Source organism: Diplotaxodon limnothrissa, linkage group LG22 (assembly GCF_057381915.1).
Source record: "Diplotaxodon limnothrissa isolate DT_005_m linkage group LG22, D_limnothrissa_male_GT1.1, whole genome shotgun sequence".
Taxonomy (NCBI): Eukaryota; Metazoa; Chordata; class Actinopteri; order Cichliformes; family Cichlidae; genus Diplotaxodon; species Diplotaxodon limnothrissa.
The window spans coordinates 27,560,938-27,633,026 of NC_140616.1; the positions used below are offsets into that span (position 1 = coordinate 27,560,938).

Here is a 72,089-nt window from a genome sequence, read left to right on the forward strand (position 1 = left end):
GTCACTCCCTGATGCGAACTTCATCAAGTCTACGTTAATGTTATGACTAGACTGAGCTACAGTAATGCCCAAGATAAATAATGTTGCGGTGGCACACTAACCCTTATGTCTAGCCATCATAAAGTGTGCCATTGCTGCGTCTTGTGTCTCTAAGTTCATGAACAGATGATGTGTCATGACCAACAACCTTTTCATTTTTGTTTTAAGCTTATCCATATAAAGGGCTTCTGTAGCTTTCTTAACCTTTTTTACAAGCTGAACTTTAGGTAAATAGACTGCTATTTATAGAGTCTGGTATTTAAAAACACTTCCAGAGCATTCAAAGTTCATTCTCTGGACTTTAGTCTGTTTGTCTATTAATACAAGACCTTTCCAATCAAAAGAAAGTCAGTTCATCTACACACCCATGGATATTGTTGGTAGGCAGCCAGCTCTGTCTCCTAAACGTTTTTGCATTACATGATTTAATCAGTTGCTAGTTACTTTTTGTCAAATCATGTCAATATAAAGTCTAATAAAATACATCTTCCGAGAGCAAAACTCACGGAAACCAGATTTAATACTTTGTTTCTATTCTCTCAAGTGATATTTTTTAACCTGATGCTAAAGTTTTAAGTGCCAGATATTATATACCTAAATAACAAATTTATCCTCACTTTTCCTAATTTCTTTCTCTTTTTTTTTGGATGCACTGCTTATATTTTAATAAAACTAACACATCTTTCTCTGCTTGGGCGTATTATTTTTGCAGGGTGTAATCCTTTTGATAAAAGTGAGCCAGCCAACAAGCTGTGGCTAAAAAGTTTTTTTTATTTTTTATTTATATGGCACTTTTCACAGCCAAGAGATTCAAAGTGCTTTACGTGCAAACGTGGAATTAAATGAAACAAAAACAAACAAACAGTGGAAATAATAGACAGGAGAAAAACCGTTAAGAATCCTGTGATTTAAAGAAAATATAGAAATCAGAAGAGACCAATCAAAGAATCTAAAAGGTGCAGATCAAATCTCATGGCCTCCAAAACATGACCTGACAAAGTTAGTGATGGTCAACCTGGATCAACACACCTGAATGAAATGATGAGTTCATTACCAGGCATCTGGAGAACTTCAAGACATGTTGAGGAGGTAACTTAGCCATTTGAATCAGCTGTGTTGGATCAGGACACATCTAAAACCTGCAGGACACCGGCCCTCGAGGCCTGGAGTTTGACACCCGTGCTTTGGTGGATCAACACACTATATATCAGGGGTTTCCAACTCCAGTCCTTGAGAGCTACTGCACTGCAGCTTTTAAATGCATCCTTGTTCCGACACACCTGAATCAAATGAATGGCTTGTTACCAGGCCTTTGCCAAACTTGATGGCATGCTGAAGAGGTAATTCAATCATTTATTCAGCTGTGTTGAAATAGGGATGCATGTAAAAGCTTCAGGACAGTAGCTCTTGAGGACTGGAGTTGGACACCCCTGCTATAGATTATTGCTTTTCCACTCTTATGAGGTTTTAAATAACCACACTGTTGCTTTTTTAGTGTTTAACCATGTGGACACTAACACCAAGAGCTTATTGTAGTCTAAATTTAGAATGCAGTCAGTTGTTTTTACAGACCCCATAATGAGCTTGCAGTAACTGACAGGGAAATGGTGCTCCGTGTAATTGCAGTTCATCAAGGGCTGATGTTGTAAAGGTGCTTACTGAGGTTCATAACTGTGAGTCATGCATAATCTGTTTTTCAGCATTGGTTTGCATTGCTGGCTTATCTAATGTTTGAGTGAAACTGTGACACTGAACTGTGTAATCAGCCTCTGTGTCCACAAAGATGGCCTTATTGTTTTCCTGTGTGTTTCCTGCTGGGCTACATAAGGAAAGCGTAGGCAGGTCTATTATCATGTTTAACCTCTGCTCCCTGATACAACCCAAACAAGTTTCATTTCCCCTTTTTTCCTTCTTAGGACTATTTAAGTCCACTCTATTTAAACAAGCCAAAAAATGACCAGACAAATTTATTATTGGATATCTAATCTTTTTAAAATAGGCTTTATTTAACTTCACTTTTATCATGAACAGTGAGACATAGACATATTTTGTCTATCAAAGAGCTTCTACATTTGATAAACCAGTCTCAGTGGAGGACAGAAGAAAAAAGGGGTTTTATCAGACATCTATAAATCTGCAGTATTCAGAAAGCTGACAGGTAGGTGAGTGAGCTTTTCCCTCTCATTTGTCAGGGGAAGTTATGGTGGGTTTGTTCAAATTTGTCACAGGAAATGAACATTTAAAAAGAAGCACAATAGCTGAAATAAAATCCTGCTGTCTAATAATAGATTCGAAGACATGGGTGTAACTAATCAAACAGTATGCATTGTGCAGGTTCTATTCACCATGTAAAACAGTCAGACTATCTAGCATATTTATAGTTCATCTTTTCAGGGTTCAAAGAAGCTGGTTTCCTCTGTTTGTTTGCTGGTTCTAAGTATAATATAAGGGAGGTCCATGCAAGATCACAACGTTGATTGGAAAATGATTCTTTCGGGACAAAATGTACACAAGAATGGATATTATGCAACATGAAAGTCGATCCACCTTGTGGAAAAACACTCCCGTGATGTGACAAATTATCACGTTAGCGCTTCAGCTGAGTGTGTGCCAATAGCTAGTGTTACAGAGCAAACTTTCTCAATTCCAGATCAAAGTGGTACAGCCCTATAGCAGGTTTTGACATTGGTGGTTCTACAGTTACACTATTACTGTGGGAAAAAAATGACTGGGTTTAGGTTTTATTTATATCATTTAAATGTAAGCAGGGTATGCTGTAATGACCCAGAGGGGAGAAATCACTTGGAGTAGGGACAGTTTTCCAACAGAGCGTGCAAAGACACTTCTGTGAATGCTAAGGTTTATGTAAGTTACATTAGCAGTGTTAGTGCTTTTGTGCTCATGTGGTGTGGTGTGTGCACAAGTTCTGGAATTACAATTATAAAACCACACAAACTGTCATAATACTGTAAAAAAAACAAAAAACCTCACCAATAACATTCCACATCTCCCACAGTGTAACAGTAGGTTCTGTTGTGCTTCGACATTTTTGTTTAGATACATTTTAACCATTTACAAACTTTTAAAGTCTGATTTTTCTTTTGCAGTTTTTAAATATTTTACGTTACATATAAATTATTACTTGATATTTTATTTAAATTTATGCTTATTTCACTGTCTTTCAGTCACTTTATTTTATATTTTATTTTATTTTATATAACATTCTAGTTATCTAAACTACTTAATAAATAGTCAAGTTTTTCTATCATAGGACTAAGTTTAAAAAAGGAAACATTTATATTACCACACACTATTCCATCTGAACAGTAACCAGGCACAACCCTGCTTAGTTTCTGACATCAGGCTATAGATATAAAACATGGATGTAAAAATGAAGCCAATGTGAAAGCACTTAAAAGCTGGCGTTATATCTGAAGGCCACCAGATGGCAATAGCTGCAGTTGCAAAAAGACCAGGCCTGGAAAAATTAAGTCTGTTTTGTAAAATCTTGGTCATTTTTGGTAATTTCACTTTCTAAATGAAGAATTTTCTGTAGTTTCAAATCACACTATTTGACAAACTGGCTGCCAATCACGTCATTTGCCAATGAGGGTGCAGTTTCACAGAAAGACCCGCCCACTCAGTCTTTTCCGTCAATAAGGAAACATTTAATTTATGAAAACTATAAGAACAAAATAAGGTTACCTGGACAAATGATAAAAAAAATTTAGATCACTGGAAATGTGACTATATGACTTTCTGTGTCATCCACAAAACATTTGCACCTGCACATCATAGTGGTTGCTGCCAAACTAGAAGGAAGATGAAATTGTGGCTACACCCTTGAGTATTGTTGACACACTAGGTGTAATGTGGGTTTCACTTGTGTGGGCTAGTTGATCTGGTCTGTGGTTCTGCTTTGGTTAATGTTCACACTGCCTTTTTATAGACCAATCAAGAGTTGCAACATGACTTTATACAGACCAGTGAGTAAGTAACTTGGTGCCAAAGCATAAAAAATAGGATGAAGGCCCCAGAATCTAAGCATGGTTCCTAACTGATTAGTATATATATGTCGCTTCACTGAAATCTATTGCTTCCTAAATAGCTGTCAGGGGGATTTATTAGTTTATCTATATATAGGCATTCATCTTTTATATTATTTATTTATCAGGCAAGATTGATATGCCGTGCAACCCTTAGCTGTGTAAGGTTGTGATGCACTGGCGACCTGTCCAGTGTGTGCGCATTGTCCTTTGCTGTAAGGCATCGTAACTTAGTATTAATTAATGTAACAATTCTCAAATTTGAGATAAATACATTATATCTAATTAAATCCTATTAGAAAAAGGGAAAAAGAAGACCAAGAGTACCTCAGTTGAAGGGATCAGAGTAACCAACCTCAGAATTAGTACACTGAGCTAGAGTTCATGTAGCAGATGCATTTCAGTGCGTCTGGACCAGACAGTGTCAAAAACTTAATTTTAGTCCATTACATATAATGAACGTGTCATAAATACATTTCAACACTTAAATATAATTACATGTTTTGGTTTTTCAATCATTTAGGATATATAAACTGTATGTATATGTTTGTTCATTTATTCCTGTCATAGACATACTGTCAAGCAAAGGTAATAAATGGATGGCTTTTTGAATTTTGTGATTGTGAGAATGACACCAATACAATTGAAAGGCTATGTGAGTACGGTCTAAAACAAATAATGTGCACAGATATCAGTGGTTATGTTGTATTTAGGATAAAATTAGTTGCTTTAAGTTTCACGCTAAAGCACATTGCATGCTTTCAGTAAGTTGCTGTTAACAGCAAAGTCCTATGCTTCCTATTTCCCTTGAATCTTAACATCCCAGAACTTAAAAATAACAGCGTGACTATAAATACTGACAGACGTTGAGCAGTGACCCAGCAAAAACACTTTGGGATCAAAACTTAAAAGTGTGCTATAATTAAATGCAATAGGACGGTTGGGAGGGTCTGTCTGGTGCACTGAGACGAGAATGGGTCCATGCAAAGGTCACTGGAGGGCTTGCTTTTGTCTGAGTTTTCCTTCAAAACCAGCAACTCCTCACACAGCGAGCTGTTCAGCAGAGTAATAAAAAAAAGAGAAAAACAGCTTCAGACTGGGAATGTCTGCAGCTCTTATTCTCACAGCAGGCAGCAACACTGTGTGCGGTGTTTACTTCCTAACAACAGGAAAACAAAGGGCACATACATTTTATCAGATACATGAAGTGAACTGTTTCACTATCAGCTTTGGCATCATTGCCTTGTTCTTGGATTACTGTAATCATTACAAGAGAGAAAACAGTCATTTCCTCCAGAATGAGGGAAATATTTCTTTTCTGCTTGTTTAAGAAACTTTTTGTGTGTGAAGTGAAGAATATCCAACTCTGGAATTCTGGAATTAGATAAGTGAGTTTTTCAGTATTTTTCCTTCCTCTTTTTTGGCATTAGAAACAAATTTATATATATGTATTTTTTTAATATAAGTTAAGCAGTAATTTCATATAAGTAACAGTGGTTTTTGCAGGCCAGTAGGGGGCAGACAATATTTGCCACTGGTGTGTTGTCTATAGTCAAGAGAAATACACTTTGTGTTGTGTAGTTCAGCAAATGACCAGAAGAGATCACAGTCTTCAAACTTTTCACTCCTGCACCTTCTGGCGAACATCAGCTCCTGCTCGTGTTCACACAGCAGGTCTGTGAGCAGACCTTTTTTTTTTTTTTTTTTTAAATGGACTGTTCATTTCTTTAAAGTGATCTTTCAATTTCTCAAAATCATAAGTAACTGTTTCATTCCTATAGCGTACTTTGTTGGAAACTTAGGAATAATATTCTATGTTCAAATCATCACATTTTTTGGATAATGAGATCCACTGATACAAATTTCTTTTGGATGATGTTGTTGATTTGACCTTGTGATACAGGAATAAATAAAGGATCTCCAGAGTGACACAGCAATACTCTAACAGGAGGCATGCAGGTTGTCAAGCAGGACGAGGAAGACCTGGTGGTCACGGGAATATCAGGGGTCATCACTGAAGATCAGATTTGTTCCATGAGTCCACCACATCTGTGAAATACAGTGACATTACAAGTAGTACCATGATGAAACGCACATACGGTACTACAATATTTAATGGTTGTAGTACCAGCTGTAAAACTGGACAACTAAAAGCTATTGTTACCTTTTGTGTAGGTGATCTAAAGAATTGTCTCAGTGATTCTGTAAGTGTTCCTTAAAAATACGACTACAAAATGCAATTTTAGAACAATGAACAGGTTTTGTGTCTAGACTTTTGAAAAATGACATCCAGTTCTAAAACTAGAGTCAGAGTGGTTGTAGAAGTGTAAAAAGAGATTTAAAAGAGCTGAGAGAGTTTACTTGCCTGAGCTCTTCAGACCGGGAATCCCACAGTCATTGCCCTTGAGTGCAACTATAACCTTTAGTGATCAGATAGTCTTTGGAAACACTAACAAGGCCTTGCTGGAAAATCTGCTGTGGGGATCAGGCTCATATGGAGAAGCCTAACTGTGTAGGGCTTTAAAAACAAGCAATAAAATCTTACAATTGGTTCTAAAACTAACAGATAGCCAGTCATGAGCTAATATGACTGATGTAACTTCATCATAATGCGCATGACAGCTAAAGTCCTCATAATACAGCTGAATCTTTTACTACATGTTATGAGCCTGGCAGGAGAATATTGAATTAATTGTAGCATGCGATGACTGAAGACTGATGTCAGAGTAAAGAGAATTACAGTAGTCAAATCCACAAGAAATAAAAGCTGGAATAAGACAAGAATGAGTGGATTTTACAAATCTGTCTGAGGTGAATGACCCAATTTCAGATACCAGCACATCAAAAGAGAGGTAGAAGTTAAAGGTTACGCCTTGCAAACCTCTTTTGAGACTTTTTTTGTAATTTGAGACCTGGACAAGAGGAAAAATCAATAGAAGAGGGTGTATCATCCCTCACTTTTAGAATCCTACAGCTTTAGAAAACTGTTGCACATCTTTTGCTAAATAAGACCAGTCCTCTATGATATGGCTTAATTTGGGTTTCTTTTTTAGAAGCTTTGGGATACCTATTTATATCAATGAATGACATCGGGAGCAAGTCAGGGTTCAGTACCTTGCCTAAAGATACGTTGGCATACAGACTGGAGCAGCCAGGGATTGAAGCGCCAGCCTTCTAATTAGTGGATGCATCGCTCTACCTCCTGAGCCCTTTGCATAACACATAACTACACATTTTATAACAAAATATATAAAAACAGTCTGCATGTGTGACTGTACGGTATGTATTTCTGTGTGAGCTCAATTACTCTCTGTGAAAAAACAGAGATAAATATCACATTTCTAACATCACTTCATGTTACCTTACATATCTCTTCATAAAGTCCTCTACAAGCTAACAACACACCTACGCACATCATCATTTACATCTTCACACTATTGCTTACCCGCACACATCACATATGGATGGACCTTAACTGACCTCCACCACTCTTACTTTACAGGTAACACTCCCTCTCTCTCTCAAACTCAGGGTCTTGGCTCACTACACACCAGGGAGGAAAATCCTGGCATCTATGCACACAGGAAACACACAGTCAGAATCAAGAGATGTCAGAGTCAGCGCAAAGCACACAGGAAAGCAAGTGCCAAGGTTTAACAGAGTAGTTTAACAACCCAGTGAAGAATGAGTCTGCTTCATGGGATAATCAAGAACAGGTAGTTGACTGTCACAGGTGTGTTTGGCCAGAGGAAGCAACCCACGATAAGTCCCATCCATGAACACAAACCCCAACAAATGGGCACAGAAAGAGAAAGAGGAGAAAGAGAAAACCAAGGGAGAGAGACAGAAAGAAAACAAACCTGGAGCAGACAGCATGGGAGCACCGTGGGACCATGACAGTCAACAAGCCAAAAAATGCTGTTTTGATAAATGAAATAAGAATATGTTGTTAAACAATCAAAAAGACTTCTTCTGATTGTGGAGTTTTTTTAATGCACTTTTTCAAATGAAATATGCATGATACTGATATGCAGATTTGGTTCCTAAAAGATCAAAGGGCAGAGTCTATTCTATTCATCATCTTACTGAATAATGTGTGTCTTATGAGAATTATAGATCAGCTGAAGGCTGATCTATAAGGGAGATTTTAGAACAACCTGATAATACTGAATAATAATAATACAGCCTAGAAGTTTTTTTTTTTTTTTTTTTTTTTTTTTTTTTTTACAAAAAAACATAAAAAGTAATACTAAAAAGTTAAAGATAGTTTTTTGTTGTTGTTGTTTTTTTTATCATTGGTGGTCATCCAGACCTTTATGTCTTTAACTTAAGTGCAACTAATTGGTGGTTGTGATCTGGCTTCATAGAAAAATAAAGCTGGGTATGATCTGCAAACGAATAAAAATATATAATATTGCCAAAGGGAAGTATGTATAATGTCAATAGAATGGGTCCCAGCACAGAACCCTGTGAAACTCCATAATTAATTTTAGTGTGTAAAGTAGACTCCCCATTTGCATGAATATATTGGTAGATAGATTAAAAGATATGATTCAAACCACTGCAGCACAGTACCTTTAATACCTGTGGTGCATTCTAACCTCTACAGTAAAAGCTGTTCAATGAAAATTTGATCTTTGCTTCATCTGTATTGTATCAAAGCAACTGGAAAAATTGCTAGTATTGAAAAATGTGCAATCTTAACTTACTGTATGTGGCACAGAAGTTAAGTGATTCACAAAGTAATCAGTAATATACATGTTGTTACAGCAAAATTATCATTAGATAGTTGTAAATGTACATTTCTTTTTTTCTTTTGTTTTCAAGGAGCCAAACTGTTTTTAAGTGGTCTTGAGCAATAGATATAAAGGCTTTCAAAAAGCCTTTCACAGATTTTCTTTGGACACTGGATGCTCTTTCACTCATAAGTTTAGTCCTTTAACTCATTTTCATTTCATTGTTGTGTCTATACATTTATGTTTGCACATGTTTCAGTAGATTGATGCACCCATTTCCCATTGTCTTGAAAGAATGCAAAGAAATGAGGTGTAGCTCAAGACTTTTGCACAGCACTGCATAACTTACCTTCCCCTTGTTGTTCTCCCAGAGACACTGCTACCACTGCTAGCTTCAGCTCTTGCTTGTAATAGGCACCCAGTGCCTGTTTGTTTTTCAGCAGTTTCAGTCAGATTAATACCAGGGGACTCGGTAAAGGAGTAGCTGGGCCATGCTGTATATCAATAATCATGACTTAACCTTCTTACATTTTTATTTAACTAAACCCACTTGCTAATCTGAGCAAACCAGCCAACTCTGGTATGTCTCTCATAAGAGTTGTGCTTTTTTGAGTATTATTATCTTCTTTAATACTTTTTGAGTGCCTCTTCACTTCTCAATCAACTCTGAGCCACGTGTGGACATTATGATTAACCTAATGTTAAAACAACATATGAAATATTCTGATATAGAAGGTAAATAAATATATAGTGGCTAGGTGTGCAAATACTTTTGATCCCAGGTATTTAAAGGGTGTCCAGAAAATATAACATATGCTTAATTTTCAGTTTCACCAATTTCAATAATTCACAGGCAAGTATTTAAGGATTTTAAAATTACGCATATTCAAGGCAGTTATATAAATAAAAACTACCGTTATTCTTGTATTGTATTATTTATTCTTTAATTATTAGAAAACATATATATATATATGTTTTCTTATCTATGGGGTTATTTTGTAGTGAAAGCGTTTCAGTTCCTAAACCTGAACCACACTTTTTCAACTTTCTCCACAAAACTGACCAAACCAGCCCCGAAAAATCACGTGGTTTCTGAGGTTTGCGTCTGGCTTTTTTTTCTCTCTGTGGGGGAGCGAGCACCCTTTGAAGAATTGCGCATGCGCGACAGTATTTAATCTCCCTTGCGAGTTTACGTTCAACACCTTTTGGCAGCAAAGTCTTAGCAAAGAACTTTCAAAAGTATTATTCGGCATATCTTAGCACTTGGAGTTAAATTCAGGCGATGCTTTCTTGCCGCATGTGTTTTGGAGCGAAAATTAGTTTTGGGGCTCGGGTTGGTTGCAAAGGTACTTACTGGAGCTAGTTCCGCCTTGCTCTCTCCCCTGTGATGGACAACAGCGACAAGTGTCAAAAGTAAGAAGGGTTCAATCAAACAGAACAAAAACGGAAAAATCACCAGCCTTTTGGATAAATACCACCTAGGCTGACCGAGTACGGGAAAAGGTGAGTCACCGTTGTACAACACATTGTATCGGTCTTTAGGAGCTTGAGCAACAACTGTAAGCTAATTTACATTAGCTAGCAAAGCTAATGCTACAGTAGGAGGACAGTAACCACCTGTTGCTGGCTCTTACTTAACTTTAGTTAGCAGCAGCCAGGGATTAGCTTTTGTACAGGTGCTGCTGTGATACGTTTCTGTTTCATGGGAACATACCCAACTTTTGGTTGCTCAGGGTGGAAAGAGAAAATGAAATGGAAGACAGAAAACAACGTAAAGGAATGTGTATCGAAATAGTTTCACAGGACCTTTCCCCCAATTAGCTTCTGTTATGTAGTTTCCTGTACCTGCCTGGCCTTTACTGTACACGTAACGTTGGCTAGGGCGATGCCAAATAGCTGAAAATAACCTTCTAATAGTTTCTTTCAATGCTTCTTACATGTCGTTCTCAGTGCAGACAGCAACTACTACACAATTAGCATATCCTGTGTTTTTTGTATTTTTTTTTTTTGCCTTACTTTTGAATAACTTAAAAGAGATCTTAAGAAAGAAGATCAAGCGTTCTGAGTTATTACATCGCATTATACTAATGTCGAAATGGGCCCTGTTGGTCTAGGCCATTTGATTTCCAGAGAAGTGCATTCCATTCACATATCGGTCTACATGCCTTGACAGGCACCCGGTGCCTTTAGACCTGTTTGAAAACAGTAATACGCCCTGTAGGAGCCACAGTTTGTTTTTGTGCTAGACAGGCAGCTGTGCATTGTCCTGTTGTTGGGATATGCATTCAGATGGATGTTGTGGTTTTTTGCATTTGACCAGGACCACACTCACTGAACAAGCATACGAGAAAAATTCCATAAAAGTCAGACTACCTAAAGGTATGTAACACTATGAAGTGACGTTGAGAGACTTTATAGGATAGGACTTTTTGAAGGTACATATTTTTCAAATGGTGGGAAAAGGGATAACCACCTAATTGTTTGCCACGATTGATCTTTTGGCAGATAATCAACTATCAGTTTTGTCACAGTTGAATTTGTCACTAAATTTTAAAAGTTGGCTTTATAGAACTGTAATCCCTTTTTAATTTTGCCCTCTCCCCACCTTCTTGTAATTAATGCAGAGCAAGAAAAAGCTAGAGAATATATATATATGAAAATATATATAAAAAAGCTTTATATATTTTTTTCTCATGCTGTGAGAGATATTGTCGAGCCTTAAAAAATTGCGTGCAAGTGTAAAACAGGCTAGTTTTGTAAACAGTTGCACATAAGGGTTAGTGGGATATAAATAGCTCAAATGTGATTATTTTAATGTTGTGGAGCTGTGGGACTTAAATTCGAATGCATGTGGCACCATGATGAAAGTGTTTCACTGAGAGCTACGCAGTTACTCATAGCTTCATTTAGTGATCGCCAGGCCTGCACAATAAAGGCAGCACAATGGCTGATTGTGCGCCTCTCAGCTCTGCACAACCCTGACCCTTTTTCCATGAGCTGAGAGTGAGCTAATTGGGAGCTTACAGTGAACAAACACGATTGTGTGAGGGGGAAAAAAAAAAATTAAACTTTACGAACTGCCAGTGCAGTACAACCGCAGCATTTCAGCTAAAGACAGACTTTTCGAAGGAATCTCGCATTACTAAAAGTGCTAACAAAAACATGAAATGACATTTAAAAGAAATGATTCAAAAAAACATATTTCATTATGCAATGGTTTGCAAGTTTTTAACATAATCTGCCATCATTAAACATTGCTTTAGTTCCATTAAATCAGAGTCAGGTCGACATTTAACAAAGTATGTTGACAGCTTGAAGTGCTAACTTTATTTTTAAGGAAAATTCTTGGACCTGGTTTAAATTCATGAGAGTAATCACTGTGGATTGGGTGTGTGGAGCTGTGAGAGTCTCATGATGTGCATTTTATGAAAAGTGACAACCAAATTAGATAAAAGTCTAAGTGGCTCAAGGAGTAATCTTTTTTGTTGAAGAAGGATAATTGACACATTGAAAAAAGGTCATGCTCTTGCCTAAAACACATTAAAAAAAACCCAAAAAGACAAAAGTGGAAAATTTTGCTGAATTTGAGATCATTTCAGGTGTTTGGAGACTAAAAACTACAGTAAACAAGAGGACAATAATATTTTGTTACGATACATTTGATATGATATATTTCAATGGTTCCTTCAAAGTATAAACACAATCCTTCCAGAATCAAACTTTTCCACTCAGCAACCATCTTTGTGAGGCCTTCAGGTCATTGTTTTCTGCAGTTATTTTGAAGCTTGTTTCCAAAGAAATTTTCAAATGGGTCTGTCCGGCATGTCTTTGGAGGATGCTTGAAACGTCTGTTATGAAGGAAAAGTCCTTCAAAATTTATGACTAATTGGCACAAAGAAGCTCCATAAAATTACTTGTGTAGTCACATCTGATGGAAAACTGTGAAAGTTCTACAAATTTGCTCCAAAATAAATATGTTTAAAAACAAACAAACTCAGAACCCTAAAGTTACATTTTTGCTTCACATGGATTTTTTTTTTGTATAATTACATTTTCATTGGCACCTGGCATTAGCAAAATGTCTGTGTTGCTAAATAAATGCCATGCTAATGAATTGCTACTGCAAATAAAAAGTACACTTACTTTTCTACTTAAACTTTATTATTTATAAGTAAATTATCTACTCTTAGGATCTATTAACAGAGTGTAATATTTGGGCTAAATATTGTAGATGAAGTATTTAACAATCTGCATATTTTTCTTTTCCTTAGTTGAACTGCCACTTTTTGGTAGTTGTAATGTTTCCACAGAGTAGCAGTGAAGTATGGCTTTAAAATAAACTCCTTTCAGGTTTTGTTCCACAAATGTTTCTATTCTCAGGTAAAAATAATTGTTAGCCTTAATTAACATGTTATCATTACCTGGAGAGGCCTGAGCCATGTCGCCACGTCACAGCTCTGGTTTTGGTCACATGTTGTTTTGTTGTTTCTGCTCTCTTTACTTTATCCTCGATTAAAATGTTTCAAAAAAATTCATATCGCACTTGAGATTAGGTAGCTCTAGCATACCACTTAACACTAACTATCTTGGTAAGGGCTGTACACAGTATTATCTAAATTAACTTCACTGGAATATAAAAACTGCATATACAGAATCACCAGTAAAAATGTTTTTCAATGAAACCTGATTTTAAAGTCTGCTGACTTTTCCACAAAAATAGTTTCAAAACGCTTTTTTTCTCCCCCTGAAAGTCATGCGACTATAATACTTTTGTGGCATTATCCCCCAGATTTAAATACAAGATTTTTTGAATACCATGCTTCAGAAAAAATCTGCTTTTCACAGAAATGTGAGGACATAACTTTGTTCCTATTACCAGACCTGAAAATCTAGCTGCTGTTTAAGTTGTGTGATGTGGGTTTAAGTCACAGAGCTAACATGGAAGCACTAACTGAAAACCAAGGTAAATCAGAGGCTGGGCTATCACCTATTCAACCTTTGGTTGTTCTGTAAAGCAGTGACAGGATTGTGTGCGTGTGTTTGCACATGTTCACGTGGTGTCCCAAGGCCTCAGTCCACTGGCTCAGCTGTTCTGGTTTTCACACTCTTGTACATGCACATAAACTGGTGCACATTAACTCACCTCTGTGTTTGCTGTGCTCAGAGGATATTTGAGAGCAGAATTGGGTTGCAATGGTGCTGAACTTGATCTAGTGAATTATTTGTGAGTGTAACTGTGTATCAGTTTCTTTCTTTACTCATCAGTTGGAAATAAGCCTTTATCTATTTATTATTGCTTATCAGGAAGAAAGTAATAAAACTATGCATCGGTATTGGGTCAGATTGAACAGATTTATTAGTAATTATAAAAATATTATCATTAGGCAAGCAGGACCTATTTTTACATGCCATTTGCACGCATTCTTACTATTAACAGTGTGCATCTATTTATATAGTGGATGTCAGTGTTTTGAGTTAGTGCACTGTTGCGGATGTTTGGCATTTTGGGGAATACCTAGGAGTTACATGTTTAAGTAAACATATGCTTAAGAGAAGTGGAATAGCTGAAGTGAAGTACAGCGCAGCTACAGCTGTTGAGCATGTAGGCCAAGACTTGTCAAACCAGTTGGACTGAACCAAAATGGTTGAGGCAGAGGGGTTGGACAGTTGCTGAACTCAAACTCAAAGTTCAAAAGCGGAGTTGGTGCTCTTGTTTCAGTGTGAGGTAATGAGTGTTTTATCGTAAATGAGCAACTTGTTTTCCTTTTTTCATCAGTGGTGTTTGGGGGGGGATCTCTGCTACAGTCCAAGGAAATGGCACAAACTAAAACTGTATCTCATAAACTGCTTACTCAGCAGGTTTTCAAAGCAGCTCATCTACAAGGAAGTTCACTTTTTGTGTCTTGCCTTATGTTCCTGAATGTTTGTATACTTGACAGGATCATTTTGCTGCTGAGGTTTTCCCCATTGGAACCAGAAGTCAGAAAAGGAAAAACTTCAAGGTCGCTGTTTCTGGGGGAGCATTTTATTGATAATCAATGACCTTCAGTCAAAGTAAGTTGACTCATAATGGCATTTTAAAATACAAATCTCATACAGATAACAATTATTGGCTTATTGTGCATTTTCTTCATCATGACTGCAGCTGAATTCACATAGAACATCCTGTGCTTCATCAAAAGAAAAGTAAAGAAAAGGTCTAATTCTCGCCTACCTACACTCACTCTTTTATTTTGTAATGTACACATTGTTCAGTCACACGGGCGGGGTTATACCAGTTTGTTCGCAGGAGACTTTTGACATTCCAAAGTGCAGCATGATACTGCTGTTAGGACCCACCTCTGTTGATGTCACCATGTAGCCGCACCCACTGTTTCTGACCAACTGGCAAGCGGAGCAATGCTGTGAATAGCTCCTGTGATGCTCCCTGGGAGAGAAAACACACACTGTCAGTTTGTCAATGTCAGCTGCTTGTTTGACCTTGTCATCTGGAACTTAACTATGATCAGTCACCAATCCACCCAGCTGCTTGGTCTTAAAGCAACATGACATTAAGAACAGTGATTTGCTAGCCTGGGGACGACGATGTTGCCATTAGTCCCTTGAAAGCAGTTTAATTACTTTTTGATTTTGAATTATGATGTGTCAGCCATGTTTGAACATTAACGAGAAATGTCAAAAAAACAAGATATTTATATATATTTTTTTAAGACTTAATGTTCAGTGTGAGTCTGAACAATGATCCTATAATATTTAGTCGGCTGTTTGATAGTTTGGTGTTAATGAGATTTAAGTAGAGCTTGTTCACATTTTTTGCACAGATACATTTTTGTGGTAACTCATACAGGGTTTAAATAAACCTCCGGAAGATTTTTGTGAAAATGCATATTGGCATAACATGCTTCACCCGACAGGCCAGCTTAACAAGTGAACTGTATATAGGTCTGTATATAGGCATAGTTTTCGTCAACATCCCTTTCTTTTCTGAAGAAAGCAAGACTATGACTAAATAAATTCAAGAGGAAAATGTTCTAGTGAAACAAGCTCCAATTGGATTTAAGTTGTGTAGAGAGGCGGGCCAGGTTTGGAAGTGAGCCAATCAGAATTAACCTCCTTGTGCAGCAATTTGACGTGTCTGTGACAAAAACAGGATGGGAGGGGGGGAGAAGCTCCCATGCTCTCTGTCTTCATAAGAAAACAGGAAGAGAAGAGTGGACACATTCACATTTGATATCAAGGAAAATAAGACACTTTATAAGCCATGTGGCACAACTTTTACCGGTAAAAACACGACAAACACTTTATATTTTACTCAACTGTGATAATGGTATGATTTTTAGCCAAATTAAAACGGGGCTCAATCTAAAAGGGTTACAATGCCTAAAATAGGACTAACACAAAATGACGTTTTAGTCAAAAGACTGCCACTAAAACAAAATCAAAATTTGCTGTCAGAACAAACACTGATACGGATTAACTACACATTTAGCTTTCGGCTACATTTAGCAAGCTATTTTTATTCTGATTTATTTTGTAGCTATTATACTTTAGAGAGCATTAAAAATATATTCAGCTTTTTAAACTTTATTTACATTTAAAATATATTTATTTTTTAGAACTTATTCAGCTGCTTTCTTTTACAGAATTGTAGTTGTTGTATTTCATTAGGGTCTTTCAGGTTGGAGTAGTTCAGCTTGCCACTTTTATTAAGCTATTTAGTTTTTTGTGAGTTGATTACTGTGTTTAGCTGCTGTTGTATTTCTGTAGGAATTTCATATCTGCCTTTAGGGATAAATAAGGAGCATAAGTGCATTTTATTGTTTGGAATTGCAGTTGGACAGTGTAGAAAAATAAATAGCTTGCTGGGACCACAAATGAACAGACTTTGGTAGAATGTAAAGAAATGACAACAAATGTTGGGACACCTGTTTGTATTTTGTATGACGTTTTTTTTAAAAAAATGACCAAAAAACATGGCACGAGATATCAGAATATACCATTTTTAAATCACAAAGTATCAGTATTATGATCGGTCTTACAAATCTCACATTGGTCAGGCTGTATACATTTGCTCCTATTATGGCAGTATGCTGTAGTGATGTCTGCAATGATGTCATTAGTTTTTCAGACTATACTCACAGCTCAAGTGTTATTGCAGTAATCTTATACCTTATGTAACTTTTAGTTGGCACTTCATCAGCTTCCTCTTAAACAGAACGATTTATAAATGCTTGTATGCTTTCAGCTTTATGGTTGGATTGTCTCCGGTGGTCCTCATGATTGAAAATGTTAGTGATTGTTTTTATTACACCCTTTGTTTTACATGTAAAACTTTGAAGTTATATGGCATCAGTTGCATTGCATTTTGAAAACTGCCCCCAGTATGCCTTCTTAACCCTTTAGAGCCGGTCAGAGCGGACACGCTCCATTTTGCGTAACTATTTTTAAATCCCGGTAGCTCTGCAACCACGTAAGCTAGCGCAATAATTTTTTTTGCATATGAAACCGGAGGAGTTGTACTTACATCTTATGCCATCAGCTTGTCCTAGGTCACAGTTTCCTTCCACATATAGCTTTGCAAAAACTGCATAAAAAGTGCTTGCAGCAACAAAAACATAATATTCCAGAAACACGCTTTGCCGATCCGATCAGCTGTTTGTAACACTTCCTACGTCCATCAGCGTGAACTGTCGCATGTCCGCCATGAGCGGCCCGAAACCGGAAGTGACGTCATTTCGCGGAAATGTAGTTTTTTACGATTAGGGCCTTATGAGCCTATACTGGTGTTTTTAAAAGTTATGTTTGACTTTATGACTTTCTGTGTCATTTCTGGGATGCTTAGGACTCATATTGCACTGCTGGAAATAGTTTATTTTGATGCACATGCTGCTTTTTTGCAAATTTGCATTATAATATTTATTTTCGTTTTCCCTGCAGTATATGAAAATTGGTGTATTTCAAAAATAAAACTATGAAGACACTTAAAATAAATTTCCTGTGGTGGGAAACTAGTTTGTGCAACTTTTTTGTATTTACAGTTTTGAGGGATAAGCCTCTTAAATTTCTCTAACTAGAAATATAAGTTAAAAAAACAAAAACGATTTTCAATTTTTTTGTAGTTTATTGCACTTTTTTGCAATTTATGTAATTACTATGCACTTAATGCAGACATATCATTAAAATTTGGGCTATAATGGTTGTATTGATGTATAGCAACTTGAAATGCTCTCAAAAATGGCTCCACAGCATGTAAAAATATAATATAAGCTCTGGCGGACTTGGTTCTATGGTAGGTCTTAAAGGGTTAAATTATACTTGAGATTATGAACTCAGTGTCTCACTCTGTCACACAGTAACAGTTTTTGCTTGGTTATCTCAAAGTGCTTATGTGAAGTAAAGAATTCCAGATAACTTCTCAGCAACGGAGAAAGAAAAGCATTTTATGTCAAAGACTATTTAGTGAGCATTTTAATTTTTTATATATGTGCCTTAGTTCCTGGGAGAGTGTGCACTCCCTTTCTCTGCAACACTACAACTGCCTGATACTCTCTTAATGGTGACTTTTTTTGTGCCTTTTAGGCTTTTAGAATTGATCTGAAGTCAGTGTTTGAGCTAATTAATGCCCTATGTTGTCTTGGCTAAAAGGAGAGCTTTTGTTTAGCTTCAGTGTTCTCCCCATTAGCTGCAGAGAACATCTAATCCAGGGGTAGGCAACTCCAGCCCTCGAGTGCCGGTGTCCTGCAGGTTTTAGATGTGTCCTTGATCACAACACAGCCGACTCAAATGGCTAAATTACCTCCTCAACATATCTTGAAGTTCTCCAGAGGCCTGGGAATTAACTAATGATTTGATTCAGGTGTGTTGACACAGGGTGATGTCTAAAACCTGCAGGACACCGGCACTTGAGGCCTGGAGTTGCCTACCCCTGATCTAATCTATACGAGCAAACGTGGCGGTTTCACTGACTGCTCTCACCTTGGTGTTTTTTTGTTTTTTTTTTGTCTGTTTGCCCCCCCACTAAACAATGGTTTTATTTGTTTTGGGGATTGATATTTCAACAAATAGGATATTGTTTCATTTTAGTTTTTTTCTGAATCTCTTAAAACATTTTAAACAAGAAATAAAAGTTATAAAGTCTAACATATTTTTAATGTTTGTGAAAGAAGTAACTGGAACATCTTATAACAAATAAATCTGTTATACTTGTTTAAAATGAATATTAAATGCTTAATACTTGTTTCAGGAGCTGCTGACTGCTGAGTTTGCACAGTGATGGAAAATCATGGTAAGAAAACCAAATTTTATGTTACGATTAAATATTTTATTTGTTTGACTAGATTAATTTGTGTGGAAAAGGTTTACAACAAACACAAAGAGAAGCTTCTGTAGTTTAACAGAAATGCCATCTGATAATATGAGGATGCCCATATAGGGACTGTCCTTGTGACGCATAGCTCCATTTATCAGTACAGCTATCTGATTGGCTCATACCCAGAAGACACACCCGTAGGTGAGTCGAGCTGCTGGTTTCACTCACTGCAGTGTGGCCTTGTGTCTATTTTCACTACTGATCGTTTCACCCTGTAGACGTCTTAGTATCACCATCCCATTCATTTAGCCCTGAGGATCTTTTGTTCTAGACTGAATCGTTATTCATCTGTGAAAACATAGCTGGGATGGCTGTGCAGTCTGAATATAGTTGTGAGTAAACTTTTTTTGTCTATCACGTTGATGGTAAACGCTGTTTACCTTCCTTCAAACAAGAATGTGTTTTCTGTACTTTCAGTATATCTTGTGTTTAAGTTTTAGAACATTTGTGGCCATATTCTAAGAATTAATCTCATATTACTTTAATTCATTGAAGTGCCACAATAGGGCAGAGCATAGCTGTATGTATGGCCCAGATAACTGGGCCATGGTGGAGAAGATTAAGGAAGCTCGATCTACTCATCCCTGCCTGGCACTGTGGCCAAGCAGTAAAAATAAACTGCACTTCCTCCTCAGGTCTGCTCTAAAAGTGATGCTATTGAGAAACTGACAGGCTCACATGTTTTTATGTTTCGATCGCAGAGCTCTTTCATCATGATGAATCATTCTACATGTTTGTGTTTTGGGGTTGTCATTGTGACAGCAGTGTGGGTTTTTCTTTTGAGTAATTGAGTTAATATTTTCACAATTTTCAAGCTGCTTGAAAACCCAAAGTGCTTGTCTCCATCTGCCACTGTGCTTCTGAAAGAGTGGGAAGTATTTAAGTACCATGATAGTACTCTACAGTAATTGCCAAAGGTGTTATCATCCTGTTTGTTTTGTTAGGATTTCAAGGATTGTTGTGCTAACTACTGTCCTTGTACCAATAAGCCCACTTGTGTTTGTGCATTCCACGCATTCCTGCGTCAGAGTTGTGTTGCTGCATTTTGACTGTAGAGGGCGCTACCGTGTGGGCCACATTTTGAAGTCAGCTTCTTTTGGAGTTTTTATGTCCTTTAAACATACGGATTGTTCTCTCGCTCCTCTTCACTTTAAATATTTCTTGAAAAACCTCAAGTTTAAGCTTGCTATATACAGTACAATGGAAGTAGCATGCTATTATTCCAGTGCTGTTTTAACTTTTCTTATCTCCCTATCCTCAATCCTTTAACATTATGTTTGGGTTTTTAAAATCATGAACATGTTGTTACAGTAGACTCCTCTGTTCTTTGAGTAGACTTCGAACGACTTCTGCCAACTAAACTGTTTCTGAGTCACAGTAGAAAAAATGAACATGCTTTTTTTGTAATGTTTATCTGTCGGCTTGAAAGAGGGAACTCTACTAACTCTCACACAATGTGTAATTCAGTCATGCTTCCCCATCTGGCACTTATGAGGACAGATGTGAGAGTAATGTCCTTAGACAGCATTTACTGGATTTTAATAAGAGGTGTAGCATATTAAGTAAGAAGCAAGTGCGAACTCTACATTGGGCTGTTTTTTTCCCCTGTAACCAGCTTTGATTAATTTGAAACAAAAACATTTGCACTAGGGAGCTATTGGTGTGAAGCGGAGTTTCACATCATTGCTTTAACAGACAATCCACAGGGAGTTACTGGACACCTGCACTGTGCCATTTCCTCTGCTCTGCCACTGAGCTCCACCTTGGCTCAGCTCACCTTCCACTTCTCAAGTTACCTCACCCTGCAGATCCCGCCCCCTTGCCCTTAAGGCAGTAATGTTTTGTCACTCTGTAAATTGGTAGAAGTGGGTGGTCCCATTGCGTTTGAAATCCCTCTATCCTTGATGTCTGATCCGGCCAAGCTTCAGAGATCTCCTGCTTCGAACTTTGCCCTCAAAAAATCAGTTCTAAGGAATGAAAGGCACTCCAGACTGCTGGATTATCTTATTGGTGTACCTTATTTATGAAGTCAGTGCTCCAAGAAGGGAGGGACCAAAGAACTGAGTGAGTGTGTTTGTGTTTTAAGGTGAGAGAGAAGGAGGGAGGGAGGGTGTGAGAGAGAAATAACATAAGCTGAAGGGAGGGCAAAGACTGTAGAGACTGAACGACGCAAGTGAGCAGTCAAGACAGTGTTGAGTTACAGGAGCTCTGTCTGTTTGGAGGAGAGCGAGGTGGCTTTAGTCTTACTTCTGCTGCCGCTGGCCTCAGGAGAGGCAGCGCCTGGCAGCCCAGGAGGGACAGAAGCCATAGTATGGGACACAGTGCTAGCAGCGAAACTGTGGCCCAGCAACAAGCCCAACACAACACGGGTGAGTCCAAGGCCAGACGCTCAGCACTTAACAGCTGTCATGAACATACCTTTGACTAGTTTTAACTGAGGAACAAATCTGGCAGCCAGAGGATATCATGTTGGATGGAGTATACAGAAACAGGTGTCTTCAAAGCAGAGAGAAACTAAAAGGCAGCAGGCACAGACAGGTGTAGAAGTATGCATGCAGATGGAATGTGGCGATTGTGAAATGTGCAAGCCACACAAAACTCTCTCTGTCTGCACTCATCTCCGAGTGGAACCTTATCTGAAAACCGAGATTTGGGGGTACAAGGCACCAGCTGACTCCAGCTCGCTGCATGTTTTAACTCAAACGACTTGACTCCTCGAGCCTTCCTATAATTCACAAGTCTACAGGAAACCATAAGTCTCAGTGTCTTTGGTTAAGCAAACAGCAGATCAAACACTGAGAACTGTTTTTTGCTGTTAGTAGGAAAGTCTGCATCTGGACTCACACAATTCTTACTAACAATGCAGCTCATCATTTTTTTAAATTTTTTTTATTTTAAATCGAGCATCTGTATACCACTGGAGTGTTTCCTTTCTTTTGAACAATATCTCAAAGCAGTGTGTCAGTCCTGGTCTGATGTGATGTGGTATTCTGCTGGATAGTTTCCCTTTAAACATTTTGTAACACTCGTTCCTCTGCAAAACAAGTAACACGAGAACATCTTCTTTGCTACATATTTGCTCTCCATTTTTGTCTCTGGTGTGCTGTTCTGTGGAGTTGCTATTAGTGTGTCATGACTGGCATGACTCATATGGATAGCTTGACTAGAGGACTACAGGGTATTACCAGCTAGTTAGTATAGGTTTAAGGCTTTTATAACTCTTTCAGGTGACTGGGAAAAGCTTTTCTGTTCATAGCTGGTTTATTAAAGCAAATCGGTAGCTTGGACAGATTCTGACTGCTCGCTCAGGGAGCATTAGTAGCATGCCATTTTTTCCCTCTTGACTGTGGCTCTCAGAGGTCACTGCCTTTAGGTCTTTGCTCACTCAGTGAGAAGCTGCCTTGTCCAATTGGTTTGCTGTAACACAAGGTCACCATGCCATATTTCTGACCACTTCAGTGATCTCCTAGTCTACTGCCACCCTGCCCCTCCCATTGAACTCCAAGTGTCAGGAATAGCTGTGAGAGCAAGTGATGAGTGCAGAGAGCACATAGGATAGGATTCCACACATGCATCCAACAGCCTGGTCACAACATACTTATCGAAATATATCAAAAGAAACAAATGTATTCACTTATATTTTCGATAATTTCAGCTGTGGTGACTGTAATGACTGCTGTCTGACATTTTAACTTCAAATGTCTTGTTTTGTCTGACCAACAGTCTGAATTCTATTTTTTAAGAAAGTCAAAAAGAAAATAGTCTAAAAGGAAAAAGAATATCAATATTATCCAGATTATCAGCTGGATGTTCCATATTGGTCCTGTTGAATAACTTGTGCAAATAAGATAACTAGCTGATGACATCACTATGTCTTTAGCTGCAGTGTCACAAATTAAAAAAAAAAAAAATGGATAATGGACACAATGAAGAATAAATAAAACTGCACTGGTATCGGCCAAATGAAATGGTTGCTGTCTTACTATGATTTCCTTACATGCAACAAATGCAGAGCCACACGGTGTCACCGATGTGACTTAAAGAATGCTTGTTAATATTACTGTACAACTAAATCTGAGTTGGCTCTGTGACGCGAAGTGTGAGAGGAAAATGCTTCTTGAAAAGGGGACACGGTGGAATGCTTTCCTGCCTTGTGATGGACGACACAGTGTAGTGTGGGAATATGTAGCATTGAATTAATGTTGCGATTGGTGACAAATTGCATGCATAGTTGTATATATATCAATGTAGAAGTTACTCAGTATTACAATGATTAATCTAAAACTGGTAATGTCACTGATGCTGGAAATGAGCCACTTGAGTAATTGCTGTATATATGCACCATTTGCTGTCAACAAACATTGATCCATGATTTTATCTTATGTAGTCTAATCACATAATGGAGAATTAATAGGCTGCTCTGTGAATATGCAGATTTTAACTTGTATCAGAAATGTCAAACCTGTGATGGCCCTACTTTCACACTGTTGGTTGGGACTGTTATTTCACGAAATAAATGTCTATTTTGAATTTAAATTCGAATTGTGTCCCATGAATTGCCAGAAAACCTTCGCGCGTGTGCTCAGCCTGATGAGCTTTTTGATAGTCAAAAGCAGGATAGATGGGACTGAGCATGGGAAGTACTTGGAACATTGAGTTGGGTTTCGTTTTATGAGTAAAAAGAACTGTAGTAGACCAAAATATGCTCCCTCTTGACTCAAAGCCAAGAGATGAGATATGGAAAATTTACTCAGTGTGTCAAACTATTGGCTCAAATTGTAGCTGCCCATGGCACACACACCATCGTTATTCTGATGGTCAAACAAGCAGCCAAAAAGGATGGTAGGACTCTTCCGCAAAGAGTGCGCTCATGCATTCACCTAGTGAGAATGAGGCCCTCTACAAGATACAGAATGACACAATAATTACTAATGCAAATTAATTAATGCGTTATTTATAAAAGTTACACAAAATGCTCTCAAATAATGTGTTAATTTTTTCTTCTAAAATATCACTGTGGCAGAGTAGACACAATTTTTCCTTTAGAGTGGAGTCATTGACTTTGTAAATGGTAAATGTCAGTGTTATGATAACATAATATATTCTATGTGAATATACAGCATACGAAGTTTTAGCATTGAAGTGCAATTTGATTTGCATGGAAAAATAACCTGAGCTTTTATTGGGAACTATGAGAGTTTCAGGATGACAGACACGGTGCATCCCCATGTTGTTGTGGTTACTCATTGTTACACATACCACAGTCATGCATATATGCCACAGTCTCTGAGGAGAGTGAGACACTGTTGTCTAAGCCTGACATTACTCTAAGCAGTATGCATGATTTCATGTCTACAATGTTATTTTTCACTGTGGTCATCAGAATAACTTTGTTTTAAGTAATGATTTTTATTTACATTTTTTTCTGGTCTACATGGGAAAATTATGTGGTAAATATGTGAATCTGTGGCTCAGTGCATCAGAGATGAACATTTTAAAAGCAGCGGCAGATTCAAATTTGCCAACCTGATGGGGTCATTAAGATGTGATGGGGCTTGATTATTCAAGGCCTTGTTTGTGAGGAGAAGGATTTTAAATTTAAATCTGGATTTAACAGGTAGCCAATGAAAAGAAGCCAATATAAGAAAAATGTGCTCTCTTTCTAGTCCTGGTCAGTACTGTTGCTTCAGATTCTCAAATCAAATCAAATCACTTTTATTGTCACATCACATGTGCAGTAGGGCTGCCACAAACGATTATTTTGATAGTCGACTAGTCACCGATTATTTTTGCGATTAGTCGACTAATCAGATCATGCATCCATTGGACGTAAAACGTACAGCTTATTGCACCAGCAGCATCTGCTCTTATATAACTATCATTAGCTTACAGCTTTAAGTGTTTACGGTATGTGCTAACTAAAAATAAAGACAAGATGATAGTTTATTAAATTTTAATGAAATTTGCAGATTCTTTCGGTGAAGTTTAATAAACTCCTTGCTATCTAAAATATAACGAGACACCGGAGTATATTCTCGAGCATCTCACACTTCTGATAACCAGTTGTTTATTCAGCTGTGTAAAAACTATAACTTTAATCTCAGCCAAACCGATTTACTCAGGAACAAATAAAATATTAAAAAAGCCAAACAATAACATTTTTAAGTTATCTAAGTGACTTATATATATTTAACCTGAGTAGCGACAGACGGCAGTGGGTTTGAAAACGATTTGGGTGAGCCTTGCCCCGGCTAACTATCGAGCTAGTGGGTAACAGACGTCTCCGAAAACGTCGGAGCGCTTTTGAAAATATGTGGTGTCTTGATAAACTGAGCAGATATTTGAGGTTTACACAGCTACATTCTCGCATGAAAATATGTTAAACGTTTATTTTGTGACCCCAGAAAGAATAATAAGAGTAATATTAAAACTAACTAGCTGCCGCCATTGTTGGAAACTGAGCTGGGCTGCGCTATGAATTCTGGGACACAGCTTCTTCTTCTTCTTCGGGGTTAATGGCAGCTGGCATCCTTGTACATGCAGTGCTGCCATCTTCTGTGTCAGGCCGTTATTACACTCTTAAATCCTACTGCTTACCGGTATTCCTGCGTCTTTTGTGATCTTACAAAGCTTCAAACGACGCGTCGACTATTAAATCAGTCGTCGACGATTTTGTCACTGCATCATTTCATGTCTGGCACTGATCACCACCTGCACTCATGTATATATCTTTCTACGTAGCACTCATAATTCTTATTCTCATGTATATATGTTTGGCACTGATCACCACCTGCACTCATGTATATATCTTTCTACGTAGCACTCATAATTCTTATTCTCATGTATATATCTCATGTATATCTCATGCACATATCTTTCTTTCTACATAGCACTTTAATTCTTATTGTCTGCACTGAAGCACCGCAGCAATTTCCTAATGTTGTAAACCTCAACATCTGGCAATAAACCCATTCTGATTCTGATTCTGATAGTCGACGTAATCGTGACTAGTCGACTAATCGTGGCAGCCCTAATGTGCAGGTACATTGGTACAGCACATGTGAGTGAAATTCTTGTGTGCGAGCTTCACAAGCAACAGAGTTGTGCAAAATACAATAATGTAAACAAGCAAAATACAAGAATGGCTACATCTGAAACTAATAAATATATGTACAATATATAATAGTATATGCATTTCTGGATGTGTATACTAAATATTTTTCTACGTGTGTGTGTGTGTGTGTGTGTGTGTGTGTACACATATTTTACAATTTAAATAGAGTGAACAATAAATAAAATGTATAAAATAAAATATACAGAGTTGAGACATGTGCAAAACAGTGGCATTACTGTACAGTATGGAGTGCATAATGTTAAAGTTCCAGTAGTGAAGCTGAGGTGTCTATGAAGTGTTCAGCAGTCTGATGGCCTGATGGAAAAAGCTGTCTCTCAGTCTGCTGGTACGGGACCGGATGCTGCAGAACCTCCTTCCTGATGGAAGTAGTCTGAACAGTTTATGGCTGGGGTGACTGGAGTCCTTGATTATCCTCCCCGCTTTCCTCAGGCACCGCTTCCTGTAGATGTCTTGGAGGGAGGGAAGCTCACCTCCAATTATCCGTTCAGAGCACCGCACTACTCGCTGGAGAGCTTTGCAGTTGTAGGCAGTTGCCATACCAGGTGGTGATGCATCCAGTGAGGATGCTCTCAATGGCACAGTGATAGAAGGTCCTGAGGATGCGGGGGCTCATGCCGAATCTTTTCAGTCTCCTGAGAAAGAAGAGGCGCTGCTGCGCCTTCTTCACTGTTTTGTTTGTGTGTACTGACCACGTAAGATCCTCAGCCAGATGTACACCAAGGAACCGGAAGCTGCTCACTCTCTCCACAGCAGCGCCGTTGATGGTGATGGGGGTGTGTACTTCTCTGCACCTCCGGAAGTCCACTATCAACTCCTTTGTCTTTGCGACGTTGAGGGTGAGATGGTTGTCTTGACACCAGTGGGTCAGGGCGCTGACCTCCTCCCTGTAAGCTGTCTCATCACTGTTGGTGATAAGACCCACCACTGTAGTGTCGGGTTTTGGATTGACTGAAGGTTTTTTAGGACATTCTGATAATAATAATAAAAAAAAAAAAATTACAGTAGTCCAGCCTAGAAGTAATAAACTAGTTTTTTAGCATCACTCTGAGATGGGATGTTTTTGTAATTTTAGAGATATTGTGCAAATGGAAGAAAGCAGTCATACATAGTTCTGTAATATGTGCATTGAAGGACATATCATGGTCAAGAATGACTCGGTTTTATCAGAATTTAGAAGCGGTCTCTGCTGCAACTTCTCTGCCTGTTCTGGTCTCCTCTGTGCCTTTCTCTTTTTTTTTTTTTTTTTTTTCTTTTGTGAAAAGGCTTTAGCTGAACTGATAACTAAGGGTGTTATAGGCTGGCCTCCCTACTTCCCATTATGAATCCTATTGATCATATTTGGGGCAGTGTTGCATTTTAACCCTTTAAGACCTACCATAGAACCAAGTCCGCCAGAGCTTATATTATATTTTTACATGCTGTGGAGCCATTTTTGGGAGCATTTCAAGTTGCTATACATCAATACAACCATTATAGCCCAAACTTTAATAATATGTCTGCATTAGGTGCATAGTAATTACATAAATTGCAAAAAAGTGCAATAAACTACAAAAAAATTAAATCGTTTTTGTTTTTTTAACATATATTTCTAGTTAGAGAAATTTAAGAGGCTCATCCCTCAAAACTGTAAATACAAAAAAGTTGCACAAACTAGTTTCCCACCACAGGAAATTTATTTTGAGTGTCTTCATAGTTTTATTTTTGAAATACACCAATTTTTATACACTGCAGGAAAAACGAAAATAAATATTATAGTGCAAATTTGCAAAATAACAGCATATGCATCAAAATAAACTATTTCCAGCAGTGCAATATGAGTCCTAAGCATCCCAGAAACGACACAGAAAGTCATAAACTCAAACATAACTTTTTAAAACACAAGTATAGGCTCATAAGGCCCCGATCGTAAAAAAAACTACATTTCCGCAAAATGACGTCACTTCCGGTTTCGGGCAGGTCATGCGGTCATGTGATAGTTCGCGCTGATGGACGTAGGAAGTGTTACAAACAGCTGATCGGATCGGCGAAGCGTGTTTCTGGAATATCATGTTTTTGTTGCTGCAAGTGATTTTTATGCAGTTTTTGCAAAGCTATATGTGGAAGGAAACTGTGACCTAGGACAAGCTGATGGCATAAGATGTAAGTACAACTCCTCCGGTTTCATATGCAAAAAAAATTATTGCGCTAGCTTACGTGGTTGCAGAGCTACCGGGATTTAAAAATAGTTACGCAAAATGGAGCGTGCCCGCTCCGATCGGCTGTAAAGGGTTAATGCCCCTTAGCATAATTAGTCACTAGGTCAACCTGCTTTGCAACAAAGCTGGTGGAATCCCAGATATTTTTCATTGAATGCTGTTTGTCAATCCCCCATCAATCAACACAGGCAGTTGGGTTGGAGCTGCCGGAGAGAGTGTCTCCTGTGAGATTGTTGGGTGGTCAGAGATGGGAGAGTTTCAGATGTGACTTGGCCTTTGATCAACAGTGACACACTGACGCCTGCCCTTAATAAACAATTCTTTCATGAGATCATTCAAAAAACATCCGGGCTTGAGCCATGGATGACCCCCCCCCCGAGGATTTCAGAGACAAATGGTGGGGGGTTGGTCATTAAATGCCATTTTGAAATATTCTGTCAGTTAACAGTTTGATGGATGACCCTGCTGCAAATATTTCATCAGGTCGTTATAAATTAAATGCATACAGATCTGTGTCAGAGGCAGCCCTGTTAGTGTGGCTGTGGTGGATCAGTATTTTTTGATAGCTTGTGGTTAACACCAACACTAGGGCTGGGCCATATCATACTGTTCACGGTAATACCGGTATAACGTTGGGCAACAATAAGACAATGAAATATCGCAATAGAATATGGGTAAAACGCGCCTTTGTTTTCATATGCACATGGTGGAAAAAGCATGGCGGCGACGGAGAATGAGAAGGGCGAAAGCGGATCGTTGAATGAAACGGATGAACCAGAATTTGTTTGTAAAAATGCTGCAACTTCAGTGGTGTGGAACTGGTTTAGCTTTCGTCCGTCAGATACACACCAAAGCACTATTTTTGGTAGAGCATGCTTAAAATCAATCCTTTGATTTTTCTGAAAATCGACAGTGCCCCTTATAATCCCGTGTGCCTTATGTATGAATTCTGGTTGTGTTTACTGACCTCAAAACGATTTTATGTCGTACACGGCGCTCGAAAATCTGTCAAATGTTTTAGTACGACTTTGCTAAGCTACGAACCCGCACCGCTTGATGGATTGTCGGAGCATTACAGCTATCGTAGGCAGGCGCCTCGCAGAGTGATACGTACTGTGCTTCAACATAATATTACCGTATTGTGTGTGTATAACCTCTTTAAGTTTCGTGGACATTATACATGGTCATGCTGAGGATATGTCGGCCAATTTCCACTGGAAATGCCTTTTGGTTAAACTGTCAGCAAGGAATTTGCATTTTCACTGTTAAATTTTTATATAACTTTAATGCACATAAACCCCCCCCCCCCCCCCCCCCCCCCAAAAAAAACCAGCTGCTTGTTTAAGTGAAAATACATTTATTTATTTTTTTTCTTTAGCACTAATAAAGTTGTGGAGTTGTAAAGTATTTTGTCTAGTGTCAATTATATCGTCAGTTATATTGTTTTTGCAATTTTTCAAATGTATATCGTGATAAATATTTTTGGTCATATCGCCCTGCTCTAACCAATACAACACTTTAATTATTTAAAAAAAAGTAATTTAAAAAAAGTTAATAGTTTGTCAAGGTAGCTGTCTCTGCTAATCATAGTATAAACCCATCCAGTACTGTGCCTGGACTTCCCTCCTATGAAACAATGTTATTGACAAACAATGACATTGTCTCGATGCATCATACGGTGCTCAAAAACCTGTGTGTGTGCTTTTTACCATTGAAGGTGCCTTTCCAGATCTGCCAGTTTTATAGACACAAATAGACTGTTAATAACAAGAAGCATCAATGTGTTCCCAAACCATTTAAAATTTTTCATTGGTCTTATGACAGAGCAGTTTTTTCCACATTGCCTCGGTCCATTTGAAATGAGTTTCGGCCTCAAGAATACTTTGGCGATTCTGGATCATATGGCTTCTTCTTTCCATGACAGTGCTTCAAATTGTGGATGGCATGGCAAACTGTGGTTAGACAGAGTGATTTCCTGAGCTGTTGCAGTGATTATCATCACAGAATCATTTCTGTTATTAACGCTGTGGGCCTTCGTGCCCAAAGATCATGGACATTCAATACTGATTTTTCTGCATTATCCCTCCAGGATTTTATCCAGATTTTCAGACTTTTTGTCTTCTATTCCCCTCGGGGGTGGAGCACAATGTTCTGAGGACTCTGACCAATGGCCACATTTATCTAAACCCTGTGCCACACCGGTCACAGCTCAGTTTCTCACTGTGAGGCATATTGAGATAAGAAAATTATAAGAATTTTGAATTGGTGACTAATGACTAGTTTGCCGATCTGTTAGTTTGACCTTTGCCCGGTCTGGCTGAGTGTGAAATGTAACCGAAATGCTGTGTATAGCATTTTTAAGAAATTCTCTCTGGACCTGTTCCTGAAGGAACTTGTTGGGTATGTCATTGACTGCCAAAATATAAAATGAACTCATTTATAGTAGAGAGGGATGCATAAAATGTGTAGTCTAACCGCTACAGCTAAATAAGCACATTTTAATATTCCTTTCAGGGACATTAAACGTTGAAATGCCACAGGACTTCCTGTCACTGTCTGCCATGCTCCAGTGCAGTATTGTGTAACAGTTATAACTGCTGCCGACTCACCGCCTAAGAATTATAATGGTAGATTCACACCCACTTATGGCTTTCTCGGGATTTTCAAAACACCTCCTCTGGAATGCTCCTGTTCTAGAATGGGGGTGGCTGTAGCTCAGGTGGTAGAGCGGTCACCTACTCACAGGAAGGTTGGTGGTTTGATTCCAGGCTCCTCCAGTCTACATGCCAAATATCCTTGGGCAAAATACTAACCCCATGTTGCCCTCCAATGCATCCATTGGAGTGAGAATGCGAGTGAATGCTAGATAGAAGCACTAAAAACCTTAGATCAAGTGCTTGTGTGAATGGTTATGATTGGGTGAATGCGCAAGTTGTATAAAGCGCTTTGAGTGCTCAGTGAGAGTAGAAAAGCGCTATTTTAGAATCAGTCCATTTACCAATTCTAACTCAGATATGTACTTTCCCCCTTAAAGCCAAGAATATTTCAGGTTTTCAGTTTGATAGTGGTGGTGTGACAAATGGAGGAGAATACCACATGGTCTTGAATCCCCACTGTCACCTTAGTGGCAACCCCCCCCCCCCCCCCCCCCCACACACACACACACACACACACACACACACACACACATTAATTCACACCACCCTGTAAATAGTAGGAGGTGGAGGAGTGGAATTTGGACTGGACTTGTTTAGAGGTTAGTGTTTTCATTATGGCGGTTAATAAGGCAGCCCTGCCTTACATTTGAAATCTAACTGCACTGGTGCAGCCTGTAAAGGCTGTTTAGTTTTTACATTAGACGGTTGTATGTTCTCAAAATAAGGGATAAGTGTGACACTGGATTAATGTGTGAGGGTGTTGTCATGAGTTGAAATTGTTTTTCTGTGTCCTGTTCATGCAGATGATGAGGTTGACCTACAACAGAGCACAAAAGGAGGTGAGGAAGGCAGCTCTGGTGGAGGAACGCCTCCAGCTAAACGTAAAGGCAAGTTTTCCAAAATGGGAAATATCTTCAAGCCCTGGAAATGGAGGAAGAAGAAGCCAAGTGACAAGTTCACAGAAACATCCATAGGTATGGTTACTACAGGATTTTGTCGCGTTTGCATGTTGTGTAAATCATTACATCGTGCTTAATGTATGTGTTTTTACTTTTTGTTTTAGTTTTGGAGAGGAAGATTTCAGTTAGGAAAAGCCGCCAAGAGTTAATAGCAAAAGGCGTTCTAAAGGACGACCCAGAGAACGGTAGGTAGACCTGTAATACGCATTCTGTGGCTGAACTGGATCCAACTTTAATGACACTCGTTTCACTGTTTTGACAGAGCGTAATGAAGTGAACCACTCCAAAGCTCCACCAGTTAAAAATGGTCACCCTGTGCCAATGGATGTGGACAGATTCTCAGAAGCGGGGGTGCGAGTGTCTCGAGGGGAGTCGGACATTAAGGTGAATTCCAGGCTACCCCAACTAGATGAACGTCGTAACCGAGTGCCGTCTGACGCTTCTCGAAGTAACCGGGCACCGCTGGATGTGGACACTCATGCACGGCTCGCTGTTGATGTAGACAAACGAAGCCGTCTGCCATCAGATATTGATAAGAAAGGAGGAACTCTACCTCGAGGGTCTCAACAAGATGATAGATACCGTAGAGATGAGAGAAGAGACGGCAGAGATGAAAAGAAGGACAGGGAAGAAAGGGATAGGCGAGAGGAAAGAGAAAGGGATGGTGGAGTTGACCGGAGAGAAGATAGAGACTACAGAGAAAGGCGAGAATGGAGGGATGAAAGGACAGATAGAGACAGAGAACGGCGGGACCGCGACGAGGACAAGAGGCGGGACCGCGACGAGGACAAGAGGCGGGACCGTGACGAGGTCAAGAGGCGGGACCGCGACGAGGACAAGAGGCGGGACCGGGAGGACCTTGAAAGGAGGGATCGGGATGAGAGGGAGCGTCGAGTCCGCGAAGAGAAGGACAGGAAAGACAGAGATGAAAGAGAACGACGAGAGCGGGATGAGAGGGACAAGAGGGATAGGGACGACAGGGAAAGGAGAGACAGGGATGAAAGAGAACGCCGCGAGCGGGAGGACAGAGAAAATAGGAAGCGTGATGAAAGAGAAAAAAGGGATGACAGAGACAGGAGAGAAGAGAGGGATCGGCGTCCCGAGAGAGACTGGCGAGAGAACAAAGATGACAGGGACAGAGAAAACCACGAGAGGAAAGATGCTCGAGTAGAGAGGGAGGACAAACGGGATAACTGGGCCAAAAGAAATGAGAGAGAGAGGCCAGGACCCCAGCGGTCTGTGGACAACTTTCAGCCTATCATCAGGCCTGCCTCTGAGATTGACTTGAGGCCTCCTCTCCAGAAGAGCTCCTCAGAGGAAAGCAAGAAAGTTCGCCCTGCGTCAGAGTCTGACCGAAGGAGCACCCTGCCCAGACACGTAGCCCCTGCAGAGTTCAGAGAACGATCAGGTGAGGTCTCTCTCTCAGAAGCCTTTAGTGATACCCAAGTTGTTTGATCTGCTTTTTGATAACTCACTGAAGGAAACTTGAAAAAGTGCATTTTGGACAAACTGAAAGTTCGTCTATATCACCGTTTGGTTTAGGTGGCTGGCCAGAACATCTTACAGTAAACGGATGGTTTCCTTTTAACTTACTTTTTGATACCAGTCTCATCTTTCAGCTTCCTTTTGTGTCAAAATATATTTCTTACATACTCACCAAATGTTAATTTGACCTTCTACTTGCTCAAGGAATGAAAACCACAATTCAACACAAAATATACTAAGGTGTGGTTTGCAGGTTTAATTTCAACCTTTTGTCATGTTATGAGCAACATGGCCATCTTTGATAATTGCGATTTCATGAAAATGTGACTGCACTGATGTGCTTGAGCTTTCTGTGTCAAGTAAAGAGCAGTCACTCTGGACATGAACCAGCACACAGTGATCTGATCATGAAAGGTTTACCCACAATGCACCTTTTGAAGTTGTCTGCAGTGAATTATCAAAAATACATCCTGAAATTGTGCAGTTTTGCAGTACAGGTGCTCAGCTTTCTGATGAAGTCTTGCCTGCCTTTTTTTTTTTTTTTTTTTTTAAGTTATTGTACAAAAGACAGCTGATTCACGTTGTAGGAACTGATTTTTTTTAAATTAATTTTTTTAAATTGAATAACTCCTGTAGGCCTGTGAGTGAGTAGTTGTTAGGAGCCAGTAGTGTGTGTAGCACATGTCTGGATTTCACAAGCTGCAAGTTTCCCATATTGTGTAAGAACAATGATTTTGCCTTATTTCATCTTAAACAACTTTTGCTTCTGCATCAGTGTAGTGGCACTTCCAGAGCCACTGTATCTGCATTTCATGTAGGGAAAAGGAGTTACTTACTAAGCTTGTAGTGACTTAAATGTTTCAAGTGGACTACTACCAAGGCAGTTTATTATAATCTAAGCATTTTTGTCTGCAAGTTAAATTATCTGTTGGTTGATATTTTGTTATCGACCAACAGATACGATGGCAATTCAAATTTGCTGTCGTATCTGTTGTTTACCTGTTTAGTTGATGAAACCAATTTGAATCTGCGATGTAATTTCTTGTGTCTGTGCCTGTTTTCTTAATCAGTGGATGCTTAGCTATGATGAAACCGCTGCTAATCAGTGTCCTGATGGTGTTGCAAAGGCATTTTTAGTAAATGACTAAACCCTTATTTTGATGGGCTAATGAAGATGAACCGGTAAATGCTGAGCTTAGATACATGAATCTAGGTGAACACGAAAAGCGGGAAAACAAATCATTAAGACCCCTCCGTGCATCTTTGATCCTCCTCCTTGTCTGCTGTGTGTGATTTTTACATCATGTGATTCACGTTGCCTCTCATCCTCTAATAATTGCAGAACCTTGATCCGAGTTGCCCTCCCTCTGGTTAAGCTCTATTATTTTATAAGCCTGACTCGGGCATCAGCTTCTCCTTCAGCGTTCCCTTTCATGTTTCCTGTTTATGCAGCAGCATTTTGTGTTTATGCAGCACCTTATTGTGACCTTGTCTTTAATGTGTGTGTGCGCGTGTGTGTTTGTGTGTGTGTGTCTACCCCCTCTGTAGAGTCTGCTGGTGTCCGCTTCACCCCTGACACTCCTCCAACACAGGACTCACAGCAATTGCCTCTCCCACCCAAACAAGCTTTGCTCCCCCCCAAGTTCCTCGCTAGTCCTATCTATGAGTCCACCAGGAGTCCGACCCCCTCCTCGTCTTCATCCTCTTCGTCTTCGTCTTCCTCCTCCTCTGCTGCTGTATCTATAGCCAAACCCCCAAGGACGGTGTCCCTAATTATAGATGACGCTTCCCGACCTTCCCTCATTGCTGCTTCCTCAACTGACTCTGACACACCGCCCCCCGTTCCTCCCCATGCCAAACAACCTCCTGTCCCCCCACCAAAACCCACCAACCGCAACAGCAACCCTGCACTGCTTGGTGAGTTTGTTGCCTGCTTCTGCTGTTTTACATTGTTTGTTTTTACAGGATTCATCAAACGAAATCCCAAAATGGCCTTTTTAGGAGCAAGTACAAAGACGACAGAGGGAAGATGTTTTGGTTTTTAGAAAAAGAGGCTATTAAATGACATTTCAATGCTGGGTTTAAAGTGTCGCTGACTGTAGTAGTGGTACTTCTGGTGGAAAAATAGAATAATGGAAAAATTTTCTAATAGAAAAGCAGGTGCATGGTGGACATTGTTCCTTAGGTCACAGGTCAAACTCTGGAGATCAGTGAGTGTTTCAGAGTTTTTCCCCCGTTGTTTATGGGAAAGGTATGTTATACATGACCAGATAAGTCTTTCTACAGACTTCAGCAAATACATGGTGCTGGACACTTTTAGCTACTTGGAATAGACAGGGCCCAAGTCTGGGGGTTTTTTTGCTGTTAGAAAGGATATGTTTGCAAAGTCTTTGTTTAATTCATCATATTTACATGGAACATTAGGTAAATACTATTTACCATAGTAAAGGCTCTGCCTTCATAGAACCGATCTGTCATTAAAGTCATTATTACAACTGTAGTTCACGTTAAAATAGATGCTGTGAAAAAGGCCTTGTTCAGTGACTTGTATATGAATAACAGCGTGATTATGACTTCGTTTCATATTTAGATCTTGCAGGTTTGACTATTAGCGAATTCAAAGACATTGTGATTCTATCTGAAAGAATTGAATAGAATAATCCTTTAATTGTCCCACAAGGAGAAATTTGGTTGTAACAGCAGCAGAATAAAAGCACATATATAAACAGAACAGAAACATACACAACGTTTACAGGAGAAAATATTTACATCATGGAAAATAGTTACAATAACAGAGTACTGTACAGTTATTAAGATTAAAGTATAGGTGTTTTTTTTAATATATGTATAAACTGAGAAAAGTAATGTGCAAGTAAAAATAGTCCATATAAGTGCTTTTTTTCCCCCTTGTCCTTCTTTCTTTCTGTTTTGGTCCTTACAGAAAAGGTTAGCTAAGCACTTAGCCAGGCCAGCCTAGAACCAAACATCTTGCTGCAACAGAGAGCTACAAATAAGGAAAACTGTCTCATAGTAATCACATGCTCATCCAAACACTGACTGTTGTTTGTCAAGGTCATTCTTGTTACCAGCTTGACTTTGACATTCAGGATCACACAAACACAAAACAATGCCTGATCAGTGATCTGCATACAGTCATGAACAGACATGTTAGTTAACTTCCTTTACATCTTTAGTTGTTGTTCTGAGCTGCTTGTCTGAGGTCACAGATCAGCTTTGTGCTTCATCCCACTTATAAGAGAATGACCACAGAACTAAGTTGTCTCCATTTATAGACATTTTCAATGGACTGAATGTAGACTGATGACTTCAACCTTTTCCAGCTAATTTCTCTCTTTGGTGAGGCATGCTCTAACCCAAACCTCCATGTTTGCTAAACCCTTACTACAGTCAGCTTTTGTTATTGGCCAAAGGGCTCACATAGTTCAGAATCAGAAAGACTTCATTTGTCCCCAAGGGGCAATTAAGATAGTTCATGTAGTGATATATGCAATTAAAAATAAATTGTGACTTAGATACAGGTGTTTCAGACCTCATTAAAAGTATTAAAAGCTCACAGTAGTAGAATTGCTCTTTAGTGGATTTGAAGTTGTAAATGTGCTGCTTTTACTTCACCATTTGAACGTGATGTAATCCTGATATACAGAATATCCGTACTTGTTCACGGATGTCACTGATGTGTGTGCTTTCCAGTATGTCACCAGTTGTGAAGTTTCGGTGTTTCCGCCACTCTCAGTCGAGGAGACACGCACGAGCTTGCTCCTCTTATGCAGCATTAGTAGTATTGCACCGCAAGGCAGATTTATGGAAAAAAAAAAAAAAGGATTGGCTTTTAGTATTTATCTCTTTGTCCCAGCATGCCACAGCTGCTCCTGTTTACAGCACTGTATCTGAAACCTGCTGATTCTCTGTGGCAGTGACACATTCCACTGCCTTTTGTCAAGCGTTGCACGTTACTGCAGTATATGATTGTGATAAAGAAAAGGTCTCATCTTCTGTTTTCAGTTTTCATTTCTGTTCCCTCTGTGATGCTTTGTTCCTACTTTTTAAGGCTGTGTTATATTAAAAACTATGCTGTGTGATGTGTAAATCATTTAATGACCAGTATTGTGCATTTGAGACTGATATTTACATTTAGGGTTTTAATTTAGACCTGCAATAAAAAGGCTGATGATGATGATGATGATGATGATGATGATGATGATGATGATAATAATAATAATAATATTGAGTCCAGCTGATATGTATATGTGATTGTAGCTGCTGCTGATGGGCCAGCCAAAATGAGAAGAAACATAATTTCCCTGTGATTTAATTCCCTGAACTGTCAAGAATGTTTACCACACCACACTTTAGTGGGTTTTTTTTTTTTTTTTTTAGATGCAATGAGGAAAGTGCTTATCTTTTGCTCTGAGATATTTTTCCACAGAAGTTGTTTACTGTGTAATGATGGATGTACACTCTGCTTCTGGCAAAGTAAAGCCAAGAAACCATTATCTGAACCCCCTCCCTCTCATATTCATCTCCCAACTTGGAATGTAAACCCAGCCCTATCCCTGACATCTCCACTCATTTTTGCCAGCTTCCACGTTGAACAGGGGCTCTAAGGTCAGACAGCCTTGTTACTGGACCAGCTGGAGACGCCAGAGTGAGCTCGGCCTCTACTTTTCTCTACCCTTGTACCTGCGTCACAGGGCTGGCCAGTGCTGCTCAGGTACCCAGAGGGGCGCCACAATCCCGGTCTGTTGTAGTAAAGCCTGGAGAGGTGGAATAGAGCCACAAACGTCATACAACAGGGAATACCTCACCTTCATTTAACCCCAGACCTCCATCGCATGTGTTTTGTGGTTGTAGCTGTTTTTTAGCTCAGCTAATGTATGGCAAAAAAGCTCTGCATGGAAATGTGGTGGGCATTTAATTCTCAAAATGCTCCAAGCGTGCTCATCACACTGGAATGTTCATTAAAAGCCTGCTGATACAGCTAATACCTGTGTTACCCTCCACTGACTCAGCAGCCAGCTCTGAATTAACAGGAACATCTCTCCCTCACTAAAAATGACAGATTTGCTTTTTGTTCATTTTTGTTAATAAAACTAACCATACTCATTTACAGATTGAATGTGCGTCTAAACCTGCTCATGATAGGTTGTATATGTTGTCATCATGCTTTATAACAGGTACTGACTTGTTGTTGATTCTCTTTTTAACAGCAGAGCTTTCACAGGCTGGCTCTGGTGTAGGTGTTGTCCCGGTACCAACCAAACGCTCTCCGCCAACCCCACCAAAGAGGACAACCCCTGTCATCAAGCACCTTTCTGTGGATCCTTCTCCTCCCAGTCAGACCCCAGAGTCTGCCACCCGTGAGCCCTCCCCTGCCCCTGTTCTGGTGCCCCCTGCTGTCCTGAAAGGAAATACCACAGAGGAGAAGACAAATGGAGCAGTTCCTGAGACCTCCACTGAGCCTCTGCTTTTACCGCCCACCCACATACCTCCATCTCCCCCCAGGGTTCAGTCGCTCCAGCCACCCAGCATCCCCTCCACAGGTCCCATCCCCACGACGCAAATTAACCCGCCGAGCCCAACCACCGAGCCACCCAGCCAGCCTCCACTCCTCCCTCTACATGTTCGCATCTCTAGGGCTCTGGCCAGTCCCGGTGCACCTCAGCCAAACCCAGACGGTTCCCATAGAGCCCACTCACTGCTGTTTGAGGTACCACCAGCGATCCCCACAGAAGTGGGGCTTAACTCACGGCACTCTCTCCCCATCACCATCGAACCACTTAGGCTGTAAGTGCTCCATATGCTTCACATTATGCACTCATTATATAGTGACCAACACTGGGTAGGCACAGGTTTTATTTTTATTTATGTTTGGAATATGCAGATGCATAACAAATCAAGAGGCACATTTGGCTTTATTTTGGAAACGTAGCTTCATGACAGAATAGTTTGATGTGGGTTAATGTGCTTAAACCACATCATAATAATAAAACTGTTCAAAGTTTGAATGAGCTGCTGCAAACATAGTGTGTGGCTAAACTGTTATATCAAAATTAAACGCCTTTGAGTCTTCTATACAAATCGGTACAAACAGATGTTGTTTGATGGAGGCAAACGACCTCTGTTTTATTGCCTCAGCTGCGCACCAGGGATGGGCATTTCAAGCAGAAGTAGTTTTCAAATTCACAGCAAATATTTTATAATAGCACCCCACCCAATTGCTCCCAAATGCAATGTGCGGGTTTGTGACAGGGTGGGCTTATTGCTCTTTAACAGCTGCTGTGTTCCTTCACAGGCCAGAAGACGATGACTTTGACATTGAAGAGGAGATGCGCAAACTTACCCCTAAGCCGTCCAACCAGCCGGAGCTGGAGCCCCGCAGCAGGAGAGGTTTGATTGGAGACCCCAGCGTGTCCGTCATCCCTGAGGGTGGAGGCCCTGGAGACAGCGAGGAGGAGTCGGACTCAGATGGCCCCATCCTGTACAGAGAAGACGAAGAAAGTGATGAAGACGAGGAAGGCCCTCCAAGTAAGTTCCACTTGTAAAGTGACATTTAAAAATCCCACTTATCTTTAAGTACATTAAGATGAATAGAAAATAGTTTTCACCTCAGCTCACAGCCAAATTAGTGTCTCTCATTTCAGGAAATTGTTTTCAATAAAAGTAAAGGATGTGATATGTAATACTTAAAATATCAGTGTAATGGGAAATACTTCCTAAAGCACTGACATCTTAAAGCTGTCAGGTTTATGGTTTCAATGTTCCTCAAGCATAATAACTGAAAACATTCAAAGTAGAGCTGGGCGATATGAGATTATTTTTCATATCACGATATGTTTTTTTCATTTCAGGCGATAACGATATCTATCACGATATAAGCCAAATAACTATATTTGTAAGATTTAAATGTGCCGTTGCTCACAAGTAAAATGTGAAATAATCAGCAGCTTGTTTTTATTTAAATATTTATTTCCCATAATAAGTTCAACAGGGTAGATGTACTTAAGGAACATGAGACTTTTTCAGATAAATAAAGGCAAATATTGCAAACTACACAAAAGGCAGCCGCTAAAGCGTTTAAGTTTCAAAATAGAACAAACGAAACAGACTAAATTGTCAATTCCACTTAGAAACAAAATATTAATTCTAAAAATAAATCTTAGTTTGTTTTACAGAAGATCAGACAAAACTGACTAACTTTTGTCAATATCAAATAAACTGAGAACTAAAAGGAAATTCTCAATCTCTCCTTGTTGTATAGCTTAGCTTTTCAAACAGTTTTAACAGTTACTTTAGTCTGACAAAAGCCGAATGACGAATTAGCGCTTCCAGTCAGAGACTGAGGCTACGTCCACACGTACACGGGTATTTTTGAAAACGGAGATTTTCCATTTTCGTTTTAAAAAATAATCCCGTCCACACATAAAGGCAGAAATGAAGGAAAACGCTGCTATGAACATGCCAAAGCAGCAGGTGGCGCTAGATTCCTAACCGTGCAGAAATGTTGGCCAATCAGAAGTCTAGAAGCCTCGGTGGGAAAAAGTAAACAAAGCTGGGGCATAGAAGCAGAACCGAGTCGTATGTGTGGAGGGACAGTAACTGTGTGTAAGCATTTAAACACTGCAGAGAGTAGAATTAACAGTAACAGTATTGTAGAAATTCATTTCACCGAAACAATAACGTGGCGCACAGTGTGACGCATGCACCAGTTTATTGTATTTCCAGACTTGCTTTCGGCACAATTTACAGTGCACGCTACTCTGTTTTTTGTCAGACTTGAAATAGCCGAAATACCTTCACACTACGGAACTTCTATGGCTCTTCCGTTTGACAATCTCTCCGGCATTGGAACCATCATCTGTTTTCTCTTCGGTCACGCTCGGTTGATTTTTCTAGTCGGCACACTCATTTCCTCCATTACGCGCTGGCTGCTTCCCAAACAAACACACGTGCGGCTTGGCACTTGTGCTGTACGTAACAAGTCACGCGACGTGACGCTGCGGCTGTGATTGGTTCGGCTCTGCGCTACTTAATTTGGATTGGCTGACCTTTTTTTTTTTTTTTTTTTTTAAGAGGACAAGAGCGGCGAGGTCTATCGCGATAGCTTAATTTCTCTATCGAGTAAAAGTTATATCGCGATACATATCGTTATCGTTCTATCGCCCAGCTCTAATTCAAAGTGATGGAAGACTGTGGGTCTCCTAATTTACATAAGACTGTCAATAACCGATCTGCCAGTTTCTTTCCTCGTGATGCTCTGTTCTTTGGGAAAAAATTGTCTCACTTTGTAGATTTTTCTGGACACCACCTGCCAGAGGCCTAAAGGGCAGTTCATTATTTTTACTTTCTACGGGCAACAACAATTCTAAAGACATCAAGACTTTGAAAAATCATAAGAAGAAAGTGTACATGAAGCAAAGTCTCTGTCTTTTTTTCCTTTAATATTCTCTTCTGAATGCTTTGCTTTGCACACAGTTTATTCTAGTGGTCTTCAAGGACTTTTTACATACACGGAGCTGTGATTGGCTGCTTTGCTTTCACTCTAACTCACCACACCAGCACAGTTTCCTGCTTTAAAAATAATGATGATCTCATTAAGGTCAAACCAGCTATTAAATGTGGTTAGATGTTTCCTTGAATTCTGAATAAATTTTCCACGGCTTCTCCATCTATCCACTGTGTTAACCACACACGGTTACCATCCAGTTATTTTTTTTTTTTCCTCTTAAAAAAAAAAAGAAGCTACAACTATAACCAGAATTCCCGCATTCTTACTCATTAGTCCATATTTCTAGTTGTCAGATGTCCTGAGGTGTCTCTGCTGCTTTTGCTTTTCCTCTAAAGACAGCTTCAACCTTGACTGTATTTGAGGAAACATGAAGAAGTTACTGGATTTTTCTTCATGTCTTACCAATAACAGATGGACCAATAACAGTTTTCTTCACTGATTCAGATTCCTCAGATTTCTTTTCTTTCTTTTTTGGGGGGAAAATCATAGTTTTGTCGATTCAGATTTTCTCTCTAAGAACTTTGACTGACAGAATGTTAAAAAAAAAAAAAATAAATAAATAAATAAATAAATAAATAAATAAATAAATATATATATATATATATATATATATATATATATATATATATATATATATATATATATATATATATATATATATTTATTGACAATAAAAAATATGATTAATTGTAAAAACTGAAAAAAATCATCTGTTGCTTGCAGAGATTTCCAGCATGTTCATAAATTCACCAGGTAATTGGAAATGAATCCTTTTATCTTTTTGGGGAAACTGGTCTCCATAATTTTCCTTGAAACTGCTTTGATCCTTTTGCTTCTCACACCGAGGATACTGGCTCTGAGCTCTTACTAACTATAGCTTTAAGCACTTGGTCTTTATTAGCTTCTTTGAAATGTCCATGTTCAGCTGTGTAAAGATGATGCAGGTGTAGGCATGTTGTTGGATGTATAAACATGCCTCTTGTGTGTAACAGGTGGGCTGGCGAGTCGAGTGAAGAGGAAGGACACGCTGGCGCTGAAACTGGAGCGACAAGAGCGAGAGAAGGAGACTCAGGATAACAATGATGGCATGAGCTGGAACAATAAGGAGCAGTGGGAGGAACTGAGGAACAAGATCGGGACCACACTGACACGGTAAAGTTTTTTTTTTTAGGCACCGAGAGTAAAGTTAAGACAGTTTTGGGGAAAAAATGGGGCCTGAATAGTTTTATTTTTTAGTTGGCTTCACATTAACATGCAGCAAACTCAAAAAAGTAGAGTGAGATCGATATCTGCAGCACTTCACTTTCTTCTTCAAAACACACCCTCTCTCACTTTCCTGTCTACTCTTCACTATTTATCTAATGAAGCCAAAGAAAAATATGCTCCGTCTGAAATATTGTCTTCCCTCAGGCGGCTGAGTCAGAGACCCACAGCAAAAGAGCTGGAGCAGAGGAACATCCTTCCAGGTGAGCCTCTTCCTCCATTTCTTGCTCTCTCCATCCTTCACATCTCCATTCAGCTGTGTGTTTACTCGCATCTCATTCGTCTGCGCTGTAATGTTAAGAAGCCCACTTTCTATTTTCTCATCTTTGAAATCAATAGAGAGCATTAGTCATTCACTCATCTGTAAAATGTTTTTCCTTTTTGCCTCAGGCACCACGGGTGTCACTAAACACACAGCAGTCTGGACATTATTGGGTCTGAGAGCACTTCATTACAAGTTTGTGTGTGACTTGAATAAATACACCAGTGCACGTTAGAGAGCCTGAATCAGTTATTTATCCAATGTTCCTTTAGGCTCTTCAACTCGGCACGTCTGCTTGTTGTCCATATTGATGTTGAGTCTAAATTACTCATTGCCTTCCAGACATGGCAGCAAACACGTGCGATTAATGAGTCACAGCCACTACATTTACTATATCAAGTCCATCTGTCTCGTGGTCAGTCACCAGGCAGCTCTGTCAGTGCTGCTGCTCTGCTTTAGTTAAGAGACTGTCGGAGGTATTCAAATTCAGGCCTCACAGCAGACACTGAACTTATTAAGGACCTCGGGTTGCTGCCGCATGTGATGGAAATAAATTAAATTCTGATTTGTATTTATGTTTTTCCCCTCTGTTTACTTCACAAAAATAACATTTTGCGTTCAGTTCAGATGAAAATGTAGATGGAGCATTGCTGTCCTGTCTGTTATCATTCTGTGGTTGATGCCTTCTCCTGTGTAGTTCCTGAATCTCTGGGCTGCAGTACAAATTTGAACAAGCTTACCAAGGGCTGTGTACAAATCCCCACTCTTTGTTTAGAATTTAATACAATCTGTCCTCGTTATCCAGAATCTGTGCGGTGGGAGAGAAATCGCATGCAGTAGTGAAGTAACTGAAACGTGTGCAGTATAGCTGCACAGCACAATTCCAGAAGCTGTACACAGTGTGTTATTCCTTTTAACCATTAACCTGAAATCAAAGTGATGGACTTTCAACTGCTGGTGCTGGAAAACCAATGTTCTGTAACCAGTATACATACTGGTATTTGTTGATTTAAAAAAAAAAATAATAATAATAATTTCAGACAAACGAAACAAACTGAGATATTTATGAGTCCTTAACTACGATAAGATGATACTGCAGTTTAAAATAATCTGCTCTTATTGTCACAAGTTTACAAGTAAATACTTGTTTCCACTCTGCTCGGATCAGAGGCCTGTACTGTGAAGCAACGTCAGTATTCCTAGGGTATCTTTTTGTTATCTAGATTCACTCTTATGTTGGCGAGCTGCAGCACTCACAGGAGTCCTGTCCTGTGGAAGACGAGCTATAGGATCCGTGAAAGATTGGTCAGATGCTACCATCACCACGGCTTCATGCGAACGTGTAGGGGAAACCCTGGGTTAACCTCTGTGTGACTGCTTGTCCTGATCGCCACTGTTAGCTTAAATGAACCCAGAGAGTGGAACGATGCCCGGAGCCTAGTGAACTCAGTACAGGCCCAAACCTGTGGTGGTTGTTCCCAACAGGGATGTTGTAGAGTGAGTGCCCTCTGATGGACAAACTGCCTCAAGTATTTCAACACTTCTATATTTTTTGCCTGAATTAACAAATATATAACCCAGGTTTCTGAAATAAGAAACCATTGCTTACATGTTAAAACACAAGAACGGAAAGTTCAAAACTATGAGGAGCAGATTATCTGTGGTAGATCACTGATGCAGCATCACTGTGATGCTGAGTGCGATTCCAGGTTTAATACTTCTCAGAATCTGTCAGCAAGTTTGCAAGGATTCATTCTGCCCCGCTGCAGCTCACTTGTCCTCAGATGACTCTACAGAACTGATGCTCCTCAGCGTGCTAAAAACAATGCAGTGCCTTGTGCAGAGCCAGGCAGTGATTAAAGATTCCAGTGAGGGCAGCGTGCCGACAGCAGCTCAGGTGAAATCTATCTGTAGTGTTTCCCTATCTCATGGAATGTGCTCTCCTCCCCACAGCCAAGAACGAAGTGGACCGACGGCTGGAGAGAAGCGAGATCAAGCGGAGGCTCACCAGAAAGGTTAGGATACAATAAAGTGACTTTATCTTTAATGTGAGAGCTTGTTTCTGTTGCTGCTGTTGTTGTGAACAAGAAACTGACAGCAGCCTTGTCCATTCTACCATCAGCTGTCTCAGAGACCCACAGTGGCCGAGCTTCAAGCCAGGAAGATCCTGCGTTTCCATGAGTACGTCGAAAGCACCCACGCTGAGGACTACGATCGCAGAGCAGACAAGCCGTGGACGAAGCTAACACCTGCTGATAAGGTGAGAGACTTCACCTTCTAACGCATCTCTTTATCGTGACAGGCCTCCTGTGGTTTGGAGCTTCTCAGCAGTGGGTAGCTTAAACATTGCAAGTATTTTACCACTCTGAGGATTTGCATTCCAAGCAGATTTGGTAACAAAGAAGGATCCCTGGAATGCAGCACAGGTACTGCATAATGGCTGGGTTTAGACTTACCAGGTGAATTACCGAGCCAAGTGAAGCGTGTTAGGGAGAGAGGGGAAACTGGAATATGGCATGATATCAAATACAGATTGAGTTTGTTCGAAAAGTGTGTGTGTGTGTGTGTGTGTGTGTGTGTGTGTGTGTGTTGTTTGTGGATCATTAAGAGTTGAGGAATCATCAAAATACATGAAGCTTTGATCCGTTGCTGCCTTTCTTCTCCTGTGCTCTACTGTAAACGGATAAAAGCCGTTCCCACTGAAGCGCTCTCTCTTTCATGTCTCCTCCTCTTCTCAGGCTGCTATCCGCAAGGAGCTCAACGAATTCAAGAGTTCAGAGATGGAGGTCCACGAAGAGAGCAGGATCTATACCCGGTCAGGCTCACATATAGCTCTCATTAAACATTCATCCCAGCTGTTTTTCAGCTTTATTCAGCACATCAATTCTTTATGTACTATTTGCTATTTTTGAGTGTAGCGTCTAGACTGACCTCTTGACTTTTCCTCTCTTTCCTCCAGGTTTCATCGGCCTTAGTTCTCCGTGCCGACCAGTATAGCACTTAAACTGGGGGGAACGAGGCAGTACAAACTGAATATGTGGTCCCCTTTGGTCCATTTTATGTATATATATATATATATATATCTTTTTTTAAAATCCATGCCTGCTAACCTGCTGAAGACGGCGTCACTAAATGGAACAAGGACTTAAGGAGCCACACATCTGTTCACCCACAGTGAGGTCTAAGGCAGATCTGACACTGTGGAATTCAGGAAAGGAGGAGTTTGTCGGTGCATCCATGTTGGAGGCGCACGGTGCCAACACTAAAAAGGGCGAGCGCCACGTGCGAACATCCCCGTTGTATTGGGGACTCAGACACTGACCTTGAAGGGGGTAAATCTCTTCCCGATGCCTTCATGAATATATTCTCCCTTTCTTCCAGAACAGAAAGACTGTGCACACAAAGCGGTTCATATTAGCACTGTTGATGGTACCACTAAACTGACTAGTTTAAAAACTGTTTATTTGAGTGTACCCAAAGGTGCCACACAGCACCTGCCTTACTACTGAAATCATCGAAGACCTAAAATAATGAAAGGCTCAGACAAAATGTGAAAGACTTATTTACAACTGAGTCGTCACTTTGTTTGAATCAACAACATATTGATACTTACTGACAGTGACACATAATATCCTAATGTGTGCATTTTACTGTACTTTGCTGATCATGTAGTTGATTCTCATGGGACATATCCCTAGATCATTTTTTAATAAGGCACCTTATGTTCCTTAATCAGGTATATCGAAAACTATAAAGTTTTTGAACCTCTAATTAAACTATGTCTATAACTGAATTATTCACAGCATGAAAATGTACATATTTTTATTTTCCTGGCTGTTTTATGGTACTTTGTATATGCCATAGGTGGCTGCTATTGTATAGATCAATCGTGTAGATTTGATTTACTTTGTATTGTAAACTACTGACATGTTTTAATTCTAAAGTATTTCTCAGATATTATCTCCTAGTAGTAATGGTACTTTTTTTTTTTTTTTTTTTTTTTTTGATACAGAGACCATTAAACTGTTTTCCAACAACACTGAATAACTGTACAATCCGCTCAGAAAATAAAATGTGATTTGTCATGCAGTCCAGTGAGATTATTTAAGTCTCTTCATGCCTCTGTCTGCTGATGACATGGATGCAAATAAAGCAGAAATGTGTGAATGGGAGGGATATAGCCTTTTAAAATGACCAGATGAGGGCAGTGTTATAAAGATGTGCTATATAAATAAGTCACCACCATCTGAGCCTAAAGACAACAGACAGTTAAGCCATGATTAGAATATTTTCTTCCCTCCATGTAGTGGATCTGTCTTTAGAAAAGTGCAGCTGATGTCTCTTTGACAAAACACAATTATTTGTCTCTCTAACCCGTGATAACACCTGTGATAGCAGTTTGTAGTAAATGGACAGTCACAGTAGCGGCTCTATTCTACAGTAGAAATACTGAGTGATTGTCAGAGTGAACTGACAGTAAAAATCTCGTTTCCAACAAAAACAGCAGTATATCCTACTTAACAGTAAAATGTTTTCATGTACACAGGATACACTGATCAGACATAACATTATGGCAGGTGAAGTGAATTACACTGATTTTCTCTTCATCATGGCACCCGTTAGTGGGTGGGATATATTAGGGAGGAAGTGACGTGCAGGAAACATGAGCGGGCGTAAGGATTTTGGCGAGTTTGACATGGGCCAAGTTGTGTGACATCACAGTTTATTGTGTATGGAGCTGCAGACCTTTCAACACCGAAAGCACCGACATTGGGCATGTTTACATCAGAACTGGACCATGGAGCAATGGAAGAAGGTGCCCTGGTCTGATTAATCATGTTTTCTTGTAAGTGGATGGCCAGGTCCATGTGTATCCCTTATCAATGGAAAACCTGGCACCAGGATACACTATGGGAAGAAGGCAAGCCAACAGTGGCAGTGTGATGCTTTCAGCAATGTTCTGCTGGGATCCTGCCATCCATGTTGATGTTGCTTTGATATAGGTGATACAGTATTATGAGGTCTTTAAGGTAAGATGAGGGCTGATTATTCAAGACTTTGTCTGTGAGGAGAATGATTTTAATTTAACAGGGAGCAAATGAAGAGAAGCCAATATGGGAGGAACATGCCCTCTATTTTCAGTCCCTTTCAAAAAGAGAAACATACTTATTCCATATTGAGTTATTTTCTCAGCAGAAGATGATGTTACTGTTGTTATAAGTTAAAAGAAAAAAAATCTTTCTTCCAGAAAACCACATTATTGTCACACATTCTTTGATCATGACTGCACAGAATTGGGATTGAAAGTGCAAAGTCATTTAATGTATACAATATTCAGTATGCCTGAATTTGTAAAGTTGCAGTTAACTGAGTTCTTGATTTGCTGACAGAAGACTCAGGCCAGACATAACCAATCATTTCAATATATCTTTCACATACGGCCCTATGAAACCATAGCTATCGCCCCCTGGTGGCCATAGTAAACTGTGTCGTGTTGGTGTTAAGGCATTCAACTTGTATTAGCTGTTGGATACCAGTGCTGCTGCTCTATGATTTGATCACTCAGCACAAAAATGTAATTGTCATTTGCTGATTTGGTATTACGTTGAGTTTGTATTTGCTGTCACTGCCACAGAGAGTGATGCTGCCACTGAGTCTCACACCCTGGCTAGTAGCAATGTCTTGCTTTTGTGAGGGAAGGCTAACCTTTAATCAGCAGTAGCTAAAAATCTTCAGGTTCAGTTTACTGTTCCACTCTCAACACTGCCACAGCATTTATTTATTTTTATTCCCAGAGCAACAATTTACAGACAAAAAAGTTCCAGAATGTCATTCTACACCGAGCCGGCAAACAGCACACTGAAAGAGTTAAAGACTAGCTGTTGAGAACATTGTGGAGCACTTATAGGTAAAATTTCTGTGCACATAAGAATTTGATAAAACAAACAGTTTGATCACCTGCTAACTCAAAGCATTCTTTTTCATTTTAGAGGCAGCTGGTTCGATGAACACCGCACAAGATAGAGCTGAAAGTTCTTTATCAGTTAGTAAGTGCCTCTGTGTGCTTTGACACAGATCAGAATATGTCATAGCACGGGGACAACGAGTCACCCTGTGGGTTTGATAAGGAGTCTGCAGTCCTTTGCAGGAGGACTTCAATAAATCCTCTAAAGACATTAGCCTTGAGCGTGTGGGTCCTTATCAATACGCTGTCATCAGTAAATTGCTTAGCTAGTTACCACAACGTCAACCTTTGTGCACACTTTGACGCCATGGCAAATAGAGTGTGCATGCATAGGACTAATTAATCTGCTGACATCTTGGCCAGAGGTCAGAGAAGAACCACAGCAGTATACTGTTGTTGTTGTTTTTTTTTTATACAGCCATTATCTGTTTTCTAGCTTCATGGGATGGCAATGACTCGTCTATGAAGCACTGATGTTCCCCAAAGCACAGCCAATCTCAAATCTTCACTGTACTCAAAATGAAGGAAAAAGTTATGTCTTTGCTTGAAAATTTTATTCAAAAAACATAAACAACACAGGCTGTTGGTTATAAACAGCTAATGCTACCCAGTCATAATGCCAATGCTGTGGTTGGCTTTGACATGTCATTATCATAATTCAAGCCAATCTTGTCCAGTTGTATGTGGCACTAATATTAATAATAAAGTAATAATAATAGTACAGTCCAATGACACACTATTGGCTGACACAGCATTTTGGAAACCCAGAGCTACAGAAAAGTTATATTTACCATTTAGTAAGTATGAATATTTAATGACATCTATTTTGCTTATCACAGTCTATTATAACTGACTCCACTTTCCCTATAGAAAATAATAAAGTGAGAAAATGGGTTTTATTTATATATTATTTCTTTATTTACATATTTATTTATAAATATACATAATCACTGTAAATGGAGAAAACTGTAGGAAGCAAAAATAATGTATCTTGCAGCTGCTGTATTTCTGAATAAATAACATTACATTTTAAATGAGAAGGTTTGTTTTCAATCTTTATATTATGATGATTATGACAATTCTACCTGAAACTGGTGTAAAGCATTTTCCATATATTAGACTGGATAGCCTTTATTGTCTACCTATCTATGAAGGGAGACAAACTCTGCTTTGTTTTTCAGAAAACAGTGAATACATAATCAGCTGGAGTGCTGGCAACTGTTTATTGCTGAGTTGTGATGCGTTCATCTAGACTTGGAGGGAGAATGAGCTGAACCTGTCCTCCTCCTGGATGATGCTAAACATGGCTGCTGCAGGGACTATGAAAATTAGATGTCCAGTTTGTCTTCCTGGGGACCAGTCGAGGCACTGAGTTATTTTGGCAAGCAGCAACATTTAGACGAAGGGACAAGTCATAATCTAACCACAGTCCTAGTGCATCAATGTCATCTGGTTGGAATTAGTTTTCAGTACGGGATTTGGGATCTTAAAGATGAAAGAGATTATTTTTCTTTTATGCCCCAGATGGAGGCTTCTAGCTACCAAATCCCAGGTTCTGTCAGCAAAGGGCTACATCCTGATCACCTTGTGTTGCTGCAGCTGACAAATCATAAAATGAGGACATTGCTCAAATGACAGTAAGGCTGCTGAGAAGCTGATGGGAGGTAATAATTACATTTTATGAAAATTAACAAAGCCTCGTGCCACTCTCAGTCACCTCAGCAGAGCTCACAGTGCTCATGGACATGGATCATTGGGAAAATGTGTTCTGTGGTATCATGAGGTGGAACATTGAGGCTGAACAGCAACACATTTCTGTAAAACATGCTCTTGGTGTCTCGCAGGTAGACTATGCAGTTCTGACCAGGATGCACTTTTACAACCTCCAAGGTTGTCTGACCACACTGTTTTCTGATGATGTTCTCAAGTCCAGTGCTGATCTGTGCAAAGTGGGAGCAAGAAACTCAACAGATGATTGTTACCACCTTAAACCACCTTAAAAACAACGCAAAGGGGCAAGAGTTGATCAAACCCCTTTCTTGTTTCAAACCCTTGCGTGCCAATGCTGGTGTTATCTGTTTTTTCAAAGGTCAAATTTGTACCTTAGCCAGAAATCTGGACACATGATACCACTGAAGTGCAAACTCACCCATCTGTTGTTAGGAGCAGTGAATGGGGTGGGTTGTAGATAAAAGCAACGCGCTTACAACCTCTACATTTTTGATTTGTGTTTCTTGACTCACACCTTCCCATTATTTTTGTATCCATAAACGTGATATTTCACCTCTTACATGCTTATAGACAATAAATATTTCCTTCTGTTAAAAGGTGAAAGATTTGGAGGTTGACAGGGGATTTATGGTGGAGGGTATAATTTCCCAACTCTCACCAGAGACCCAAGTTTACAGATACACATACATCAATAATGTATGTTTTTAAATTTATTATCAATTCAGAATGTTTTACCTGGTCAGGTTTAGGCACTCAGGATTTGCCTTTAAGTGGCTGCTACTTCAGTGGCACGTCCCCACTGTGGAAAACATGTGTGCTGCAGACATGAAATAAACTTCCTAATGACATATATGAGTTCCAGTTTGTGCAGACTCATTTTCGCACACATCCTCATACACCTCCCACTCACTCTATAAACAAAGTTGACCTTGAAGACCATGCTGGATATAAAGCAAAATTTAACTGATTGTTAACACGACCCCACTCTACACCCTACAAAGTTATATCTCGTTGTATTATCAGATGTCAATCCATTCTGTCTGATAATATTTAGAAAGTACATGGTGAATACAAAAGTACAAAAGGGTATTAGGGCCACACTAAAGAAAAAAATGCATTGCACTTAAAAACAAACAAACAAACAAAAAAAACCATTGTGACAATAAAGCACCAGTTCACAACAAAAGTTACCTTGAGAGGCTTTGTATTATAAAATAAGGAACCTCCAATCATAGAGAGAAAAGCCCAAAAGTCCGATGGTTCCTTGTGAGTGAGAAATTTGCAACGGCAGAAAAGAAGAACTCCCGATCAACAGGAAGACCTTTGTCAGGAAGAGGCTCAGGGAAAGACGGCAGCAGTTGCATTGTTATTCATCAACTCATGTAATTGACTCTTGTTCATTCACGCCACATTGCACGGCGGGAATTAGGCCGATCCTTAGAAATATCCTTTTCATAAAAGAGAGGCACATAATCAAATCTGACAGTGCTGAAAGCTTTTTCTTATCTATCCAGCCAGACTGAAACCAAAGTGTATATCACACAAGGTGTTCCAGATCTCTATTGTGAGCCTTCCATTTGCCTGAGCTTTCATCTGGCTGCTGGAAACTTCAGCACATAAGACTGAATGGGAGCCTTTTGGACTGAGAGCCCTTGTGGGAAAAAAAAAGAAAAAATGAGTGTAACAGAAAGAATGGGAACTGCTCAGAAAGACAGCGAGAGCATAGCACTGGAGTCAGAAAGAGTGAAAATAGTATGAGAAAGTAAGGAAGTAGAAAAATATGGGTTCAAGCTTGTGTGTTTATATAGACCCTTTCCCCATAAGGCCTGACTACTTCTAAGCAAAATGGATTTCCAATGGCAATGTATTAGATATTGCATTAAGCAGGGAACACTCTGTTACCCTGCTGCAAAAATTGAATATATTTTGCAAAATGCAGGAAGCCTCCTTCATTCCAGCCATGCTTTTCACAAAGCAGCTGGCTATTTTGTGAGAAGTTCTTCATGGCTTTTTTTTCTTGTGTGTTTAACTGCTTACATTTTAGCGTCCTCCTGTCCTTTTTAAAATTCCTGGGGAGCTTCAGGGAGGAAGTGCTCAAACAGGCGTGACAGTAACTGTGGTGTAATTAGAGGACTGCTGGTCCATGCTGAGCAATCTAGACAAATTAGCAAAGCTTTGTTGAATTCTCTGTCCTCAGGGTCCCCACAGGAAGTAAACACATAATATGCTGAACTCACTTATTGCTGAATCACAGACTATCTTGTGACTGACACGTGGGGTTTCCTTTGCTCGCTGAAATACGACAGCTTTGTGATAAAAAGAAATAGAGCTTTGGCTTGAAGTGAAAACACAAATATTCAAGGTAGCAGTGATGTAGGTGTTTGCGTATTTGTTCCAGACTGCTGGAATTCTCCTGGTTTGCTCTGTGAGTCAAACAATTCCTGCTGGAATCTTTGTCAACATACTTAATGTCCTAAAATCGAGGGTCTTGAGCTTGAGTGCCATCTAAATTCTTTTAACAGACCACCGTATAACACGATAGCAGAGTTAGCCTGCTATCTTGCTAGCCTGGTTTACGCAGATTCAGACTCCCTGAGGGTGGCATGAGGTTCTGATGTCCTTCAGTGGGACCTGTCCTCACAGACCAGTGCCATGCAGCTCAATTTGTAAGAGAGCACTAGAAGTGGCAGAGCAGCCACTAATGCCCATTCTCTTCATAAATGAGAGCAGGTTCACACTGAGCACATCTGACAGATGTGAACCACTCCAGAGATGATGAGGTTATGCTGTCTGCAACATTATCTGTGAAGGGAATGGGGCACCCTGTTGCAGACCTGCCAGTCTGATGGCTTCCCTGTCTCTAGTGTGTGTTTATTTTAAGTACAAGATAAATCAAGCACCATGAAAAATAATGATAGCCACGACACTCACGAAGTCTGGCTCTGACAGCCTGGTCATATACATGCACATGAGCAGCCTGTGTGAAGTCCTTTTGTGGGGTTCTGGTAGTGCTACTCCTGATCAGCTTTGCACAAAGAAGCAGATACTGGCCCTGCTGCTGGTTAGTTGCCTTTCTATGGCCCCGTCCAGCTACTAATAACCATTCTCAGTGCTGGCGGTCTGTAATCTTTAAATTTTATTGTTATGACACTACAATATCTTAATGGGCTGGGACTTAATAATTCAAGGAAAACCTTTTACTCAGAGTATAGCATCAAGTCAATATCTGGAATATTCATCTAGTCAGTTAAGTAGCAGAGGGGGTTCCTAATCTGTATCAGCTTATTCAAAGTAACACAATGTAATTGTTGTTTCATTAGGGTCAGTGTCATGCTGATAGCATGAGGCGATACCTGGACCCTATGAGAGGGATGGAACATCAATACGTGCTATTGTCAGAAGGTTTACGGTCTGCTGTGTGTTCCAGCATCGTCTCAGGAGCATGGAGGAGTTCGCTTGGTACCATACAACATCTGTGATTGTGCACTTTATTCATCTTCATTATTAGTATTTCAGGGAAAATGTTTGTATTCTTAGTCTGTGCTACTGTAATTGTCTAGCTTTACAGAGAGCAATTTCTCCCTGGACACAGGTGGGTAACATGCTTAACAAATATGAATATTTCACTGATTTCACAACACGAGTTTGGTTTAGACATTTAAAGTTGCCAGGTGATGTAACCCACTTATTGTCATTATTTCTGTCTCTGTTCTGTAAATTGCAGCTAAAAACATATATCTTCTTCATCTACATCTATTTGCCCTTTATATCACTCACATCTTAAAAGCAGCAAAGCAAATTACCCATGAAGTAATCTTGAATTCACCTGCCAGCTCTCAGCATCCTCACGTAATTTACCTGCAATGACCAGACGCTAAAAGGATTTGGTAATACTAGGAGATGGCTAGGCTTTCAGTTAGTAAGAACACTATTTATGTGAATGCTTGTTAGTAATACAACATTTTCTTTAGTCAGAGGGAATAAAGCCATCACCTTACACACTGCACTGACATGTGATATTTCTGGCAACTAATCCAAAATATCAGCATTCCAAAACTAGACATTTTCTATGGACTGGATAGTTCATTGTACCAATGTTTCTGATAATCAAACGGATTTAAATATTACACTAGGATAATGTCACGCTACTGGGACTGTAGTTTGTTATAATTTTTTAAACCTTTTAGAAACATGTTGACATTCTCTCAGTTGTAGTTATGTGGGTTTTGTTCACAGTGTATTCTATTCTGCTCTGGGTCTCTGACCCAGTGTTTTGAGTTTGTTTTGGACTCATGATTCTTTCTAATGCATTAAATAGATGTTTAAGTGCTAGCTCTGTATAGTTTAGCTTTCTCTCATGCAATTGAGTATATTTCTAGTTTCTGGCTTTTATTAGTCCTAGTGTTTTGTTATTTGGTCTGTCATGTACCGCTCTGACTGTTTTATCCCTTCAGGTCAACATGTCTGTTTATCCCCAGTCCCAGCCCTGTGAATGTGTAGAATCTTTCCAGCCAATTGCTTCAAAAGGAAGATCACACGAAGCCCTGTTCGACAGTATTTGAAAGTACTGACACCTGCTGGACAATGTACAGCATGCCCTGCTGTGATAATACAGGTGGGCTACATAACAGTCGATATATAAACATATAAACATAATGATGTATCATTTGCAGAATACCCATATGAGGTCCGGTACAGTGGAACCCCGACTTACGAAATTAATTCATTCCCGAGGGTCTTTCGTAAGTCGAAGCACCCATCGCGCCTTTTGAGTGAACGATAGGCTGTAGGCTAATTGCTAACGGCAACAACAATACGTCGTTCAAGCGGAACAGCGAAGCACAAGTACGAAAGCCAAGGGGGTTGCCACATGATTCGGAAGGCATTGTGGGCATTGTAGGCATTCTGGGCTCAGCCAATCAGAGCCAGGGGATTTCGTTACCCGGGCATTTTGCCGTAACACCGGCAGAAATATTGCCGTTAAGTGAGTTCGTAACTTGAATTTTTCATTAAATGGGGTATTCGTAAGTCGGGGTACCACTGTATAATATAAATGTATGCACACACACACACACACCCCTAACTAACAATCCTCTCTGTGATTGATTTAGGACTTATGTTTTTATTGGGCGATAGGGAGCATTTTAACATACTACTTTTTTGCCTTTTTGGTGGCTCTATAATGTGCTTACAATCTCCTTGCAAGCTGGTGATAAACCTTAGAATCACCTGACATCCAGTTCACTCAAAATACGAATTCCTGCATCTTTTCAACAGCTCAAATACAAAAAACGAGGCAGTCAAATCATTTCAGAGAAAAGTCACATGATACTCTGAAGAACTCTGAAGCCGTGACACGAGCTTTGTTCGGACACGGACCCTTTACTTGACACGGGCCTCTGGTCTTCAGTGTCAGTTATCACTACTTGCCTGCCGCACAGCAAACTATGACACTTTTCCTTGTTTCAGTTATGACGCATCCCCTGTGTTCTGTTCTGTTTTCTCCTTGTCTCATTAATTAGATTCTGTTCACCTGTGTCTTGTTTTTCCATAGTTGCGTCGTCTCGGCCTAATTGCTCCTTGTGTGTATTTAAGCCAGGGGCGGAGCGTGGGGGTGGCTTACTGGACTTAAGCCCCGGTTGTTTTGTCAGAAGCCCGGGGTCTTTTGGAGTGTAATTTTTTCATAGTTAGATGCCTGGCTGACAACTGTATAAAACAAAAAGTACACACAATATTCGAAGCACATAGTGCACACTGTGGGAATTTACGACTGTGCGTGAATCCCCCCTGATATTGGTATGATCCGAGCTCAGGCACTAAGCAACTGAGCGAGGGGGCGGGGCAGCTGCTGCCCGTGATTGCGCTGTTGGAGAAACGGAGCCAGCCATACTAAGGAGAGCTTAAGTTTGACCAGGTACCAAAGCAAATCATTCGTAGCGTACAAATAATGTAAATATGACGGTGCATCACGAAAGATTGATATCAAACTGATCACTTGACCAATATTACGTTACTTGCTCTTCAAGTGAATCAACAAATGGCGAAATGAAAAGCCGAACAAATGCTATTTTTTTTAGAGTCTTAGCTTACGTGTGTTTATTTCATATTTTCAGTTCTTACCCTCCCCGACTAAATCGGTTTCAGTTATGTACTGAAATATAAGAATGGACATTAGAGGGTTCTTTCAAAGAAAAAACTCAGGTAAATGTTATTTTATATATTATGCTTTGTATGTTGTTCAGTATATTTCTATGCAAAACAAGAGGGGTTTCAGTACACAGCAGGATATTCACATTTGTAACCAGATATTTACATACACTTTAGGGAGAAAACATAAAACATTTTTACTGTACAGCATCAATTTAGAGTAAACTTTTGTTTTAGATAAATATTGAAATATATATTGAAATAGTTCAATGTCAGAATAAAGAGAGAGGGATCTGTCTATTTTTATCACTTTCATCAAATTTAGGAGTACATGTACACTAAGTTTATTGTTAATTAATAAGAAAACTCCAGACGATTCCATTCTGAGCTGAAGAAGCTTCTGATAGGTTAGTAGAGTCCATGTGAGTAAATTGGTGGCACACCTGTGGATGCATATAAGGCAAAACACAGAGCCTGTTTCTTTGACATGGGAAAATCAAGAGATATCAACCAAAACACCAGGAAAAGAACTGTGGAGCTCCATAAGTGTGGCTCAATTTTGAATACAATTTGGTGCCATTTGCAATTAAAAAACACAGACAGTTTCTCTCTTTACTCTTAAAGTTAACAAATGTGTTTTTTATATTTATCAATCTAAAAAAAATATTTAGTCGGATTTGATGTTACAATTAAAAAAGTGTTTGTGTTTTGATCTGAAGAGTACATAAATATCTGGTTTCAACTGTATATTTGATGATTGTCAGCACAAAGAGGGAGAGAGAGGAACAGAGAGGGAGAGAGAGGAGAATGAGGACAGAACAGAGATGAACAAGAGCAGGTGAGACACATGTTAGTCAAATGGTCGTTTACCAAAAGTATCACCGTATCATAGGTCCTCATGTATCTCATACCTAGTGTTTCTTTTTAGGGTTGCTATTTTTCATATTCTACATTTATTAAGTTTTGCAGGCTTGTTTGCACAACAAGGCTAAATAATTATATAAACTTTTCTCAATCTAAATATTGTACTTTGGTAGAATAAAAAAAAACAAGTGTAGTGCAGGTCTATGATGATTTTTAGTGCTACTATTATCTAGTTCTGATTGTGGTTCTGTCTTGGTTAAATCCCAAGTAGTCCTGATATTGAACTGTTGTAGTCCTGTTTTAATTCAGGATCAGTTCTGCCTGGTTGAATTGGGGTTTAGTCCCTGTGTCTTGATACAGCCCCGACTTTGTTCTGCCTTGCTGCTTAATTAAAAAACTAGTTTAAGGTGTCCTGCATATGTGATATATATTTTTCCCTATATGAAGTCATTCTTTTTTGAACAAAACTCAAAACGGAGCCAATTAATCTTTCAGTCATTTCTACCCCCCCCCCCCCCCCCCAAAAAAAAAAAAAAAAAAATCCCACATTCATACTACCCTTTAGGGCTAAGCCCCGGGTGTTTCAAATGTCTGCCTCCGCCTCTGATTTAAGCCCTCAGTTTTCCTTAGCTCTGTGCTGTTTTTTTCCCCCTGCACCACTGTTTGGATTATTGGACTTCATTGGTCCAGTAATCCAAACTCTGTCTCTGTCCTCTGTGTCCACACCAAAAACTAACAACTTGTAGCACCACCATTACAGCCAGCAACAACTGCAATCAAGCATTGGCAATACCTGGAGTCTTTCACATGGATGTGGAGGAATTTTGGCCCTGACTGTATTTTATTTTTTGTAAATGTATGTTTAAGGTCATGCCAAAGAATCTCAGATTTACGTCTGGCCACTCAAAGCCTGCGTTTCGTTTTTCTGAGCAATTCAAAGGTGGATTTGCTGGTGAAAAACACCAGCAAATCCACTGCTGTGTAACCCAAGTCCGCTTGATCTTCAGGGCATACATGATGTCTAGATATTGTCCTCAAGGATTTTCTGGTAGAGAGTAAATTCATGGCTTCATCAATTATGGCAAATCATCCACTTCCTAAAGCAGCCCCAGACCATCACACCTGCACTACAATGTTTGATTGTTGGGATGATGATCTTATGAAGAAATGCTCTTAGTTTTACACCAGATGTAACGGTATGCAAACCTTAGTAAGAGTAAAAGAGTAAAAGTAAAAACTTCTGCTTTTGTTTTGTCTGCCTGCAGTATCAGGATATCAAGACGTTTCTGTAGTTGGTACTCTTGGGGGCTGCGGATGACCCAGTTCTCCTGGATCCATCTCTGTCTACCTCTGGCTCCTGGGGTCTTATTGCAGCTTCCCACCCCAATTTTCAGTTACATTTCTTGACAGACACATACATACTCACAGTGGATTCTCTCTCTCTCCCTCTCAGACACACACATACACATGCCTGTCCTGGCCTCAGATATTGTCATACTGTATAGCACATATAATGTGATAACTGGAATAACACAACATGAAATGAAGAAATAAACTGAAAAGAAACACTTGAACAAGAGGAGCGTATAGAGAATTTATAGAGCTGATCTTGCAAAATGCATTTGGCACAACAAGTTCATTCAGAAAAAAAAGATGTTTTTGAGGCAAATAAGAGATGAGAATTTGATCTTTTTTGTTAGCAGTGGTTTTCACCTTGGAACTCTCCCATTGGTTCTATTTAGTCCCAGTTACTTTCCGATTGTTGAATCATGAAAAACAACCTTAACTAAGACAATTGAGGGCTTCAGTTCTTTAGATGTTGTTCTGATTTCTTTGTGACCTCCTGGATGAGTCATAAATACACTCTTGAAGTTGGTAGGTAGACACCTCCTAGGTGGTTCACCACTGTTTTCAAAGTTGTGGCTCTCACCATGGTTTGCTTCAGTAAAGCCTTAGAAGCCTTGGCTTCATAACCCTTTTCAGACTGACAATGTCAAGTTGTTTCTCAGCTGTTACTTTGAAACGTGCCACGATGTGTTGCTTTTTCAGATTTTTCTTTATTCTACTTTACTTTTTAAAACAGGTTCTATTTAAGTGATTCTTAGTAATCAGGCCTGGGTTGAAATATTGAACTCGCCTTTCTTAAAAACATGGCTTATCACAGTTATCACAGGCTTGGACACAGTGTGTGTTAAAATGAAACCAAGTAAAACAGTTCAAGATTAAAAACTAATTTACCTGTTCATTTGATGCCAGTTCCCTTCTTTCTCCGTATGTCACTACTCGCTGGTACTCACAGACATACACAGAAGATATTCTTCAAATATTCTGGTTTTTCCCACTTGAACTTCAGCTTTCAACAGTTCTGCACTTTGGCTTTCGTGTGAATGATTCATTGTATTTCAGCTTATTCAACAATTTTGTTTTTGTTTTTTTTTACCAAAGATTCAGCAATTATAAAAAGTCAACTCAAACCATTTAGCTACCAGCATTTACACTGTATTTTCTCGAGGAGATGCATTCTGTAGTTTTATATACCAGTTTCAGTTACTGTTGTTAATATGTTACCTGTAAGAATGAGAAGTTTTCTTAAAAATAATAACACTAATGTGCTATGTTATGTTATGTTAACAACAGTTACTGGACTTGTGGATTTATTTTGAGAACCCTAAGAGACTCTTATAGACAATAAAAATATTTTTTAAACATAGATGCAGACTCATGCAGAAATATTGATGAGTTTTTTATTTTGATTTTGTAGAGTGAGAACAAACAGATGGGAGTCTCAAAGTCAGTCAGTTTCTCTGGGTCTGACACGACAACACCACAGTTTTTTTTTGAAGAAGCCCTTTTCTTTATTCTTTTTCTTTCTGATTATATGGCCTTCAGCTGGCTCAGACATGGATGGAGTTTGAGAAGAACATCTGACACTGGCAGGCTTTCAGAAAGAGGTTCTTTAACTGGTGGAACATCAGACATTGACAGGCTTTCAGAAGCAGGTTCTTTAACCAGAGGAACATCAGATACTGGAGGACTTTCAGAAGGAGGATCTTCACTGGGAAGAACATCAGACTTTGGCAGAATTTCCAAAGGATTTTCTTCAACTGACGTAACGGCCATTGGCAGACTCTCAAAAGGAGGTTCTTCATTGGGAAGAACATCAGACATTGGTGGAGTTTCAAAAGAGGGCTTGAAAATCTTGGTTATGTGGTTCTTTGCTACATCAGCAATTGTAGTGAGCAGCACTGGTGCAAAGTTTCCAATGTTGGTGAGAAGAATTTCTGGTGGATATTTCTCTCTGATCTCCCTCAGGATGGTCTGGACCATGTTATCTTTGATATAGAGGGAGAAGATGGCCACTGCTGTAAGAGCTTTGGTGACAGAACCCAAAGTGGCCTTTGTGGCACTGGTGGAGAGTATCAGACTTTGGGAGGCCATGTTCAAGAGAGGGTGAGGAGGAAGCTCCCAGAAGCCCTGCAGGATGCAGGGAACTACCTCTATCACCACTTCCTGAGCAGTTTGGAGCTATGCTCTACCTGCTGCTTCTCTTTAAGGATCTGAACATAATTTCTCACTATGCTGAGGAGTTAAGGTGTTCTGTAATAAAGTTAGAAGAATGATATTTTATAAATATTTAAAACATCACAGAAATATTGAAACACTGTAGCTGGACTACTAATAAATGTATGCCATGTGTGACCGACTGAAATTTAGGACGTATGGCCTCTGGAAATGCCTACACCTGAAACAGAAAACACATTTACAATGCATTTTTGTTTCAATGTTATGTGAACCTGATGTTATAAAACACTTGTGAGTTTTCTAGTCTTACCAGTTTTAGAAGAGGTTTGGGTTTTTTTCTTAAAAATCCTCCAATTCAAACTCCCAAAGCCCTCAAAAGAAACCAAAACAGAGGTTTTTCTCTCAGCATTTACACTTCTTCACTAACACTCTCAGGTGTGATAGTCTGTAGGTGTCACAGTAAATCACTGCTCTCTGAGTGTCTCTGTGCTCTTCTCCACCAAAAAATCTCTCAGATCTTAAGCAGCGATGTGTGATAGGATTTTGTTTTGTCTAAGGCGCGCCATCATCAAAATAAAAGGAGACAATCACCAGCACACTCAGGTCCTCATATATTACCTGATATTTTATGTCAGTTTTTGTTTGGATGGCTCTGGGTCTTACCTGAGCCCTGTAGCCTACAAGATGCCAGCAGATCTTCACAGCTGTGTTGTAAATGGGTGTGTTGACACCTTTCGAAGAAATAAGAAGTTACTCATTGTTACTCGATTTTCAGTTTGTCAGCTTTTAAAATACATCAAATTATTTAAACTGTTGAAATGCATTAAAACAAAAACTGTCACTGTAGATTCCTCTACTTGCTTCCATTGAAATGTTGTTTTTGTATCACAGTTGGAAACAAAAAACTGTCAACAACAAAAACAACTCTCAAATGACCTGAAAACAAAGATTTTTCAACATCATGGTTTAGGGGAAGAATACAAAAAGCTATCTCAGAGATTTCAGCTGTCAGTTTCCACTGTGAGGAATATAGAGAGGAAATGGAAGACCACAGGCGCAGTTCTAGTTAAGGCCCGAAGTGTAAGGTCAAGAAAAATCTTAGATAAGCAGAGGAGAAGGATGGTGAGAACAGTCTTATGCTACGTTCACACTGCAGGCGAAACTGCATCAAATCCAACTTTTCTGACCCTATGCGACCCATATCCAATCATGGTATGACAGTTCGAACAGCACAGATCTGATATTTTCAAATCCGACCTAGCTCACTTTCGTATGTGGTACTGATTTCAATACATATCTGATGTTTTAGAAAGCGACTGCAGTTTGAATGGTCATGTTGCATTAAATCCGTCTTTTACGTCACTGACACAAGGCAGACGCTAATTATCAGCGCCGGAGAAGCCAAACGAGAAAGCATGGCGGCGGAAACTGGAGACAGAGCGACTCAATGGACAGAAACTGAGGTTTTGGACTTGATTAGCATATGGGGAGACAATTTTATTCAAGCTAAACTTGAACGGTCGTATCGTAACCGGGTTGTGTTTGAGTGCATTGACAGTGCGTTGTGTGTGACGTCTTCTTTTGCGCATGCGAACGCATTTGCTGTCACATTTTATTTGTAGTGTGAACAGGCAGACAAAAAAAATCGGCTTTGATCAAAAAATCAGAATTGAGCATTAAGACCTGCAGTGTGAACGTGGCCATAGTCAAGCCACAGACCAGCTCCAAAGACCTGCAACATTATCTTGCTGTAGATGATGTCACTGTGCATCGTTCAACTATTCAGCGCATTTTGCACAAGGAAGATGCTGTATGGGACAGTAATGCAGAAGAAGTCTTTTTGTCACAATGGGACTGAACGGACTCACGCGCAGGCTCTAGGTCTTGAAAGCACAAGAGTCTGTATTACAATACACCAGGTGAGAGAAAAGCCGGGCTCCGGGGGTCCACACATGAACGGGAAAGACACCGAAAGTCACACACACACTCCGTCCACTCCTCATGCTCCTCTTCACACTCCAATCACTCAGGTAACACAGGGGAGAGAGCAGGAACAAAAAAAGAAAATAAAAACATATGTAGCCATACTGAGCCGACCGGGTAGGCACAGGGACCCTGACAGTTTTCTGCGTACTTGCCACAAACAGAGTCGCTTAAGGTATGCTACAGCACATTTGGACAAGCCAGCTTCATTTTGGAATAAGGTGCTGTGGACTGATTAAAACTAAAATTGAATTATTTGGACATAACAAGAGGTGGTATGCATGGCGGAAACAACAGCATTCCAAGAAAAACACTTGCTGCCCTGCCTAATTTAGTTTAAGTAACTATTGCACACTTTCTGTAAATCCTATAAACTTAATTTCACTTCTCAGATATCATGGTGTTCATCTGCTATATGATGAAATGAAATTGCTGATCCAAACAACCAATGATTAATGAAGGAAAATCATGAAAATTATCAGAGGTGCCCACACTTTTGCATACCACTGTAGAGTATTTGGTACTTGTATGCATCAGGGGTATTAAAGAGAATAATTGTAATGTACAACATGAGACTTTCTAACAAATCAACTTTGACATTTTCACATTAGGTACTGAACTACCCATCATTAGAGACACAGAATTAAGCCCTGCTGAGCCTAAATAGCGGCCACCCTCAGGAGGTTCCGTGATTGGTTGTGCATCTTCAGTATGTGTACACATGCATGTAGTTGTAGCGCACCTCTTCAAGAGAGATGGGGTCATCAGCCACGTTTTAGATCTTCTCTTCAGTATCAGCACAAATGAAACCAAGTGTTTCAATTTAATAACTTGCATATACAGAAGGACCACCACCAAACCATCCTATTCTCACTGCTCCTGCGTCTAAACATATTCTTACTGTGCTATTTAAAATGGGTTGGTGGCTAACTCCTGGCAACTGAGCCACAATGTTGAGTATCTGACTATTGCTTCAATAGTGTTTGGCCTTCCATTCATCTCTTGACACTCAGAAACAACTGATAAGCCATTCATCACTCTCTTTAACCTCCTAGGACCTGGCGTCCACAAATGTGGACATCACATTTTGGGTTGTCTAGACCAAAATACTACATTTTGCTCTACAAGGGCCTGATATCCACTTACGAGGACATCATACTGCCACTGTTCTATTGAAATTTTAAACAAATATGCTCATATCTGGATCTCATTTTTCTCAGAAACAAAAATTAGGTAAAAAAAAAAATCTGATAATTCTTTGTTTTTACATTTATCAGGTGCCAATCAGCCCAAATATCAGAGAGAAATTAAAAATGCATGCGATGGAAGAGTTCGGGTCTTAGGAGGTTAGAACATATTAACACATTCAAGCAATGCTAAATCTGCCATTTCATTACCTGCTTAACACTAAGTAGTCGGAATGTCTGTTCAATTTCTACTAATGAACCAGTTGTCCACTGTTTAATGTGTAATTCTGTAGTACGGCAAACTGGATTTGGAAAGAAAACATTTTCTATTTCGATGAGATACTCACTTTTGAGAGTTTAAATACTTTAATGCAAATTCATTTATAAAGTACATACATCTAATGTTTTAGCAGTTATTCTTTTATTTTTTTATTTTTAATGAGGGCAGTTATAACTTGTATTTATTTAAACCTGTGTTTAAATTTCACAAGAAAGCAAGGCCACCTTTTGTTCATTAGTATGGTCAGAGACTTCTACATTTCTTCAAGTACGAACACATTCGGGCACAAGAATGCTAATAAACCATGGATTTGTATATGAAGTGTCTGTACACTGTAAAAACTGTGACTAGAGGTTACTTAAAAAAACCTATGGCAACAAAGTGACACTTAATTTACTTAAGTAGATTTTAATTTCAAGTGATTTATGTAAAATTTAGATAAAATGTTAATTTAATTTCAACAAAAAACAATAATAGATATTATTGACATTGGCTTGTAAATATGTGTTGAATTTAGGGACAAAATCTCAAATTGAAGGTTAAAATTGCCTAATTGCAACAAAAAATTAGTTAATTTGAAATGAATCTCTGAGAAAAATTACTTTGAATTTACTAACGATCTGGCAAAGGTTTAGTAAAAATGACTAAAATATCCATTACAAAAAAATGTAAACTTTTTGTTTTTAATTAAAACTCAAATTGGATTCACTAATTTTCCAATTAAACTTTATAATTAATGACTGAATAGTAAGAGAAAATCAAATTAATTTAACTTATTTTCTGAGTAAAATTAATCAATTTCACAAAGACAACATTCAAACAGTAATTGTTTTTATTGTGGAATATAAAACATATACAAAATTTATAATATAACATTTTTCTGATTAATTTAGATTGTATGCACTGAAATTCTTCACTAGTGCTTGGCCCAAAATAATAGGAAGAATAGGCCATAATTGAAAATACAGTTTCAGCCAACTTCTCGAGAATGTCAGTCTTTACTTTGGAGGTGGGCAGAAGATTTCCATTCTTTTTATACTCCTCGGTGGCTCTTTCCAGTTACATTTCAGTTTCATGTGCAGACTGTGGAATGGGGAACAGCTTTGGCCAGGGCTCACAACGTTCTGTGAACTTCTGCCTTTTGAGAATAATGGTGTCCTGAGAAGATGTGGTTTCAGCAGAGTCTGCATTGGATACAACTGGATTGGATAATGAGTCATAGTCAGTTGACAGTTGATCAGAGGGGCTGCCGAAAACTGGCAGGATGACCAGGGTGATGCCAACAACCTTCACAATGTCTTTGTCTTTTATCTGGTCACTTCTGCGAATAGTGAAGTAGTCCTGAAATTTTGGTTTAAAATACCGAAGACTTAGGTCGTTTGAAATCCCAAAGGTATCCTTCACAACACTTTGCAGCTCCTCTACTGTTGGTGGGATCCCTGATGGAAGAACCAACTTCTCCATTTGGTCATCAGTGATTACATGGAGCTCTATCTCGTTCAACCAAGAATAAAATGTAAATGGACAAAGTTAAGTTAGATTAAGTAGGGTCAACTTTGTCATTTTCTGCTGCTTCAATTTCAAAACTAGTAGTTTAATTCAATACAATCATCCATCAAAACCTATTCAAAATGCATAGTCTACATACTGATCAGCTGAATTTAAGTTGAGGGATCTTCCAACAATTGAAAAGTACACAACATTAATAACAATCGCACTCTCCAAAGTAAAAATTTTACACACACAAATTGTTAAAGACAAATTTGAATTAAGATGGATTTGTGGGCACGCACTTTTATAAACAGAGTCCAATGTCCTTTTGACAGGCAAGACCAAAGTGGAGATTTTTGGCCAAAATGCACAGTATCATCTTTGAAACCAAACATGGTATCAAACAAGTTCTAATCTACAGTATTTGTTAGGTTAGGACTTCATTGGGAATTTAAATATCTTAGTGCAGTATCCTTATTTCTCTAAATCTAGATATTTTATAAAACTTTGTAGCACATGAGAACCACTTAGGCATTAATGGAAAATGATTGATACATTTATCACTTACCTTGCCGGTAAATTAACTTCCAATAAAAATGGCCACAATGAATAGTATAATCTTAGCTCTTAAATCTGAAGAACTCTCCAGACCGCCACATTTCTGCTGCTGAAAAGCATAGAAGCTCATTTGATTGTAATTTGAGTCTGTTTTCTTTGATTTTACTCAACAGGGAATGAGAGACCCAACCCAGTCAGTAAATGTATACTGAGTCACCAGAATGTGTGCTTAAGTAAATAACATTGAAGAATATTGTCACGGACCCGGTTCCGGGGACTCGGGGTTCGTGAACAGTATGGACCATTATTGTTATTGTTGTTATTGTTATTATTATTGTTATTAGTGTATTGGATGTATGTTTGCTGCACTGTGCTCTTGTGTTCCATGCTGGTGTGTGGGTGTGGGTGTCTGCGGGTGTGACTGAAGGATGAAGGACAGCCACCTGCAGGCCTGATGGGCGTGGCCCTGCGGGCTGCCGGTCACGCCTAGGTTCTCACACACCTGCTTCTGATCGGGCTCGTCGGGGGAGCTACTTAACAGAGCGATGGAGCTTCCTCCGGCGCAGGATCGTTGAGTTAGACTCCATGTCAGTGTCTCAAGTACTGTTAAGTGTATGCCTGCTGGAGTTGGTGCCATAACGGCTGCGTCTGTTGTTTTTTCCTCAGGAGAGCGGAACACGGGACTGCAGGACGCACAGGGTGTGCGTAGGCACAGGGGCAGAGAGCACGGAATACCAGCACTTGGGAGAAGGCACAACACAGGAGTTGAGGGAGCACTCTGGAGACTTATTGCGTGGTGTACATTTACCCCCACTGTAAATAAATGCACTGTTCATTGCACTAAGTCCAGCATTTGGGTCCTTTTCTCCAACATCCCCCACGGTCTGCCACCCAGACCGTGACAAATATTTGGTATTAGGAAGTGGCTGATGATGGGTGCTGTTGATATGTTTGCAGCTCTGTAAATGAAATGGTTGAGCTGTAACCCCAGTGGATTTTTTCTCTTGCACACAAAAACAGAACTAAAAAAATGCACCCTTTTAAGACCCATCTGCTGTAGGCTTCACCGTGGTTTTAATCAGGTGGAGGTTGGATAATTGGCTTCTAAGCATCTTTTTTTCTTTCTTTTTTTGTTTGTTAAGTGCCTGTCAGGCTCTGAACATAACTTTATAACCAACATCAAAGCAAGTCCTTCACTGGGACTGTCGGGTGTCTTGAGCACAAACACATCTACATAAACGCATTCTCTTTGATGCGACAAAGGCTGGAGGAGAGAAGTGTGAAGAAGTCAAGTGAGTTTACATGCTGTTCATGGTGAGGAGCAGAGAAGGAAGAGAGTTGCCTCTCCAAGGAGGAAGTATGCCCATCAAAAAGGTCCAACATCAATCACCCTGACAAAGTACTCAATACAGAGAGGAACAGAGAAGACCAGAGGATCTAGTTAAAAAGGATATGCTTCTGAATGTGAATATTGTCACACAGCCAGTCTGACTGGATCTGTGGAGAAGCAATGCACAAGCTGTAATAACAAGCAAATGCCGAGAATAGTACCGCCACTCGAGAGGCAACTGCGAGATAACAAGTCACTGCGCTTATCAGGGAAGGTCAATTTAGGCGCAAACTAGTGTTTAAAGTAGCAGCCGTGCCAGGCAAAAAAGAAAATACAGAGTGGGGACGATAACTCACTCACCTTCGTTTAAACATCAGAGGGAGGAAAAAAACGGCAGATCACTTTTGGCTGATGCAAGCATAAGAAAAATTTCAAGCGGAGATCGCTATGCTATGGGAGAAACTATGGGCAGCAGGACAACATTTGTTGTAGGCAAAGGAAACATAACTTCAGGGTCATTGATGGCTGCTCTTTCTTCACTAAGCCTAAAAACAAAGGATCACTGGGATGGAACATAATCCTCTCCTCTAGGCTGGAGCCTATCCCAGCTGTCTTAGGGTAACCACCCTGGACAAGTCACCAGTCTGTCACAGGGCTAATGTAGAGAGATGGACAATAATTTACAATCACATTCACACCTATGGGCAATTTAGAATCACAAACTAACCTAACCCCTCTGTATCCCACTGAACTGTGTTAAATACATTTTAAAATCTGTTTTTAATGAAAAAATATCATTACGTCAATTCTTTATAGCCTATAGCACATTTAAACAACTGAAGCTGACTCAAAGTCCTTCAGAGACAGACACATTTACATTCCAGGTCTCTAAAAGAATAAAGTATGGATATATAAGAATACTGTGTTAACTAAAGTGTGTTAACTGATTATTGTGAGTAGTTAAACTCACAACACCTTTGAGTTGGCACTCATTAATATATATTCAGAATTTGGCAAGTGTATTATGATTCAGCTCATAAATCATGATACACTGTTCTGCCCTACATAAGCTCCCTTTATAGGTTAAAAGTATCGGTATAAGTTTTGGTATTAGCAATACTTGCAAGCAGAAGGTTTCTGCAAGTATAAGCCACCCTTATTTCTATAGGTAGAAGAATCCAAAGAATCCACTATGTCAGCCAATCAAAATCATACAGTAATGTAAGGAAATTGGTCGAAGAAGGTAAAGTTTTGTTTCCTACTTGGATTTGTTTTGTGTGGGTTTCTTTTTTGTTTGTTTTTTGCTATTTTTTCGTTTGTTTTGCCAATATCTTTTCATAATATGTGAAAATGAGAAAAAAAAAAAAACTTCAGTCATTTATTTCAGTCATACCAAAAGAGGTCAAAGTGTTTCTCTTATTTTTAAGGTAAAGTCAAAAGCAGTGACTCCATAAGGTTACAGTCATCTCGTTCTTTCGGTCACTACCCACAGCTTGTGACCATAGGTGAGGGTAGGGGCGTAGATCGACCGGTAAATTGAGAGCTTCGCTTTTACACTCAGCTCTCTCTCGGTGACAAAGGGCTGCCCTGGCGGAGCCCATCACCCACCAGGAACAAGTCAGACTTATTGCTGGCTATGCAGAACAAGGTCTTGCAACGGTCGTACAAGGACTAAATGGCCCGTAGCAATGGGCCAGACACCACATACTCCCGGAGCACTCCCCACAGGACGCCCTGAGGGACACGGTCGAATGCTTTCTCCAAGTCCACAAAGCCCATGTAGACTGGTTGGGCAAACTCCCATGCACCCTCAAGTATCCTCGAGAGGATAAAGAGCTGGTCCAGTGTTCCACGACCAGGACGAAAACCGCATTGTTCCTCCTGTATCCGAGGTTCGACTAATGGACGGACTCTCCTCTCCAGCACCCTGGCATAGACTTTCCCAGGGAGGCTGAGGAGTGTGGTTCCCCTGTAGTTGGAAGACACCTTCTAGTCCCCTTTCTTAAAGATGGGGACCACCACCCCGGTCTGCCAGTCCAGGGGTATTGCCCCTGATCTCCATGCAACATTGCAGACGTGTCAACCAAGATAGCCCTACAACATCCAGAACTCGGGGCGGACCTTGTCCACCCAAGGGGCTCTGCCACCACGGAGTTGTTTAACTGCCTCAGTGACCTCGCCCCCAGAGATTGGCGGTTCATCCCCTTCGTCCCCAGACTCTGCTTCTGCCATGGAAGACATGCCAGTGGGACTGAGGAGATCCTTGAAGTATTCCTTCCACTGCATGACAATTTTCTCAGTCAAAGTCAACAGCACACCACCCGCACTATACACAGTGAAGGTAGAACACCGCTTTCCCCTCCTGAGTCACCTGACGGTTTGCCAGAATCTCTTCGACGCAATCCGAAAGTCTTTTTCCATGGCCTCTCCAACTCCTCCCACACCCGAGTTTTTGCTTCCGCCACTGCCCGCACCGCATTCCACATGGTCTGTCAGTACCTATCAGCTGCCTCTGGAGTCCCACAGGCTAACCAAGCCCGGTAGGACTCCTTCAGCTTGGTGGCTCCCCTCACCTCTGGTGTCCACCATTTGGTTCGGGGATTACCACCAGGACAGGCACCAAGTACCTTGCGACTGCAGCTCAGTGCAGTGGCTTCGGCAACGGAGGTGCTGAACATGGTCCATTCGGACTCAGGCTACGTCCACACGTACACGGGTATAATCCTGTCCACACGTAAAGGCAGAAATGAAGGAAAACGCTGCTAGGAACATACCAAAGCAACAGGTGGTGATATATTCCTAACCGTGCAGAAATGTTGGCCAATCAGAAGTCTAGAAGCCTCGGTGGGAAAAAGTAAACAAAGCTGGGGCATTGAAGCAGAACCGAGTCGTATGTGTGGAGGGACAGTAACTGTGTGTGTATATGTAAGCATTTAAACACTGCAGAGAGTAGAATTAACAGTAATAGTATTGTAATAGTAATAGTCCCTACCCTCACCTATGGCCACGAGCTGTGGGTAGTGACCGAAAGAACGAGATCGCGGATACAAGCGGCAGAAATGAGCTTCCTCCGAAGGGTGGCTGGCCTCTCCCTTAGAGATAGGGTGAGAAGTTCGGCCATCCGGGAGGGGCTCAGAGTAGAGCAGCTGCTGCTCCACATCGAAAGGAGCCAGCTGAGGTGGTTCGGGCATCTGACAAGGATGCCCCCTGGGCGCCTCCTGGGTGAGGTGTTCCAGGCATGTCCCACCGGGAGGAGGCCCCGGGGCAGACCCAGGACACGCTGGAGAGATTATATCTCTCGGCTGGCCTGGGAACGCCTTGGTATTCCCCCGGATAAGCTGGAGGAGGTGGCTGGGGA

At 39.8% G+C, this 72,089-nt stretch overlaps 1 protein-coding gene across 2 annotated transcripts; it reads left to right on the top strand.

The window, feature by feature from the left end:
- The first annotated feature begins 9,979 nt into the window (after positions 1-9,979).
- Positions 9,980-47,383, top strand: phactr4a (phosphatase and actin regulator 4a). 2 transcript variants are annotated; one of them, XM_085345979.1, is made up of 15 exons: positions 9,980-10,324; positions 14,761-14,875; positions 19,065-19,106; positions 31,981-32,151; positions 32,241-32,321; positions 32,399-33,544; positions 35,170-35,538; positions 38,850-39,426; positions 39,935-40,167; positions 43,141-43,300; positions 43,559-43,614; positions 45,627-45,688; positions 45,796-45,933; positions 46,412-46,488; positions 46,633-47,383. In XM_085345979.1, the coding sequence occupies exons 3-15, from the start codon at positions 19,094-19,096 to the stop codon at positions 46,646-46,648; spliced, it is 3,099 nt and encodes a 1,032-aa protein (XP_085202105.1). In that variant the 5' UTR covers positions 9,980-10,324; positions 14,761-14,875; positions 19,065-19,093; the 3' UTR covers positions 46,649-47,383. The 2 variants fall into 2 exon arrangements, with proteins under 2 accessions (XP_085202105.1, XP_085202104.1); XM_085345978.1 differs by lacking the exons at positions 9,980-10,324; positions 14,761-14,875; positions 19,065-19,106 and adding an exon at positions 19,133-19,522.
- The last annotated feature ends 24,706 nt before the right edge of the window (positions 47,384-72,089 follow it).

Excerpts from the sequence above, each read along its gene's own strand:
- phactr4a (XM_085345978.1), top strand. The coding sequence starts at position 19,498 with ATGGCTGTGCAGTCTGAATATAGTT. Across the intron at positions 32,152-32,240 it reads GTTCACAGAAACATCCATAG|TTTTGGAGAGGAAGATTTCA; the intron begins GTATGGTTACTA and ends TTTTTGTTTTAG. Across the intron at positions 45,934-46,411 it reads AGCTAACACCTGCTGATAAG|GCTGCTATCCGCAAGGAGCT; the intron begins GTGAGAGACTTC and ends TCCTCTTCTCAG.